The following is a 64,484-nucleotide window of genomic DNA, read 5'->3' as shown; positions in this document are numbered from 1 at the left end:
TGGGTGTTGACCTGGTCCTACAATGTGTGTTGACCTGATCCTACGGTGGGTGTTGACCTGATCCTACAATGCGTGTTGACCTGATCCTACAGTGGGTGTTGACCTGATCCTACAGTGCGTGTTGACCTGATCCTACAGCGGGTGTTGCTGGTAACGACGAAGTGCCTCCTCCAGGAAAGCAGCTTGTACTGCCTTTGATTTGCTTCACTGTTGGAACAGTGGGTATTTGTCACCTTTGTTTTTCTGTCTCTAGCTCATTTGCTTACTTTTGGAAACCTATTTACCCTGCGACCATTGTGCCACATAGTCTCACTTGAAGCGCTTCTTCATCTATGTAACCTAGCCCTGTTTTCCTGTGAGAAACTGTTCAATGCTTCCTATACAGAAAGATTCACTTCTTGATTGTCTGGCAATAAAGCCCCTCCCCAGTGTGACCTAACGGGCTTTATCCTGTGTCCCGTGGCCCTCATATCCACCACACACATTCCAGCCAAACTGCCCCCTTTGCTACTCTGGGAGCTCTGCATACCTGGTCCCTCCACTCTGTTTATCGCTGGGGTCCCTCTATGTGGCGGAGACTCTAGGGCTCACACCTGTCCAGCTCTTCTCCTTTTGGGCACATGGGAATGTACACTCCCTGGTCCCTTTGCAGTTAGGCAGGGTGTTAACCAGCCTTTAATTTCGGGTTCAAGACCCTCAGTCTGTCTCTTTTCTTGCCCTAGAGACCAGGGAGGCAGCATGTTCCAGATACTGTGTTATACTAGCTTTTCTGTTTTTGTTGGTGTGTCATTTTGGGCATCTTAGCTGGACAAACTTAAATTCACACTCTCTCCCAGAAGGACAAGTCTGGAGGTAATAGATGGGAGTTCTCTTTACAAATTTTCTTGGACAACAGAAGCTTCTGGGAAGGGACCGTGCAGGACAAAGGAAGGCTTTGGAGACAGCTTGAGACCAATAGCTGAGGGACAGGAGGGAACACTTGCCAATACAGAGCCAAGAATACATGAATTGCAAATACAGTCATACACAGAATGGTGATGTTTTGGCCAACAGTGGACTGCGAGCATGATGATGATCCATAAAATTATATTGGAGCTGAGATTCCCATGGCTGAGTGAAGCCAGAGCCATCGTAATGTTGTTTTACAGCACATTACTCATGTGCTGTAGTGATGCTGGTGTAAACAGACCTGCTGTGCTGCCAGCGACATACGAGGTTAGCACATACAATTATGTACCGTGCATAATCCTTGATCATGATCCTCAACAGCTGTTACTATTTCACCTAGTATACTGTTTATCGTTAATTTAGTTTTCTCCCATATACGTAAGTATACATTTCCATATACATATATGTATATATCAACAGTGTATTGTATTCAGCATGCCATATTATACTAGAAGAGCCTTGTACATCTTGTTGCACCATGTCCCTTGACTACGTTGAAAGGCTACTTCAGGTGACTGGTCAGTACCCTCTAGGTTTGTATAAATATGCACTCAGGTGTTCACACCAGGACCAACTTGCCTTATCATGCATTTTCAGCACACGATTCTGTTGTCAAACGACACGTGACTGTACTAAAAGTACACTGTGAGGGGCTTGAGTCCCCAAGTCACGAATGCTTGCAGGTGAGCCTTGAGGCCAGTTTTCATGAAGTCCCTCATGGTGGGTTGTATAAAAAAAATCTAGAATGCAAGAATTTTTTTTGTTGTTAGTTCTTACAGATGAATCATGGTTTTAACTTTTTGTAATACTATATGCTGAAGTTATTGGCATCTTGTCAAGTGAACTATTAAACGCACTCAAATATTAGATTCTTAGCCAAAAGTTAGGATTTTCCAAGATTTTACTGAGGAAGTTCTTATAATAAGGAGTTTAAAAAGTTCTGCTTTTTATTTATTTACTGATCTCATTGAGGTAGAGAACAGAATAGTGATCACCAGAGGCTAGGAAGAGTAGGGAGAGGGGGTTAAAGAGAGGTTGGGTAACAGGTACCAAAATGCTTGTGGTTAGATAGGAAGGTTCAGTTCTTGTGGTCTGCAGTGTGGTAGTTAACTACAGTCTACACAATTTGTTACGTATTTCCAAATATCTAGAAGAGTTCAGAGACTCCCAACACATTTAGATAATAAATATTTGAGGGGATGGAAATGCTAATTACCATGATCTGATCACTACACATTACATACATGTGTTGGTTCACCCCCCAAATGGCCGCTATGGCTGGCACCTACGCCAATCCAAAGCCAGGAGCCAGGTACTTCCTCCTGGTCTCCCATGTGGGTGCAGGGCCCAAGGACTTGGGCCATCCTCCACTGCCTTCCCTGGCCACAGCAGAGAGCTGGACTAGAAGAGGAGCAACTGGGACAGGATCCGGCGCCCCAACTGGGACTAGAACCCGGGATGCCAGCACCATAGGTGGAGGATTAGCCAAGTGAGCCGTGGCGCCGGCCCCTCTCTGACTTTCAAAATAAATAAATAAATAAATAAATCTCTTTTTTTAAAATTAAAGTGCAATTGCCATTTCAGTGCTCGACAACTCAGGGAAATGCCTACTGCATGTATTCATGTGGAAAGGGCTAGAATTCCTCTCATGACATCAGGTAACGTTGGGTAAGATTTGTGCTTCCGAATCACTTGGCTTTGGGAGAAGTTCCTGACACTCTCATAGCCTGCCTGTGATTTTGATCCCTTATTCTTTCTTAAGCACATGGTTACCTCTTTTATGTAACCTTCTGTCTTGCTGTCGGCCATTCCTACTGGTTGGCTGTGCACTTGGAGAAAGACCACGTGGTCTTTCTGAGCGCACTCCATGTCCCAGGTACCCTGCACCCTTTGCTCACGCCACCCATACTGTTTCCCTCATCCTATTGCCTGCAGCAGATCTCTCTTTAGTGGATGAGATTGTGTTTATCTCTGCTTGTCCTGAGTGCTGTGCCATTGTGTGCCTTTGAAGTCCTTCCTTCTCCTTGTCCTGTGCTCTCTAAGTAGTGATGGCGCCAAGCTGTGCTCAATGCTCACCCTACAGAATGTTTCCTTAGGACTTTGCAGGAAACACCAAATCAAGATGCCAGTTGCATCTTTTATTTTAAGATATACACTCCACAGGAGAGGGGACAGTGTTTTCTGCATGTCTTATGGTGCACTCTACTCTGAAAATGCTCAGAGATATTGATGATTCCCTTCCCTTCCCTCCTTGTGGTAACTCAGATTAAATTGAGAAATACTGACTTTTTTTTTCACAATTGTCCCAAATATTGCCTTCACATAAAAGAGAGAGGGAGAGAAAAACAAGTTGGAATATCTGCAGTTTGGAGGAGGGCTTCTCAGAACTGCTCTGCGATCTCTGACCTATAATGGTGAAATTCTTGTTCTTTGTGTCTATTGTACTCCTGCCTACCAGGGTAAATTACTCTGGTGCAGGATGCCTGACTAACTGGAGAATACACAGTGATTCAGAATCATAGGAATAATTTTGGCCTACAGTTTTCTAAAAGCCAGACTTATAAATACCCATGAATTAGTATTCAAATATAAATATATGGCATCACTGCTGAAGTAGCTGTGTATCTGATGCCCCTAGAATTTTAGAAACTTTTCATCTATGTTGGGTGGTAGAAAGGAAAGGTCGTTTGGGCTGCACAAACGAATTATGGTCAAAAAAGCTTGAGCCGCCTGTCCCCCTTACCCCAGCCATTTGTAGAGAGGTGGGTCATCCAAGAAAAGCTCAGAGCCAGGACTAACCTTTATCTGTGATGCATGTTGAGTAAAATACCGCACAAAAGCAGATGTGGAGTGCCAAGAGCAAACGAGGGCCCCCAAATGGTCATCTTTTTATTATAAGTGTTTTTTTTTTAAACTTGGGTTTCATTTTGACTTTACATAAGGCTGAGAATATTCATAACTCCTCAAATACCAGTAGGTTAATTGACTCATGAAAAAATGTCATATCTAAGAGGAGGTAGTCATGTGTATCTTTCTGATGGGAAACTCAGATATAGTGCATTGGGAATTATTACAGATGCTGAGAAAATGATTAAACCAAGGCATATTTTGCCACAATCTTAATCAAGGTAGAAAAGAAGACGTGGCAAAGGTTGAGGACAGGTGGGTGACAGGCAGACAGTTAATGAGATGTGCGCAATGGAACCTTCCAGATGGCTGGGATTTGTGGTGCTGTAGAACTACACCGTTACATTTATTCCCAATTCATTGTCAGAGGGGTAAATGGCATTTGAACAATATTTCATGGATCTGTTTATCTGGGAACAGTTTCACTCTTTCTAAATATTAAATAAAAAATGTGCTATATAAAAATACCAAGTATAACATTTAATATCTGATATTTGAGTTTTCATTAACTATTATTATTATGTGCTTTGTTTCTGAGTTTGCAAAAGAAAAAAATAGGGATGTGAAGAGAGAACTTTTCTATAGCTTTGTATTTTTCTAAACTTAAATTTTTGAATAATTATAGATCCACAGGAATTTTTTTTTTTTTTTGACAGGCAGAGTGGACAGTGAGAGAGAGAGATAGAGAGAAAGGTCTTCCTTTTGCCATTGGTTCACCCTCCAATGGCCGCCGCGGTAGGCGCGCTGCGGCCAGCGCACCGCGCTGATCCGATGGCAGGAGCCAGGTGCTTCTCCTGGTCTCCCATGGGGTGCAGGGCCCAAGCACTTGGGCCATCCTCCACTGCACTCCCTGGCCACAGCAGAGAGCTGGCCTGGAAGAGGGGTAACCGGGACAGGATCGGTGCCCCGACCAGGACTAGAACCCGGTATGCCGGCGCTGCAAGGCGGAGGATTAGCCTATTGAGCCGCGGCGCCGGCCGATCCACAGGAATTTTGCTAAGAAGGAATGGTGAGGTCCTTTGTACCCTAGTTTCTTCTAATAGTTGCATCTTACTCAATGATGAGACTTTTGTCAAATCAGGAAGTTGACGCTGGAACACTGTAGGTTTAGTTGTCTATAAATTTGTTTTGTGCATATAGATTCATGTAGCCACACCTGCAATAAAGATGCAGGACTGTTGTCATCACAGAGGTCTCTCACACTACACCTAATTTGTCCTCCATCTCTGTAATCTTGGCATTTTAGGAGTGCCGTACAAGTAGTATATGACCCTTTGAGTTGGCCGTTTTTCACTTAGCAAACTGACCCTTTAGATCTCGAGGACATTTTGGTTGTTTCTGGCTATTGATTCTTATTTATGGTGACAAATCTGCCATCTTTCAAATTGTTTTTCTCTTATTAGTGAAGTGTCATTTCTTCTCACTGGTTTCATGGTTTTTCTTCCTTTTTCTTTTTTGTCTTAAGTTTTCAAAAGTTTTAACTTTGAGGTGACTTCATGTAGATGTCTATGCATTTATCATTTTTAGGGTTTGCTGCTTCCTGTACTTATAGTTTTTTTTTTTTTTTTTGACAGGTAGAGTTAGACAGTGAGAGAGAGACAGAGAGAAAGGTCTTCCTTTTCGTTGGGTCACCCACTAAATGGTCACTACAGCCGGTGCGCTGCACCGATCCGAAGCCAGGAGCCAGGTGCATCTTCCTGGTCTCCCATGCGGGTGCAGGGCCCAAGCACTTGGGCCATCCTCCACTGCCTTCCTGGGCCACAGCAGAGAGCTGGACTGAAAGAAGAGCAACCGGGACAGAATCCGGTGCCCCGACCGGGACTAGAACCCGGGGTGCTGGCGCCGCAGGTGGAGGATTAGCCAAGTGAGCCGCGGCGCCGACCTACTTATAAGTTTTTGTCTTTTGTAAAATTTGGAAAAAAATTTTCAGCCTTTATTTTTCAAATACATTTTGGGTTCCACTCTCTCTCTCTTCCTGTTATAGGACTACGATGACATGACTGTTGGCTATTTTGACATAGTTCCAGAGCTCCCTGAGGCTCTGTTGACGGTTTTTTGTCAGATTTTATTCCCTCTGGCTCTCTGATTAGGGGATAGCTTTTGTCTCATTACTAAGTCACTGGTCTCCCCCCCTTCTGGTCTGTCTGTTCTTCTGCTTAGCCCATCCATTCACATTTGTGTTGGGTTTTCTTTTTTCAATTCTGAAATTCCCATTTGATTATTCTTTGCTGAGATTTTTCCCTATAATTTCATTTGTTAGAATGGTTCATTGAAGCTTTGCATTTTGGAGCATTTTTGAACATTTTTAAGAAGGCTGTTTCAAAATCCTTGTCAGATAATTCTAACGTCTTTGTCATCATTGTGTTGGAATCTGTTGGTTTTCTTGTTTAAGATAAGGTTTCTTTGGGCCGGTGCTGTGGTGTAGTGGGCGAGGCCAACTCCTGCAGCGCTGGCATCCCATGTGGGCACCAGTTTGTTGGCTGCTCCTCTTCTGACCCAGCTCTCTGCTATGGCCTGGGAAAGCAGTAGAAGATGACCCAAGTCCTTGGGCCCCTGCATCTGTGTAGGAAAACCAGAGGAAGCTCCTGGCTCCTGGCTTCAGATTGGCCCAACTCTGGCCATTGTGTCCATTTGGGGGGAATGAACCAGGGGGTGGAAGACATTTCTCTCTGTCCCTGCCTCTCTATACTTGTAAGTTTACCTCTTAAATAAATAAATGAAATCTTTTTTAAAAAATGAGGTTTCTTGATTCTCGGTATGGAGAGTGATTTTTGTGGAAACTTGGACATTGGGGGATTCTGAGATTCTGGATATTATATTCCTTCTGTCTGTGCAGGTCTCCCCTGAGACTGCGTGGTAGGGGCAGGGATTGCTGCCGGGTTACTGCCAGGTAGGAGTGGAAGTCCAGGTTCTCCACTTCCCCTCCATTGCCATCCGAGGGGAGTCCTCCCCCATCACGGCCAGAGGGGCGGGCTTCCAGGCTTCTCACTTGGCCTCCACCAGCACCACTGTGACTGGGAGGGCCAGGAGCGCCTCATTACTGCCTCCCATGAGGCTTCCGCTGGCCCTGCGTGGCGTGGCCTTGCTGACTCTCCAGTAGTCCCCCTTAGACACCACCGGAGAGGAGAGAGAAGTGCCTCCATTGCGGCCAGGTGCAGTTAACCCCCGGTTCCCTGAGTGGTCTCCACTGAGTCTGTGCTGATGGCAGCAGGGCCTCCATGTCTCACCGTGGGAATGGAGGCGCTGGGTTCCTGCTCCATCTCTCAGCCTCTCGTGGGGGCGTTTGGCAGCCTTGCTGCAGCTTTGGGAGGATAGAAGTCTCCGAGACTTCGCACTTGGCCTTTTCTGCTGGGGATGGGTGGGCAAAACCATTATTTTTTTCCTATGGTGTTTGGTTAAGTGGTTATTGTCTGAGGGTTTTCTGTCTTTCTAGGCTGTGCCTCCTCTGGTTCTTTGGCTAGAGAGAGCAAGCTCTTGGGCTTGCTCTTGTGTCTGCCTCTCTGCTGGTGTTTCTGGGTTGTCAGTCTTTGCAGCTTCTACTCTGGGACAAATGAGGTGAAAAGAAAACCTAGGGAGCCCACCACAGCATCGTTCCTCAGGCCCCAAATCTCTACTTAGCCTGTTTTATTCTTTTACTTTTCAGAGTCTTCTTATATTTGTTTTATATGTAACTTCCAGGATTTTTAGCTATACAGAGGAGGAAGAATAAGGAACTCTACACCCAGTTAATATTTTTTTGGAAGATGAAATTCTTTACTTTGCTTTTTAAATGTGAGACTAATTATTCTTATTACCTAAATGTCCAGTGACAGCTCCATGTTGCTGTGGTATATTATGCAACCACTAAAATGATGGTCATGAGATAATCTTATGTTATTTATTAGGACTGAAAATGCTTAGATGACATAGTGAAAAAGGGAAAGATTACACAACTGTTTATCTCTGCAAATGTGATTGCATCTAGGTGGAAAAACCTGTTCTAAAAAGGCTAACAATGGTTGCTGGGTGGGGGATGGGAGGAAATTATGCAAGAATTTTCTCCCTTTAGTGTGTTAATGTTTTAAAAAGCCAACTTAGTACTTTCCTAATAAAAATAAAACATGTTGTATTATGTTTTTTAATGTTTAAAATATTTGAGAAAAAGAGGGCGGGGAGCAGTGCTGTGGTGCACTAGGTTGAAAGCCCTGGCCTGTAGTGCCAGCGTCCCATATGGATACTGGTTCAAGTCCTGGCTGCTCTACTTCCAATCCAATTCCCTGCTGATGTGCCTGGGAAAACAGAGGAGAATGGCCCAAGTCCCTGGGCCCCTGCACCCACAAGAGAGACCTGCTAGAAGCTCCTGGCTCCTGGCTTCCGATCAGCCCAGCTTTGGCCATTGCAGCCATTGGGGAGTGAACTAGTGGAGGGAAGATCTCTCTTTCACTCTTTGTCTCTACCTCTCTCTGCAATTCTGTCTTTCAAATAAATAAAATAAATATTTAGGAGAGAGAGACAGAGGCAGTGGATGAGTAGGTATGTCATTTGTTGGCTCGTTCCCCAAGGACTGGGAGCTGGGAACTCAATCCAGTTTCCCATAGCGACAATAGAGACCAGACTACTTGAATCCCCACTGCTGCCTCCCAGTGTGCACTTTAGTAGGAAACTGGAATTCGTATCAGACCTGGAACTTGAACCTAGACACTTGGATATGTGATGTGGGTGTCACAAGTAGAGCTGTAACAATTGCACCAAATACCCGCCCCAATTTGTTATATTTTATTTATAAGTTTTCTCTCAAAAAGATGCATACAAGTATCTTCCATGGTAGGTGACATTTTGCATGGATTTAATGTATTTGTATTTGAGGAGTTAGAGAATATTTGCAAATTCAAACTATGGTCATGGATTTAAACAACTGCTTTGCCATCAGGTGGCTTTTATATTAAGAACAAGAAGTCACAGAGCTGTATTTACCATGCTAAAGCAATGAAACACATTTTATCTGGAGATTTTCAAGAAAGCTCTACTGGCTCCTAGAATACCAAAATGAGCTGAAAGGAGAGAAAATGATAAAGCAGAACTATCTAAGGATACTTGGAGGACAACTGAGGCTCTATAAGCCCTCCAGAGTTGCGTTTCTGGTTTTGACGTCCATCACTGAAGCCCCGTCTCCTGGCCTCGTTTCTCCCCCTGCCATGCTGAGTGTTGAAGGGTCACAAGTGGCAGTTTTCAATTGTGCAGAGAACGTAGGCTGAGCATGGCTCACAAGTGCTGTTTGATGTGCACGCTGTCGAACAGGGATTACAGGAAAGCCTGGGGAAAGTTAACATGGATCCAAGCTGAACCAGGGAATCTTGATAACATGTCCAAGTTCACCCTACATGTTGCGTTCTGGAGAAAACTGCTTGTCAAACAGCCTTGCAGGGAAGCCTGTTTCAGCTCTGGACCCCGAGTGTTACGTAGCGTTCCCTGTAGCAGCAGCTGCTGAATAATATGTTGGGAGTGTTTTCTTCATGTTGTATTACACTATCTTAGGCCTGTTCCTGATTAGTGGAAAAGAGGTGCGTGAGGAAGCCCCCAGCTTGGTCCTTGTTCTGCTCTGGGGCTTCAGAACATGCTAGGACTTTTCTATTGGTGTGTGCTTAGCCTCAGCTACGTTTTCATCAGCCACTTTGACTCTGGGGGAGTCCACGAGTCACTGGGGAACTCACCTGCAGTCCTCGCTCTCCAGCAGGCCCCGGTACGTGTTGATCTCCGACTCCAGCCGGGCCTTGGTGTCCAGCAGCACCTGGTACTCCTGGTTCTGCCGCTCCAGGTCGCAGCGGATCTCAGCCAGCTGGTTCTCCACGTCATCGATCAGGCACTGCATCTGGGTCAGCTGGGTGCTGTACTGGGCCTCAGTTTCTGCCACAGTGCATTCCAGGGATTCTATCTGCAGGAGGAAGACATTGTCCAAAGACTAGCACAGTCTCTGGGGCCAGATTACTTGTGTTCAAATTCTTGCTCTACCCTTTTCCAGTTATGTGACCTTGGGAAAATTCCTCAGGTTCTCTGAACCTCAGCTTTGTTCTCTATAGAATGGAGAATGCAAAGTCCCTACCTCATGGGAAGGCTGTAAGGATCAACCAAGTTGATGTGTGCCAGTGTTCGGGGAAGAGTCTGGAAGAATTTTAAGGGCTGTGGAAACGTTAGCTATTGCGCCTGTGATTACTGCAACCGATGGGGTGTTTGTGTATCTTACGGAGTATCCATAGCATTTGAGAAGAACTCTGAATTTGGGGTCCTGGCAGGAGGAGTGGTAGAGTGTGGTTTACAGGAGGAGCTCCAGGGTTGAACCACTTGGATTCAGCTTCCACTTGTGCATGACCTTCTGCAGATTTCTTAATTTGAATATCAGTTTTCCTTGTCATTGTGATGGGGTTAATAAAGGTTTCTATCCCATAAAGTTATGGTGAGGCTTGGATTAGCATGATGCCTCTCACAAGAAGAGTGCTCAGCTATTCTTCATCTAGAAATTCTCTGCAGGACCCAGCACAGTCCTCACTGCAGTGCTTGACTGGAACTGGCTAGGGTAGTCTTGCTGCGTGGGCTGGGTGGCCTGCAGTGAAGGGTCAGAGTGAAGTGTGGATCCTGAGAAGTGTTATGATAATTGTGGGATGAAAAGTTCAAAATCCATTCCTTGTTTTAGATATAATGGTGATCTTGGCATATTGGCCTGATCAAAAGAGACTTAAAATCCTCTGGATTGCTTACATGCTATGCTGCTGTGGCCTCTCTACTCCTGCCTGTCTCTGCGGGGTGCTGCAGGGTCGCACTCAGGCCTGGGGGGAAGGTTAGAACACCCTGGTGGGCGGTGCAAGCTGTTGACCTATCCCTTCTGCCTCTAGCTGGGTAAGCATGGTGGTTGGAAAGGCAAGGAAGTGGAACCCTCACAACTTAGAAATCCAGACCTGCCACACGAACTGGGAATCTCTGCCTTGGGTTGCGGGAAAGGGTGTTCCTCAGAGCCTGATGTATCAGTGACAAGGCGGACACCGTCTTTGCCATACGCACCAGGCTTTGCTGTGCCTGAAGCTCAATTTCCAGCGCGTTGGCTGTGCGTTTCAGCTCCAGCATCTCTGTCTGGCAGCCCTGCAGCTGCTCTGCACTGGTCAGCTGCTGCTGATTCAGCTCCTCTGTCTGAAACACAGGCACGGTTAGAGAACCCAGCCGAGCACACGCGGGGAGTCCTGCTCCCATGTTGCTTCGGGGCTGACCTGAGCAGCGAACCACTCTTCCACGTCTCTGCGGTTGTTGGCGAGCAACGTCTCATACTGACAGCGCATCTCATCCAGGACCTTGTTGAGGTCGATGGTGGGGGCGGTGTCCAGCTCCACACTGAGTCGGTCACCGAGCTGGTCACGGAGCAAGTCGACCTCCTGAAAGTGGGAAGGGAGTGAAGAATGTCACAGAGCAGGAGGGCAAAATCCATCCGATACACAGTGGCATCCCATTCCTGATTTGTGAAATACTGAGTATGAAGTGTGGGATTTTAATTCTGATGCCCTGGGCTAATTCTCTTTTTTGCCCCTTACAAGTGCCCGGTTTCTTCTGCAAAATTGGCGTAGTAATTTTATTTTGTTCTGGGGGATTATTGTGAGATACAGAAGAGTCAATATGTGCATACATATAAAGGATTTAGGAAGCTTCTTCACAGAGGATGTTCTCAATAAATGTGCACTGTTGTCATCCACAAATGCCCAAAGAGAAGACACATCCATTACATCATTCTGCACTTCAGCTTCTAATTCATCCAAACGGGATCAACACTTCCATATTTTATGATTTTAAAAAGTTTATAGAAATGGGATATTTAAAACTGGTCTGGATACCAGAGGCGTCTTCATGCCCTATCTGAGGCGGACGTCACAGCGGAGTGGTCAGGCTGAGCGCAGTAGAGCCTCTAGGAGTGTTAGTTCAGCTTCAGCCGCGTTCTCCCGGGTTCAGTTTGCACACATCAACTTGAACTCTACCAGTGGAACTTTTCCACTCTTAGACTCTTTCCACTCTTGCTGCCTCTTTCTCACCTCTTTATGGCTTTTCTTAAGGCAAAGGAGATCATCCTTCAGAGACTCCACTTGGGCTTCCAGATCAGATTTGCACAGGGTCAGCTCACCCAGGATCCCACGCAGGCCACTGATGTCGTTCTCCACCAGCTGACGCAGGGACAGTTCACTGTCGTACCTTACACAGCAAGAGAGATACATGCAATGCTGCTTTCCCACACACCGTCTAAGTGCTCACTGCACTGGAGGACTGACACACAGGCTCAAGGAAGCCGCATGCTGTCATTTATTTTGTGTATGAAATAATTATAAATTTGAGCTTTCAGAATATTTTAGCTTGAAAAACATTATATAGAGAATATTCTGTGTGTGTGTCTCTGTGTGTCAGAGACACAGAAAGAAAACCACAAATTATATTCAAATTGCAGTTAAACTTACTTTGTCCTGAAGTCCTCAGCAGCCAGTTTGCAGTTGTCAAGCTGTACAGCAAGTCTAGAATTCTCTGCTTTCGTGCACAAGATCTGAGAAGCAAGTTATTAGGTAATAAATGGTTCTTGGAAAGAAACCTAAACACCTATACCCTTAAGAGCTCTGCCATTACTTGTCTGTGAGGGGTTATAAGAAAGAATCAAGTTGCTTTCAGCCTGCTTGCTTGTTAACTTTGTGACTTCCTGAAGAGAAAAGGCAGTGCCAACTTAGAATCAAAGCACAGTCATAAAAAGGGCTCAGGACATTTCCCAATGTTCCTTGGCAGTTGAATGCTGTTCAGGTCTTCTCCATCAGTAGTTTGTATTAGAACTGTATCCCTACCAACAGTAATAGAAATTCATCAGTAGGAGAAGAAAATGATTTCTAGGTGAAATTGTATGATATAACAATGGCATTTCAATTCTGGTGTAAAAATTAATATAAATGTGCAGGGATGCATACGGACGTGCCATACACACACTCTACAGATGATACAGCTGAAGACCACCACCCCTGTCCCCATCATAGCCCCTCGGTGAACAGGGGCAGCAGTGGGGCTGCTGCTAACTCCTAACTTTCAGCCCGGTGCCCTCTCTTTCATATCTCATGAACTCACAGATTTTGCCTTTCCTTTGGTTTCTTTGCACAAGAATGCCTCTTCTAAGATAAAGGTAAAGCCAATCGTAGATTGGGGAGGTGGAACATTAAGGTGATGAGACACGGAACCTTTTGCTGGAGATCTTCAATGATGTTGAAGTAGCACTGACAGTCAGGGCACGGCAGTGGGATACTCTCTTGACACTGTTCTCGGATCTTGCACTCCAGCTCGGCGTTGGTCTCCTCCAGGCTGCGCACCTGCTCCAGATAGCTGGCGAGTCTGTCATTCAGGAGCTGCATGGTCTCTTTCTCGTTGCTGTTGAACATCCCATCCTCACACCACGCGCAGCTCCCCGCCAAGCATGGATTGTCACAACTCCCAACCAAGTAGCACGGCGTGAGGCAACTGGTGGACAAGCAAGATCTGGAGAGGACGCGGGGGCTCTGACATCTGCCTGCAGAGCAGTCACTGGGGAGACAAGTCCTTTCCAGGGAGCGGGCGGAAGCAGGTGCACAGCCAGAGGCGTTGGCACAGGGCTCAGAAGAGCAGTGTGTGGGGGAACCTTCGGAAGTCATTCTTGAAGTGGCGAGCAGAGAGTGCCTGCAAAACTCCTTTGCTTTGACTCCAAAAGTCTCCTTCCTTCGGGAGACTTTTATATAGCACCTCCCTGCCCTGGGTATTTACAGGGGCACCAGATGTTTTCTGTGTCCCTGTCGGTACCAGTTTCCATACAAACATTTCATTAGTGCTGTTTATTTACGCAGGAAGACTTCTATGCCTCATAAAAGAGGGCTAACTTCAGGTTGCTAAATCAGGCCCTGCACGATTTCCACGGGTCAGTGGGACAAAATTCTTATTTCAAAAAATCATCATAGAAAGTATTGTCCTTTTGACAGAAAGAAAAAATTCAGCCAAGCAATAATGACAGGTACAACCCATCACCAGGAGGAAAACTACATGACCCCAGAGTTTGATTCTGTGCACTGATCCTTGTGTCTACTTTCGAAAGCTAACCTGTAAGACCTGTGCCTGTTTATGGGGCCCGGCACAATGTAAACAGCTCCCTTCAGCATTTCCACTTCCTTATCTTTGCTTTAAGTTTAGAGCCTATGGACTCCCCTCTTCTACTTTTAAAATGAGCACTACAACTCAGTAACGTTTATTTGTTTGCGTCACCCCCATAAAAATGGTGAGTGTGATGGGTAATATTGCCCTGCTTTTTGTGAACAGTGACATGTGTATGTCTTTTAGTGTGTGTGCTGTGCACATGTGTGTCATCTCCCTGTATAGCAATAGAAGAATATTGTGTGCTGCTGATGGGAGCAAGTTGTTCCTGGCAGAAAAAAACATAAATTGGTCATCAAGACCTGGAATTGGATCTTTGATTTTCTGAAACTTACCTCCTCTGCGTTTCCTGCACATCCTTTTTGATCAGTTATGCTATTTTTTAAACTTGTATTTCTAATAAGACTGAAATGGAAGTTCTGAGTTACAGTCTTTCTTTCTTGGGAAACCCTCATTGATTACAACCTCAGGGTAGGGGAAAAGAAATCACGGAAGTCTTTTTTTCTATATATTGAATCTATTTTTAAAATTTAATCAAGTCCTAAATTCTGTGAAAATTAAAACTCCTGGAATTTGAAGAATAAAATTCTATCATATTGGTCCCAAACCAGCAGTTTCATTGGGAGAAGTCTCTGCTGCAAGAGTGGATGGACGGGGACTTGAGATGTAACTTTGTTCATTGTCTCTTGGATTCAACTTCTATTATGAAGCATAATCTAGTTCTTGGCTTTAATTGCATGTATGTCATTTTCAAAGATGCATAGAAAAGATTGACTTTAGAAACTTTAACATCCTTATAGAACAAAACCCTAAGAACCATACAAAGTTAAAAACTTTATGATCCAGAATAATCTGAATTTGTTTCCCTAACTGTGAGCTCTGCTTCCTAGGTAGCTGCAAAGGAGGTAAAACTGGAAGAAATATCTATAAATGGATTATTCACTTGGAAAATTTGAAGTTGAATTTAATGATTCCCTTTACATTTCAACACCTACGTTAAAGTTCCTAGAGTGTGTCTTGGTGTATGGATGCTGTTTTGCAAAGGGCATCAGTTCAAGTATTCAGAAATACATTTGAGAGTCAAAAATCTCTGAAAGAAAATTATAGCCCACAGTAACCTAGTGAGTCAAAAGAAGAAATATCTTGGGAGAGAACCCATGTCTTGGTTGTCCATCACAGGTTCCAGTTAATTAAGATATAGCACGTAATAGATCATTATTTTAAAATCACTGTAGGTAAAATGAATACTTCCTTCTGTCTGGAGCTAGTTGTAAAATGTTGCTTCCTTGTCATTGATGTTTATACAGGGTAGGACTACATACTTTGGTTCGATTAGTTGGGTAAGGTTGTATAACAACCTATAGCCATAGTTCTCATCTTGGAACACGGAAATTGCCCAGAATTCATTTATATTGTATCATTCTGATAAGAAGGGAACATTGGGAACAGAGGGAAATGAATAGAGGCCATAGAAAAGTCACGATAGAAGCCATCATTATATACAAATATATATATGTAAATATGCTCCTATCAATACCAGTTTTTGTATAATTCAAGTCTTTTTTTTTGTCGTGGTCTACTTTAGAAGTTCACACTTTCTGCCTTGGAAAACACAACTTAATCTCTTGGCCCGTCTCCTGTTAGTCCTGTGTGTCTACTCAACATTATGGTTCTTACTCTCTTGATGTGTCCTTTCTAGAACATCAGCTGAATACCAAGGTACCCAGAGAGCTTTCTCCACTCTCATTGGGCTGCAGCTTCCATGTATATTAGTGGCAAAGCGCCTCTGATATCTCCATTCAGCTTCTAGTCCCCTGGCAGCCACTCCCTGTTAGGCCTCAGGGAATTCCATCCTGCCTACATGCAACCCAGCCCCATGCAAGGACTTGAGAGGAACTTTCTTACAGACTTCTGCACCTGCCCACCTGCATCTTCTTCCTCTCCAGGACAGCTGTCCAAACTCCACATAGAAAGCCATTTGTGGGCGCGGCGCGGCGCGGCGGGGGCGGTGGGGGCGCCGGGGGCGGCGGGGAGCGCGCCGAGCCGCGGCCGGACTGGCCGGCCGGCCCGCCGCACATGTCCGAGGGCGGCGCGGGGCTGTAGCCACCTGCGGCGCCTCCTGTTGGCCGGGGAAGGCGGAGTGGAGAGGCCCCGGTGGCCACCCGCGGTGCCCATGGAGCGGGTGCGGATGATCAACGTGCAGCGCTTGCTGGAGGCGGCCGAGTTTTTGGAGCGCCGGGAGCGAGAGTGTGAACATGGCTACGCCTCGTCGTTCCCCTCCATGCCGAGCCCCCGGCTGCAGCACTCCAAGCCCCCACGGAGGTTGAGCCGGGCACAGAAACACAGCAGTGGGAGCAGCAACACCAGCACTGCCAACAGATCTACACACAATGAGCTGGAAAAGAATCGACGAGCTCATCTGCGCCTATGTTTAGAACGCTTAAAAGTTCTGATTCCTCTAGGACCAGACTGCACCAGGCATACAACACTTGGTTTGCTCAACAAAGCCAAAGCACACATCAAGAAACTTGAAGAAGCTGAAAGGAAGAGCCAGCACCAGCTCGAGAACTTGGAGTGAGAACAGAGATTTCTGAAGCGGAGACTGGAACAGCTGCAGGGCCCTCAGGAGACGGAACGGATACGAATGGACAGCATTGGGTCAACTATTTCTTCAGATCGTTCTGACTCAGAGCGAGAGGAGATTGAAGTGGATGTTGAAAGCACAGAGTTCTCCCATGGAGAAGTGGACAATATAAGCACCACCAGCATCAGTGACATTGACGACCACAGCAGCCTGCAGAGTATTGGGAGCGACGAGGGTTACTCCAGTGCCAGTGTCAAACTTTCGTTCACTTCCTAGAACCCAGCATGAAAAACAAGTGCAGGGCAAAATAATCACTGGGCCAACTCCGTACAATCTCTTTAAATTGGGTTCATGATGCAGTCTCCTCTTTAAAACTAAATGAAAGAATACTATACTTGAACAAAGGGTCAGAAGACCTGTATTTAAGCAAATACTCAGCAAAAAGTGGGGCACGGCCTCTCCAGCAGAACAAATATTCCTAATATGCATATTGGAAAAATCACAATTTCTAACAGCAGCAGAAAAACCTGTCTGATATTTTCTTGATTTAGTGTTAAGACAAAGAGGACATTAGAGATTCTGTCCTCTTTTTCTGAGTTTGCTCATACCATGTTGAGTAAACACACTGAAGAATGGGATTATGTTCCCATCCTGAGCTTTATGGCCCTAAAAACAAAATCAAACCTACAGTAATGAAAAGACAAGATAATCAGGCATTATTCTTGGATAGCTAGAGCTATGACAACTTAGCCTGGGACAATTTATCATGAAGCCTGTGGATGATGAGTTCTTTAAAAAAAATTAAAAAGCTCATTTCATGCTCTACAAAAGGAGAGACTCCCATGAAGCCTTTTGAAAGGGATCATCATGCAGCTCAGCTTTCTGTTGGATTCCATGCTAAGCAAGCTAACCTTTTCCCGCATCGTTAGCACTAGGGCACCCAAATGCCCGCTAGCCAGCCCACCGCCCCTAGGCCGCATGGGGGGCAGTCCATGCATGACAGCCTCTGTCACACAGGCCTATGAGTGTGGACTGGGGAGCCAGAAGGGAAAATCGTTCCACGTGCTTCTGTGTCCACATGGGTCAGAAGAGTTGTGCACACAGGTTAGCAGGCCAAGGTCTGAGCCACGGCAGCATTTTTATTTCAGATTTTGATAACTGTTTATATGTGTTGAAAACCAAAATGACATCTTTTTAAAGCTTGTCCATAAAAAAAAAAAAAAAAAAAGATGTCTTTTATAGTGGAAAAACACATGGGAAAAGAAATCATCTATTTTGATGCAGCATTTGATAACTAAAACACCTCACACCTCACTCTTTATAGTGCACAAAATGAATGAGGTCTGGGTTAGGTTAAAAAAAAAAAAAGTCAATGCTGTTTTTGTTTTCTTTCGAATCATTACCTTTTACCAGCTTTTAACCATCTGGTATCTACAGTAGACACACTATCATAGTTAACATAGTTAAGTTCAGCACTTGTCTCATTTTCATGTTAAAATCTGCTTCCATTTCCCTACAGGCAGTCTCTCTCCTTCCTCACAATCCTATTGTGCAGGTGCTATTGTTGCTCTTATGAATATTTTCAGAAATGTTATTTTCTTCTAAGTGAAATTTCTAGCCTGCACTTTGATGTCATGTGTTCCCCTTGTCTTTCAAACTCCAAGGTTCGCTTCTGGCCCTTTCCCTTACCCTGGGAAGCCTTCTTGGAGACTTTACCCCTGGCTGTTTGGACTTTGTATACTTTAAATAATTTAACTGCCCTTAATACTTAAAAAAAAAAAAAGCTTTATGATTTTCATAACTTATTGCTGATTTTAATGGGTTGTTAATTTCAGTCCTATAGTTTTATTTTATGTTTAGATAGGGCTGGGCCAGGAAAAACAAAATAAAGACAACCATATTTAGCAGCGCAAAAAAAAAAAAAAAAAAAGAAAGCCATTTGTGTCTAGAGCAGAATGGAGTTTTTTTTTTCCTCTTGAATTTTCTCCTCCTCACTTCCTTGCTCAGGAGGTGACATACTCCCACTATCTACTCCATCTCTAATACCACCTTCTCCCCCAGCTCCTTTTTACCACAAGCTGCAGCCAATTGTCTTTGTGTCTTCTGTTTATCCTCATGCAACCATATTAATTGTTCTCAATGTTATGGTCCCTAATGCATCAGGACCAGTAAAACGCAGGACACATAATAGATATTTGCTAAATGTTTGTTGAGTGAATAATGACATTCTTATATAATGAGATGTTTTTCTTATCCGGATCAGGTCACTTGGACTAGATGATATTATTCGTTGTATTTGGTCTTTGGGTCATGTTCAGTATGGCCCAGCCTATATTAAACGCTTTTTTGGGGGTAGGACAATTCAAAGAAAGTCTACTTTCAATTATGCCAATATACTGGACCATCTCATGAGCAAGGCCACCTAGTTTTCTAAGAACAGCCAAAGCAACAAATATTTCTATACTGCCACTATTTTCAGTTTTACTGGTAGCCCAAGTTTTTCTTAAGATGCAGTCATTAGAAATTAAGAAACACAGCTAATGAATTAACAGAAATAAGCAAAAGTAGTCATAGACATTTGTGCTATGCCAGAGACACAAAATTTATTAGGATGATGATGAAGAAGTTCTTCAGTTTCCAGAAATATACCACCTAGGGCTGGAAACAGAATTCCCAAAGCACCCAAAGAATGATGCCCTTTAATATGAAGGAATCCAACAAGTTTGGGAAGTCCATGGCCGTCGGCTACTTAAACTATGCTTGGTTACATGGTTACAGAGAACAGCTACATGGGCATTGAAAGTCTCTTGGTATCTCTATTTTTTAGGGAGTGGGGTGGGGAGGTTATCATTGATCCAGCATTTCTGTTCCATCTTCTAAGACAGAGTAAATTAGTTACAGGTGCTGAGACAGGTGACCACTAAGACTTCTTCTGGGTTGACGTCTTCAGTATCAGGCGCTGAGCAGAGCCCCCGCCCATCAGCAGTTTCTTGGGATGCAGGGATCACAGGAGTTGCTCTGGACATAGGTTGTGAGGTTGAGGGTCTCCAGGCTTGGGGTTGGCTGGGGGGAGTTGAGCAGGAAGCAGGAGGGCACACAGGGCTGAGGGATGTGGCAGGGTGGGGGGCAGTTGTCACAGCAGGTTGGCTCCAGCTGCCAAACCGTGTGGGGGCAGGTGCTGGGCAGGCAGACTCCGCAGCGGCAGCATTTGTCAGAGGAGCAGATGGTGGTGGCGGGGCCGGTGGGGACGCTGCAGCAGCGGGCAACACAGCAAGCCATGGCGTGGGAGTCGGGTTTGCCTTTGGTTCCTAAGGACGGTGAGGTTTCTGAGGTGCACATGTCTCCTGCAGCCTTGGGCTTTATATACCCTTCCCAGTGGGCGTGGGTCCAACCAGAAGGCTTCTTTCCCTGTTCTTGTTCATGTTAGTGCGCCCATTATCCTGTAATTGTTTTAACATTTAGATGTCTGCCAAGAGTCTCTATTCTCCTAATTAACTTTTATTTGAGTTCTTTGCTAAATGGGAACTGCTTGCTCTTGCTGTTGGTCACCGGAGCAGAGCACAAGCTTTGTGTTGAGTCACCAAAGGCTCCTGCCGGGAGAACTCCAGCACCAGCCCTGCTGAGGAGCTGTGCCCGGCAGCCTCATCCGGGCCACTCAGCGCCCACTCACTTTGCCTCCTCTGTGTCAGTTGGTCTGGTGAAGTATTTGTGTTTTGATGCATTTGATTTTGGTTACCTTCTTTTAGATTTGAGGCTTTTGGAAAAAAATTACACTAATGTGGAAAAACATGCTACTGAGAAAACTGGGATGTTAAAAATATCGTTTCTAGCTTTTTACTATAAAATATATTTATTTTAAAAAATAGGGAATTGTAGAAAAGTATAAAGGGAGCAACTCATCCATAACCCTGTCACCAGGAGAAATTCTTGGGGAGGGTGATATTTGGTGCAGCAGTTAAGATGTCACTTGGAACGCCAGCATCCCATATTGGAGTGGCTCTGTTCACATCCCACTCTGCTTCCAATACAGCTTCCTGCTAATGTGCACCAGGGGAGACAGCAGGTGAGGTCTCAAGTAGTTGCAACTCTGCCACCTGTATGGGACACCCAGATGGAGATCAGGCTCGTACTTTCCACCTGACCCAGCCCAGGCTGTTGTGGGCATTTGAGGAATGAACATGCAAATGGAACATATGTCTCTCATTCTCACTCTGCCTTTCCAATAACTGTTTGTAAAACACAGGCAGGCATTGTGGTACAGTGAATTAAGTTGCTGCTTGGACCCCCCCCTACATTCCATATTGGAGTTCTGGTTCAACTCCTGGTTATTCCTCTTCTGATCAGCTTCCTGCTTGTGCACTTGGGAAGCAGTGGATGATGACCCAAGTACAAGTACAGGCAATGAAAGCAAAATTAGACAGCTGAGATTATATCCAACTCAGAAGCTTCTGCACAGCAAAGGAAGCTATTAACAGAGTGAAGAGACAACCTACAGAGTGGGAGAAACATTAGCAAACTATGCATCTGATAAAGTTAATATTCAGAATATACAAGGAGCTCAAGAATCTCAACTATAGCAGAACAAACAATTTAGTTAAGAAATGGGCAAAAGATCTGAGTAGACTTCCTTCCTTCCTTCCTTCCTTCCTTCCTTCCTTCCTTCCTTCCTTCCTTCCTTCCTTCCACCCTGTCTCTTTTTCTCCCTCCCTCCCCCCTATTTCTTTTGTAGAGTTAGAGAGAGAGAGAGAGAGAGAGAGAGAGAGAGAGAGAGGTCTTCCGTCCGCTGGTTCACTCTCCAAATGGTTGGATCGGCTGGAACCAGGTCGATCCAGAGCCAGGAGCTTCTTTTGGTCTCGCAAGCGGGTGCAGGGGCCAAAGCACTTGGGCCATCTTCCACTGCTTTCCCAGGCCATAGCACAGAGCTGGATCAGAAAAGGAGCAGCCTAGTAACAAACTGGTGCCTATATAGGAAGCTGGTACCACAGGCAGAGACTTAGCCCATCATGTCATAGCACTGGCCCCCTGAGTAGACATTTTTGAAATACAGATGGCCAACAAACACATGAAAGAAGTAAAAAAAAAATGCTGGGAAGAATGTGGAGAAATGAGAACCCTAATACACTGTTGCTGGGAATGCAAGTTAGTACAGCCATTATGGAAAACAGTATGCAGATTTATCAGGACAGAAGTAGATTTACCATGTGACCCAGCTATGCCACTTCCAGGGATATATCCAAAGGAAACGAAGTCAGTGTTTAAAAGAGATACCTGTTTATTGCAGCCCAATTCACAATAACAAAGATACAGAACCAACCTAGACACCCATTAACTGATGACTAGATAAAGAAAAGACATATATATACCTACATACATACATATGTACACACACATACATACACACATATAAAATATATACATACACATACACACACGATGGACTCTTAGTCAACCATAACAAAGAATGAAATCCTGACATTTGCAACACAATGGATGAAACTGGAGATGATTAGGCTAAGTAAAATAAGCTGCAGGGGCCGGCCCCATGGCGCAGTAGGTTAATCCTCTGCCTGCAGCACCAGCATCCCATATGTGCGCTGGTTCTAGTTCCTGTTGCTCCTCTTCCAGTCCAGCTCTCTGCTGTGGCCTGGGATAGCAGTAGAAGATGGCCCAAGTGCTTGGGCCCCTGCACCCGCATGGGAGACCAGTAGAAGCACCTGGCTCCTGGCTTTGGATTGGCGCAGCTCCGGCTGTTGCGGCCATTTGGGGAGTGAACCAATGGGTGGAGGACCTTTCTCTCTGTCTCTCTCTCTCACTTTCTGTGATAGTGAAAATAATCCAGACACAGAAAGACAAGTTTCACAAGTTTTCTCTCATAAGTGGACGTTCCTATATGTATACTGAGAAACATGGGATATGAATGTTTGTAAATGCTATCTTCACTGAGTTCACTGCTTATATCATACGTACCCTTCTTCTTCTCACTTTACTATCCTTTTCAAGAATCCATGCTATATATTAATGTGCCTGTTTCAAGAAAAACAGAATATATGTGTGTATACAATTTACATGAAGTAAATATGGCAAAATGTTAAAATAAACTGGAAGAATTCTTGGATTACAATACAATCAAGTGAGGGTGTTTTTATCCAGCTATGAAGCTGTGGCCCCTGTTTCCGTGGAGAGGCACTTTGGCCTGGGTTGCACAGTGCAGTGGTTAAGAAGGGGCAGGCTGTGACGTCAGAGAGCGTGTGTGCAAGCTACAGTCCTCCACTTACTTCCTGTGTGAACACGGCTGCTACTGATTCTGAGCCTGGAGAATGTAAAGGCTGAGTGAGACAAATGGGTAAGGCATTTAACAACGAGAACTGCATTTCTCGCCTCCTGGAGGCTGGGAAGTCTCAGGCTGCAGCAGATTTGGGGTCTTCTGAGGGCCTGCTTAGTCCTCACGCAGTGGGAGGGGCCAGGCTGCTCTTAGGGGCCTCTCCATAAGGGCACCAATCCCACGTAGGAGGGCATCTGCCCAAAGACCTCACCTCCTAACACCACGGCCCTGGGGGCGAGGCCTACAGTGCATACGCCCTGGCGGGACACAAGCATCAGGCTCCACTAGGTGGACAGCATACAGTTGCAAACAATAATAAAATATACACTATTCTTTAATTTTTAATCCCTTGTAGCTAGTTGATTCTCACAGAATGGTTTTATTGCAAAACTTTTGTATCCATTACCTACCTATTGTTGGAGTTTTACCATGACCTAACAAATGGAATAGCACTACAATCTGCTACCACTTTACAGTAAATGTATTGGGAAATTAAGTTTGATATATATTTTGCTGTTAAACTGTATCTTGGATGCAAAAAGTACCTACTTAATTAAAGTAGAACTTATTTCAGCTCAGGAGAAAATAAAACTAAAATAAAGAAATTCACCATTAATATTATTTCCATATCTACTAATTTTTGTAAAGATTCACTTATTTTATCACATTATTGGAATCATATACATATATAACTTTTCATTTAAACATATAAAGGAATATTTTTATTATCTTATATTCTTGGTATACGGGGCAATTTTCCTTAAAATATTTTGTAAAAATTTATTTGAGAGGCAGAGAGAGAGAGAGAGAGAAAGAGAGAGAGAACGAGAATGCTCTTATCTGTTGGTTTATTCACCAAATAACCACAATGGTCATAGCTGGCCAGGTCACAGCTGGGAGCTGGGAGCTGGGAGCTCAATTCAAATCTCCCATGTGAGTGGCAAGGCTCCAACTACTTGAGCCATCACCTGCCATCTTCCAGTATCTGCGTTGGCAAGGGAGGGAGACTCGGAGCCGGAGCTTGGGTTGGACCCAGGCACTCTGATAAGGGACGTGGACGTCCTGACCTCTTAAACTGGGCCAAATCCCTCTCCTCATAATCGTATTTTTAATGTCTCCTAGTGTTCATCATATAGTGTACTCCTCAGTTACTTAAAAATTCCATATTAAGCATTGGATTCTTTTCAGCTTCTCCTTATGATAATTGTGGCAAAAGAAAGCAACTATATATACATTGTGTACATTTCCAATTATTTCAGAAGCAGAAATATTTATTGGATATTATAAACAATTATTAATTGCCAATATTTTAAGGCTTTTGATATTGTCTGCTGTACAGAATCATTGAACTATATTTTTCTATTTATCTATTTCCATCAGCTGTGTTTGAAAATTCCAGTTTCCCTTATTTGAAGATTTATTTATTTATTTGAAATGCAGAGTTAGAGAGAGAGAGAGAGAGAGAAAGATCTTCCATCCACTGGTTCACCTCCCAAATGGCCACAACAGCAAGAGCTGGGTCAGGCCAAAGCCAAGGACCAGGAGCTTCCTCCAGGTCTCCCATATGAATTCAGGGGCCCATGTACTCGGGCCGCCTTCTTCTGCTTTTTCCAGGCCATTGGCGGGGAGCTGGACTGGAAGTGGAACAGTCAGGACACAAACTGGCGTCCATATGGGATGGATATTTTATTTTAAAGGTATTTGCCAACTTGAAGGGAGAAAAATGAAATTTCATGGTATTTCTTTTATAATTAGTTTAAAACACTCCTCCATGTGTATATTGGCCATTTGTCATTCTATTAAGAATGGGCTTGCTTGGTCTCCTTCCCTGCCATTTGTGTGCAAGTTGAATGGTTAGCTTATGTCTTCATAGTTGAAGTAAAAGAAAAATGTAAGATCACAATGCTTAATTTCAAGTAAAATTTCTACCACCTGACAGTTACAGGCCTGAGCTAGAAGAATCTGTTGCCTTCTGATTTTATTTTGTTTTTGTCCCCTTATTGTAATGTGTTTTCTCCTCAAATCAGCTGTGGCTGTGGTGGGAAAGACTTGGATTCTGTTCCATTTCAGCTGTTAGCCTTCAGCCACAGATCAGGGTTTAAGAGGGAGCACCAGGTGGGCTGCTAGCCAGTGCCACCCTTGTGCCTCAAGCCGTCTCCACTCAGCCTGCACCCACTCATCCTTCAAGCCCACGATCCTGTCACATTCTTCCCACCTCCCCTGTGAAGTGTCTCTGTGTCTCAGTGATCCAGCTTCGCTAATGCATCCTGGGAGGTAGCAGATGATGGCTCAAGTTCTTGGGTCTCCACCACCCAGGTGGGAGATCTGGATGGAGTTCCTGGCTCTTGGCTCTGGCTTGGCTTAATCCTGGCTGTTGCTAGCATTTGGAGAGTGAACCAGCAGGTGGAAGATCTCTCTCTCTTTCTCTGTCTCTCTTTCACATGAAAATGACAAAAAGGAACAAGAAGGAAATTCTTCTGACACTTTGAAGAAAAGAAAAATGACTTGCAGACCTTCTGAATTAGAATTTCATGGCAGTCTTTTACCTGAAATGCTACTTTCAACCTGAAAGGTTCAGGAACTTGTTGCTGTTCCTTTAACTGTTCTGTTGTGTAGAACACTGTGCCTTCTACTTATCAGTAAGACTTCAAGTTACAGATGAAAAGTAATTATAAGTAACAAGTTTAGGGGCCAGTGCCATGGCGTAGCAGGTAAAGCTGCTGCCCGCAGTGCTGGCATCCCACATGGATGCCGGTTTGAGTCCTGGCTGCTCCACTTCCAACCCAGCTCTCTGCTATGGCCTGGGAAGCAGTAGAAGATGGTCCAAGTCCTTGGGCCCCTGCAACCTGTGTGGGAGACCTGGAAGAAGCACCAGGCTCATGGCCTCAGATGGCGCAGCTCTGGCTGTTGCAGCCATCTGGGGAGTGAACCAACCAATGAAAACCTCTCTCTCTCTCTCTCTCTGCCTCTCTGTAACTCTGCCTTTCAAATAAATAAATAAATCTTTACCAAAAGAAAGTAACAAGTTTATGGTAGTGAACTCATCACTTTTATTGCCAATACTTACAATACTTTATTAAAATGTATTTTCTCTGCCTTGGTCTAAGCGACCTGGGAATTACTCAGCTTTGGTTATAAACTAAGACAGTGCATCTAGAGCGGTGAGACAAGGTACCTTAGACGGCCTGGTGACTCACTGGTTAAAAACTAAAAACAGCACCCCATGGAGTTGAGCTAGCTTTGGTGTGGTGTCAGAGATAATAAACATGCTTTGTTTTCGGAAGCAAAGGGTCGCTTTGTCCTCCTGTAAGCTGTTGCAGGAAAAACAAATGATTCATTATTAGATGGGAGATTTTTCAAAGGGCTGAAAATCATACATGCATCCAAGGACTTGTCCAGTTTAATTACACCTTTCCATAGTCAGCGAGGACAGCTGCGATGGTGAAGATGCAAATAAAGGTTGATAATGAAAAGAAACAGAAGTGCAGGAGTGCGATTGTTAGTCTCTCACTTCCAGGTGGCAGCCCCAAGCTCTTTGCTCACGGCCTTTGTCTCTCTCCCCTGGGCTTCCACGGGCACCCACCCCTGTCACTCGCGGCTACCCCAGAGCTCCCAAGGCCTGCGTGATTTACTGAGGCCTTGTTCTGGTGTGAGCAATCGCTCCCCTCTCCTACAGCCGTCCCGTGCTGTAAGGCTTAGCCTGGACAGCTCCAGGGCTTTCCCTAACCCTGACAACCACTCACTGAAGGGGCATTTAGAGGCTCTCCTCCCCATCACAGCAGGCTCCCACAGCCTGGGCATTGCACTTGTATGACACACATGCTACACACGTGTTGTGAGTACAGCCACTAGTCTGTCCCCGTCGGAGGGCCCTTTAGTAATGATGTTTCTTTTTGCTCTTTCTACTTGCTGCGCAGGGGTGCCTGGCACTGAAAACATCCTAGCCAGGGGCAGCAGTGACCTGACCAGTCTCTCCTTGAGAGTCTGCTGGGTTCCGTCTCTTCCACCGCCTGGCTTCTGAGTTCTGTTCATTACAGTGCAGCTGACAGTCCCTGGTGCCTCAGAGGAGCCCTCCCTGGGTGCTTTGAGAGCATTGAACCATGTTTGTTTAAACGCAATTGCTTCTCCCCTTCTTTGTTCTACCCTGCCCCCCCATACATTCTTTCCATTTTATTTTAATGTTTTTGACTCGTGTCTTTATGTGTTGTACATGTATATATATTCTATATTATATATATGTTTTGCTTATTCAACATAACTTTATTTATATGACACACGTCCTTAATCTCACTAGACTCAGAAAAATGGTAATCTGCGTGAGATCAAATTAGTAGGCTATTAAAATTAAGTAGGTTAAACCATGTTCGGTCAGTTTTAGGTCTGGCTCTCAACATAGCCCATGAAAAGTATAGGCGTTCTGCTGATTGCTGGAGTACAACTTTCGAGTGTGGTGACAAACAGAAACAGGCTTCTGTGCCCTGCGGCTGGAGCTGGGCTCCTTATGTTCTCTCACAAAGGAAGTGAAGCCAAAGCAGGCTCAGTAAATGACACAGATCTTAAGTTTCAGTCCATGCTCATTGTGATCCATGAGCCAACATGTGCTTTTTCTGTTATAATTGAATGTGATGATTTTGTTAAATAATCTCACCTTTATTTCTGCTGCATATGTTAAGTTAACGTCGTAGCCTTGTTCATTATGTCTCTGGCTCGGTGAGTTTGGGGAGCTTTACCGTGGGGCGGTAGCACAGGGCTTCAGAATCAGACATGCCGGGGGCTGCGCTCCGGCTTTATGAGTAACTAACCTTGTGATGTTGACAACGTTGAATACCTCGTACACCTGCCTCTTTCTCATCTATTAGGGCTGTTTTAAGAATTAAATAAATTAGTGCATGTGAGTCACCTGGCAAAAGAAGGTCAATAAATGAAGCCTGGTCCCCAAATTATGTTTGTGGAAAAGGGAGGAAGCAAAGGTGAACAGAAAAGATGTCTAGTTACGAGTTAGCAAAAAAGTGGCGTTAGCTCGCTAGTTCCTGGCATTTGTTTAATCGTTTATTTCCTTAAAGGTTAAAATGATATTTTTAAAAGGGAAGAAATATACCACAAACTCTAACATAAACGAAGAACACATCTTGCCAGGGAATTAAAGTTTATTGGAAAAACTCATTGGGAAATTTCTTTAACCTCTATGAAAATACTCAATGCAAGAAATAAGACCCAGGAAGCATATTAAGCATATTGACTGAGAAAATAAAGTCTGAAATATTAAAGAATTCAATAGTATTTTGATATTAGAAGACATTTCATTTGTCCAAATTAACCAAATAGTTAAGAGCCGAATAATCATAGAAAAAGTCTTGGTTTTCTTTCCATTAAAATCAAAGGTGGGGTTTCCATATCTTGAGCTGCTGGTCTACCTGCACATCTGCTAGACTGCTGAGGCAAGTGGATCCTGGACAGACAGCTCTGGGCTCTTCAAGGCAGGCGCTGAGCAGAGCCCCCGCCCATCAGCAGTTTCTTGGGATGCAGGGATCACAGGAGTTGCTCTGGACGTAGGTTGTGAGGTTGAGGGTCTCCAGGCTTGGGGTTGGCTGGGGGGAGTTGAGCAGGAAGCAGGAGGGCACACAGGGCTGAGGGATGTGGCAGGGTGGGGGGCAGTTGTCACAGCAGGTTGGCTCCAGCTGCCAAACCGTGTGGGGGCAGGTGCTGGGCAGGCAGACTCCGCAGCGGCAGCATTTGTCAGAGGAGCAGATGGTGGTGGCGGGGCCGGTGGGGACGCTGCAGCAGCGGGCAACACAGCAAGCCATGGCGTGGGAGTCGGGTTTGCCTTTGGTTCCTAAGGACGGTGAGGTTTCTGAGGTGCACATGTCTCCTGCAGCCTTGGGCTTTATATACCCTTCCCAGTGGGCGTGGGTCCAACCAGAAGGCTTCTTTCCCTACTGTTGTTTATGACACCATTTTCCCCTAAGATTCTCTAATAAGTTTGGTATTTTCTTGTCTCCTAAGAGTTTCTGCCCTTATTAAATTCATCATATGTGTGACTCATTGACTTGTTATTTTTTTTCATAAGATCATCACATTTTATCTTTACAGAGTCTGGCATGCCAAACATTGAGTGAATTATGGGTAATCAGTCCAAATGACAGTTCCGCTGTAATTTTGAAGGCTAAAGTGTTTTTTTTTCCTGTTAATTTTAAATTATATGCATAACATGATATGATCTCTAATGACTAATTTTAGAACAAGCAACTAAAATGGTTAATTGGCCCATTTTCAACTCAATAAAGTCAATAAGAATTTTGGCTACTTATAGATGAATGTTTTGCCTATCTTCATTTCACATATATTTGCTTTACTTATCGATGATATAATTCAGTTCTACTGAGCAAACAAGGTGACAGAATGGATAGGATGAATTCCCTTTTCACCACTTTTAATGAATCTATAATAAGTTTCCAAAGAATAACTTTCCTGTGAGTTGTTCCCTTTAAGAGTCTCTATTCTCAGAGTTCTACCAATCTTACAGTGAGTCAGAGTGTAAACTGACTGGAAGGAAAGACCCACTCGCTTGCTGTCCTCTGCTAAGTGTCCCTTTAAAGAAACCCAGGGGCAGACCTAGTGGTTAGGTTGCCAATTACACTGCCTGTGTCCCCTGTCAGAGTACCTAGGGTTGATGTCTGACTCCAGCTCTTGATTTCCTGCTAATGCAGACAGAGGGATGCAGTGGTGATGACTCAAGTAGTTGAGTACCTGCCACCCACATGGGGACTTGGACTCAATTCTGGCTGCCATCAGCCTGGCCCAGTCTTACCTACTGTGGACATTTGGAGAGTGAACCACTGGATGGAATGTTCTCTGTCTGTCTGTCTGTCCTCTCTCTCTGCCTTTCAAAGAAAAAAAATAAAATAATCTATCTCAGTCTTCATTTTCATATGACTGATATGATATTGGTACTTTAAAAACAAGATGAAGAGGGATGTGTGTGTGTGTCGGGGGGTGTTTGGCCTCGTGGATATGATGCAGTGCCTGCGATCCATACCCTAGTCTAGTCTTGATTCCAGCTTCTGCTAATGTAGACCTGGAAGGCAGCCATGATGGCTCAGGTAGTTGGGTCCTGTTACCCACTTGGGAGACCTGGGTTGAGTTTTAGGTTCCCATCTTCAGCCTCAGTCCTGCCCTGGCCATTGTAGGCTTTTGGGGAGTGAACTAGTAGGTGGGAGCTCTCTGTCTCTGCCTCCGTCTGTCTCTCTCTCTCTGTGTGTGTATGTGTGTGTGTGTGTGTCTTTATATCTTGCTATCTTTAAAATAAGTAAATATAAAAATTTTTAAAAATAAGATGAAACTGGTGCTTACAAGAAAAATCACAATTCACAGAATGATAGTGGGTTATGGAAGGGATCGGATCCAGTGTAATTTAGAAACTGTCACTGAGGGAGCGGCAAGATGGTGGAATAGGAAGGGAGCACATTGATAGTTCAGCAAGACACACAGGTTAATAAAAGTGGAGATACTGCAGGGTCAAGGAAGAGTAGGGGAAGAAACAGCAGCGGAAACTCTTCCGGAACTAGTGATTCACAGTGGACCTGCGTGGAGAGCGTGGGAGCCCAAGTTCAGGACACCAGCGGCAGACTCAACGCACCAGCGCTGGAACGCGAGGTGAGCCGAACCTCCATAGCCCGAGACACCAGCGGGCAAGCAGAAAGAGGAGGCTAGAGGGAACGAGGCTTGAAACTCCGTGGGGAAAAGTTCACCAGGCTAACTAGAAGAGAGAGAGGAAAAAAAAAAGAAAAAAAGTGACCAATACGGACACGAGTTTCTCTCCCTACACTCACCCCTCAAAGGCGAGCAAGACAAAGAGCAGGCGCCATTTTGGACATACGTCATAAGCAGGGCGACCTCAGGTCTGCACCGGCCCTGAGCCTAGCAGAAAAACCTGACTCTGGGGGGAGGGGTGAAATAACAGGAGATTAGCATCTAACTTGGCAATCCAGTGGGAGACTGAAGGAGAATTGGAGCCCACACTGAGGGCAGCACAGATTCCCTGTGTGGTCCTTGGGAAAGAGCTTCCGATCTCTGGCTCCTGTGGGTATATCATTTGCCTGCTAACTACCTCCAATTAAGTTCAGCTGTGCGGAATTACTTCCCTTTTGAATCAAAAAAAGAGAGAGAGATTTACCACACCTAACCTGGGAGTGTCATCTTTGACACACCCTCAACCCTGAGGAACCAAACCCAGCTCTCAGTCCACACTTATCTCAAGCCTCTAAGGCTCCACCGAAAGCAGACAGTCCACTTAATATAGAGCCATAGCGTAACAAGAAAAAACACCACAGTGAAGAAACCAAATATCTCCAACATGCCATACAACAAACGCAAAAACCGAGGTAACAAGAACAAGGAAGACACTATGACGCCCCCAAATGAAAAAGACACCCCAATTCAAGATTATGAAGATGATGAGATAGAAGAAATGCAAGAAGCGGATCTCAAAAAATTGATAAGAACATTAAGAAGTTCTCAAAAACAAATTCTTGAACTACAGAAATCCTTAGTGGACAAGATAGAAAATCTCTCTCGTGAAAATGAAATATTAAGGAGGAATCAAAATGAAATGAAACAACTAGTGGAACAAGAAACTCTGATAGTGACTAGAAATCATAATGAAATGAAGAGTTCAATAGATCAAATGACAAACACATTAGAGAGCCTTAAAAACAGAATGGGCAAAGCAGAAGAGAGAATATCAGACTTAGAAGACAGAGAACAGGAAAGGAAACGGGCAAACCAAAGAAAAGAAGAAGAAATTAGAAATCTAAAAAATATTGTCGGGAATCTACAGGATACTATTAAAAAACCTAATATTCGGGTTCTAGGAGTTCCTGAAGGCATGGAGAGGAAGAAAGGATTAGAAGGCATTTTCAGTGAGATACTAGCAGAAAATTTCCTAGGTTTGGAGAAGGACAGAGGCATCTTAGTACAGGAAGCTTATAGAACCCCTAATAAACATGACCAAAAGAGATCCTCACCACGACATGTTGTAATCAAACTCACCACAGTGAAACACAAAGAAAAGATCCTAAAATGTGCAAGAGAGAAATGTCAGATTACTCTTAGAGGATCTCCAATTAGACTCACAGCAGACTTCTCATCAGAAACCCTACAAGCTAGAAGGGAATGGCGAGATATAGCCCAGGTACTAAGAGAGAAAAACTGCCAGCCCAGAATATTATATCCTGCAAAGCTCTCATTTGTGAATGAAGGTGAAATTAAGACTTTTCATAGCAAACAGAAACTGAAAGAATTTGTTGCCACTCGTCCAGCCCTGTAAAAGATGCTTAAAGATGTGTTACACACAGAAACACAGAAACATGGTCACCAATATGAAAGAAGGTAAAGGAAGGAAACCTCACCGCAAAAGATCACAGGAAGCTCAATTTCTCTTTGACATAGAATTAAACTCTGATGCTCTGTTAAAGCAATGTGTTAAAGTAAACTAAAAACAAAAAGCAATTCAAATCAATTGGCAATCTACAAAAAGAGTTAAAGATTTTAAAAGCTATTATTAAAATTGCTATATTGGTCTATTATGCTATGTTATATGTGTGTACATATTGTATGTCCACATAGGAAATTTTATTAAGAGTTTTATTTTAAATGGCTTATAGATAAGATTGCCCATAAATTTAAGCTGCTAAAATCAATCAAAGATACATTTTAATTTGTGTGACCTGAATCTGTGTATCATATGTTTTAAACTTGTTGGTAGAAAGAAACTAAAAACATTTTATATGGTTGTGCTTAAGTTTACTGGTTAAACAAACTACACCATGTTAGATATTTAAGAGGTGTGTTCAAATACATGATTCTTAAAATTTATAGAAGGCATTGGACCTTCTGGTAAATGTTTTCTTAAATTGTTATCTAATGGTTGAAACGGTTTGCTAAGTATTCATGTGATATTGCTATTGTCAGCAAGCGATCTAGGACTTGCTCCCTCATTTCTCTATTCTAAGCCCAACTTATTCTTTCATTTCTCTATTCTCTTCAAGGTAGGAAACTAATTCTATTATGAAGGAATCTGTAGGATGCACAATTTAATCTTTAGACCTTATAAAAGAGATGGCTAACATTTTTCTGTAATAGCATAGCCAAAATAAGAACTTAAATAATAATCTCATAGCTTGATTCACTTCGCCATCAGCGAAGTATACAGTAAGTAGAAAAAACCTCCCTTTCAGACCAAAGGGAAAGAAAGTTTTAAAGTGAGAATATAATTTTCCTCATGGGCATTGTCTACCTTAGAAAAACTACTACAGAACATGCCTGTGACTATAGACTTGTAGTTCAGGCCACCGAAGATTAGAGATGGGACATGGGCACTCCCTTGACTTGCATCCTCTGGTCTGCTTTAACACAAACCAGGAGGAAAAGAAAGCTAGGCATCAGAAGCAATGGGTGGCAGGCCTATTAATGGCTGATCTGTACAGTGATCTGCCCTCAAGGAGACCCAACAGGCCAGTCCACTGCAGTGGCTTTCAATGTGGTAAGCCTGGGCTTCAGCAGAAGTCAGCTTGTGAAGAGCCCTGGCAGCTCTGCCAAGAGTTGGATCACTGGAAATGGACCTGCCCTGGAGTCGAAGGATGCCCAGGTCAGAGCCACAGATCTTATTGGCTCTAAGCTGAAAAGCCCTTCACTCAGCCCAACTTCCAAAGTGACCACTGCAGCTGAGGGTATGGTCAAGTAGGGTCAGCAACATTGCAGGCAGAACTGTAAATTTCTTGTTAGAGATGCCCCCTGCCTTTACCTGGCCAGCTCTCCTCCCAGCCCAGCCAAGTAATGAAAGTCAACAGAGTGCCTTCCCCTAGGAGGTTCACACCTCCCTTAGGATGTACCCCATGTGAAGAGATAGATAGGTCTGGGCCTCTTAACTTACAAGGCCTAAAGCCCACCAGATTATTATCAAGCCCCTTCTATCAGGTTCTATTTGCCTCTCAATCAGAAAACTTAATTGTAGCTTAGACAGCACCTTTCTTAGCACATCTAATAATGACTCTGTCCTTTGTTCTAGACCCTGTCTAGCACACTTGGGCCTCATTCCTTTGTAATCATAACCTCTACTCTACCACCAATGGCTCTACTCCCAACCTGTGTGTACTGATGGTCCTCTTCCCCACTTAATGCTGTATAATTGTTTAAACCTGGTTAATGCCACTCTTAGGATCATTGGTTACTATCCTCACTCTGTCTTTTATGACCTTGTCTAAATATGATCAGAGTCGGCAAACTTGGAAGGCTTCCATAGCCTTGGCAACTCATGACGAGAGCCTAGGGTGGTTACTGGCACCATAAACTAGAATGTCAATTTATTGGGTCAACAACAAGAGCCACTGTGCACTTGCTCCTCATGTGGGATCTCTGTCCTTAATGTACTGTACATTTTGATTTAATGCTATAACTAGTACTCAAACAGTATGTTTCACTTTGTGTTTCTATGTGGGTGCAAACTGTTGAAATCTTTATACTAAATTGATCTTCTGTATATAAAGAGAATTGAAAATGAATCTTGATGTGAATGGAAGGGGAGAGGGAGTGGGAGAGGGGAGGGTTGTGGGTGGGAGGGAAGTTATGGGAGGGGGAAGCCATTGTAATCCATAAGCTGTACACTGGAAATTTATATTCATTAAATAAAAGTTAAAAAAAAAAAGAAACTGTCACTGACTCCCTGCTTTGCTTATTTGTTTTTGTATTTTAGATCATCTATTAGATTGTAAGTTTATTTGAGGAATGCCTTATATAATATTTGTCCCCTCAATTGGCCATGGTTTGCCCTAGGTTGGTAGATGGGGTAATTGGACAGGATAGTCTCCAACGTGTAGCATTCTATAATTCCTGCATCTTCACACACCTCCCATGATTTGCACAAAATGATTCATGTAGTAGAATCTAAATTATACAATTTGTTGGATGGCAAATGATTATTGAAGAAATACAAGGTACAGGTTCCTCAGTGAGTTACTGCCGAGAGGACATTATCCAAAACCAATATGCTCTGTTTAAAAGAGAAAAAAAAGCTAATGTAGAAAAAAAGTGGAGAATACTAAAAATAAGTTTCAAAAAGCAGTAAAAACAGTACGAAGAGCTTGTGAGTGCAGTTGGTTTAATTTTGGGTTGAATATTGATATTTGTCATATAGTACATCAAGTAAATAAAACTGAAGGTTAGCATTTCCTAGACATGACACATGACACATGTGACCTTGCTCATCATGTTTTGTTGGCTTAAAACTTCCTCCCCACTCATCCCTGAAGCTTCAGCTCAAATATTGCCTTCACGAACAGACATTAGACAATTATTCCAGATGTTTTGATTCTTGGCTCACATAAAATGTGAGACCTGCCCTTTCATCCATTCTGCTGTGTGGGTGTGGGTGTGGGGTCTTCAAAAACTCCATGGAAAATGCATATTATGAAAAAAAAAAAAACCTATGTATGGTTTCTAAATTTTTTTGCTCCCAAATGTGTCTTGTATTTTTTATTTTTTTGACAGATAGAGATAGACAGAGAGAGAGAGAGAGAGAGACAGAGAGAAAGGTCTTCCTCCCGTTGGTTCACCTCCCAAATGGCCGCCATGGCCGAAGCTGCACTGATCCGAAGCCAGGAACCAGGTGCTTCTTCCTGGTCTCCCACGCTGGTGCAGGCATCCAAGCGCTTGGGCCATCCTCCACTGCCTTCCCGGGCCACAGCAGAGAGCTTGGACTGGAAGAGGAGCAACCGGGACTAGAACTCGGCGCCCATATGGGATGCCGGCGCTGCAGGCGGAGGATTAGCCAAGTGAGCCATGGCGCCGGCCCCATAAATGTGCCTTTTAATTCAATTTTCCAAAAATATTTGGAAGTCCCCTCATATTATACTTTGGCTATTAACATGCTTGTCTTTCTCACTCTAATGGAATAAATTCTCAGAAGTGGGACTGTCTCTTTATCTTGGTTTTCTCTTTCAAGCTCAGGCATCTGCCTGGACTATATAGGCATTTGATAAATGTTTATTGAATTGGGTTAAATTATAGATGAGAATTTTAAAAGGTATTTGCTTATTTTTATAATAATGCTTATAATAGTCATACTTCACTTAAGCAGAGTGACTCATTTAATTCATAAGGTGCTTTAAAGTTGTCAAAAACACTTTTATATTTTGTATTCAAAACTTCACCAGAATGAGGTGAACTATCAGCTCAGGATTTTGGATCCCTTCTGTGAATATTTCGATTTCTAATTGCCAGGTTCTCAGACCTTTTAGGGCCGTATTGAGTTTGTTAGTAAACAAACTAAAATAAGTAGTAAACAAACTAAAATTAGTTTCTGACCTGGGAATTTAAACAATGCTAAGCTTGGAGCCTGTGTATTTTATTATCTGTGCCGTTTTCTGCATATCCCGGGGAGGCCTGTCATTGGAAAGTGTAATTCTGTGGCTATGTTTATGGGTTCATGCTGCATGTGTTAGCAGTAAACACTGCAACAGTATGGGGGTTGGAGGAGTGGTAGAGTTTATTTTAGATTTTCAAAAAGTGTTTATTTATTTTGGGGTCAGCGCTGTGGCATAGTGAGTAAAGCCGCCAACTGCAGTGTCGCATCCCATATGGGTGCCAGTTCAAGTCCCAGCTGCTCCACTTCTGATCCAGCTCTCTGCTATGGCCTGGGAAAGCAGTAGAAGATGGCCCAAGTTCTTGGGCCCCTGCACCCCCGTGGGAGACCTGGAGGAAGCTCCTGGCTCCTGGCTTCTGATCAGCATAGCTCCGGCTATTGCGGCCAATTGGGGAATGAACCAACAGATGGAAGACCTCTCTCTCTCTCTCTGCCTCCCCTCTCCCTGTGTAACTCTGACTTTCAAATAAATAAATAAATCTATCTTTTAAAGAAAGGTGTTTATTTAATTTTTATTTATTTGAAATGCAGGGAAGGGGAAAGAGAGAGAGAGAGAAGAGAGAACAAACTTCCATCTGCTGGTTTACTTCCCATGTGCCTTCAATAACCAGGGCCGGGCCAGACTGAAACCAGGAACCCACATACTTGGGCCATCATCCCCTGTCTTCCCAAGCATCTTATCTGGAACCTGGGTTGGAAGCAGAGTAGCCAGGACTTGAACCAGACAATCCTATGTGGGATGCAGGCAACCCAAACTGCATCTTCACCACACCCACCCTCCTTAATTAGTTTCAAAATACAAAGGACCATGATAGCAATTCTTCCACTTTTCCTTTAAAAAAGTCCTTATTCTTTTTTTTTAATATAAATATTTTATTTGTTTATTTGAGAGAGAAGAGTTACAGACTGAGAGAGGGAGGGAGAGGCAGAGAGAAAGATCTTCATTCTGCTGGTTCACTCTCCAAATGGCTGGAACGGTTGGAGCTGGGCCCATCCAAAGCCAGGAGTTTCTTCCAGGCCTCCCACGCAGGTGCAGGGGCCCAAGGACTTGGGCCATCTTCTACTGCTTTCCCAGGCCATAGCAGAGAGCTGGGTTGGAATAAGAGCAGCCGGGACACAAACCGGTGCCCATATGGGATGCTGGCAGCTCAGGCGGAGGCTTAGCCTACTACACCACAGCGCCAACCCCCAAATCCTTGTTCTACACAGGGACAAGAGCATTTCTGAAAAACTGAAGGCACAGGATCAAAACATTTTCTTCCAGCGCATCCGATTGAAGGCCATTGGCTAAGTAATTTCACTGGCCACTGAAGGCCCTTCGGGCTACTGGGCAAGCTCTTTGAGACGTCGTCAGCTAGCAGCGAGGTGTTTCACACGCACACGGCTGGACGCAGGTGGTGACAGAGATGCTGCTCAGATTGGGAGCAGGGTGGTGGTTGCTGAGCAGCCAAGAGGATGGCACATAGGTGTCGGGAACATAGCATGGTGGAGGGCAGACATCGCAGCAGGTGGGCTGAAGCAGGTGGATCTCATGCGGACAGGTGCTGGGCAGGCAGACTGCACATTGAGTGCGGACATCAGAGGAGCAAATGGTGGTAGCTGGGCCAGTGGGGATGCTGCAGCCTCTTTGGAGACAGGAATCACAGCAAGACATGGTGACAGTGGACTAGGTGGACGTTTTGTTGCAAAGGAAGGTTTTCTTCTACCAAGTTGACGAAGCTGTGCTCCGTGGGTCTTTTATACCCACCTATCTCAGGGAGCAAGGCTTCCCTCCATCAGAGTTTTCCTTGTTGTTGTTTGCATAATCCCACACAAATAACCCGCTGTTTATGTGCCGGCTATGGGATGAGCTCCCTCTCAGGTTTATTTGGTCGTGTTGCTATGTTCGAACGCGCTTCCTGTTGCAGTTTCAAAATGGTCTAAGTGTGGTTCTCCACCTGCTCCATCATGTGTGCACACATCCATGGCTTTCCTGTTTTCTGCCACCTGACTTTCTTCTTACAGGTGAACGCTGCTGAGTGTGAAGACTCAAGAGTGATTTCCCTGAAAGCTAAGAAATGATTCTTCTCAAATATGTACCCAGGGTAGACCTGAGCAGTCAAAACTTGTGGGACTGTGTTGTCTACCAGATTCCCCCTGGTAGGTTTTCACGTAGAGGCATACATGGGGATGGAAGATGTGCCACACGATCTTGCTTGGGTGGGGCAGAGCCTGCTAGATGATTTTCTGTACTGATCTGCTAAGTTCTCCAGGTATAAACATGAATGAGTTGTCCATCTTACAGAAGACTGGTTGTTTTCTTTTTAAAGATTTATTTATTTAGAAGGCAGGGTGATAGAGGGAGAGACGCACAGATCGATCTTCCATTCCCTGATTCGCTTTCCCAATGCCACAACAGCTGGTGCTGGGCCAAGCCAAAGCCAGGAGCCAGGGTCTCTCACGTGGTGCCGTGGGCCCAGCACTTCAGCCATTGTCTGCTGCCCACCAGGAAGCACTAGCGGGAAGGTGGTTCAGAAGCAGAAGAGCAGCAACTGCAGCTGGCGCTCCAGTGTGGGATGCAGGTGCTGTAAAATTCGGCTCAACCTGCTGGGCCACAAGGCCACACTCAACTGTTTCTCTTGCCTGCAAGCACTTAACTCTTTTCTAAGCACTTCTGAGAAAGCAAAAACCAAACCAAACAAACACTAACTCAAATATTCCCTGAAGATGCCTTGGATCACTTCAACTCTGTCTCCTAGTATTTTCTCTTATGGGAATTTTCATAGTACCCACAGGAGAACCTGTCATTTATTGAGTAACTCTGTTATGCCACACACTATGCTGAGTGACTTATAGAAGTTGTTCTCATTTAATGCTTATACAACTCTTGTCATAAGACTGTCATATGAGGAGATATCAAAAAGTTTGGGAAAAAATGGAATTAAAAGAAACATTTTGGTGCAAATTTTTTTTTTGACAGGCAGAGTGGACAATGAGAGAGAGAGAGACAGAGAGAAAGGTCTTCCGTTTTCCGTTGGTTCACCCTCCAATGGCCGCTGCAGCTGGCGCACTGCGCTGATCCGAAGCCAGGAGCCAGGTGCTTCTCCTGGTCTCCCATGCGGGTGCAGGGCCCAAGCACCTTGGCCATCCTCCACTGCACTCCTGGGCTACAGCAGAGAGTTGGCCTGGAAGAGGGGCAACCGGGACAGAATCCGGCACCCTGACCAGGACTAGAACCCGGTGTGCCAGCGCCGCAGGCAGAGGATTAGCCTATTGAGCTGTGGCGCTGGCCACTGCAAAATTTTTGATATCCCTACATGGCTTCTTCGTAATATGCATTGTCCACAAACCATCTGAAGACACCCTCATATGCAAATAGTTGCCTGGCCTCTTCTATCAGACCATGAACTCCCAGAGGACAGGGTCAATGTGCCTTATTTCTTCGTCTCCACTACACCCTTCAGAATATTTTCAAGATTCAATAAGTGCTTGATTTATAGTGAATGGATCTGCTGGCCAGTCTCCTTCATTATCCTCACATCTTAGCTATAGCCACAACATGGTAGCACAGTAGCTCAATTCAAGTGGAAGGAATTGTGAAAAGGTGTCAGGTGCTTAACAGGAAGTGATTATCAGCTTTGGTGGTGGTTTTCAAAAAAAATGGAACAGCAGATCAGGAGTTTGCTTTTCTTAAAAGAAAAAGTTTCCCATGATGTCTGTTGCAGGCGTTTGGGGAGTGAACCAGAGGATGGAAGATCTTTCTCTTTCTGTCTCTGTCTCCCTCTTTATGCCATTCTGCCTTTCAAATAGATGAAAATAAATAAACACTGGGGAAAAAAGAATAAAAGAAGAATGACTTCCTCTGTGATGTTGTACTGCCTAGCTCTCAGCCCTGCCCTGGTATTGGCCACTCCCACCTTTGTGCCTCCGTTGAGCTCCATGTCCAGCGATAACACTGAGCTGCATTTTGTTGTTGTTGTTGTTGTTACGCATGTTGGTTCTTCACACTGGAATGCAGTCACCTTCGAGTCAGGGACACTGTTTTACCCGTCTTGGTTTTCAGTACCTATCTTAGGCACTAGAGGACTGAAACAGCAGGAAAAGGCAAACTGAGGTCATAACAGAAGAGGCAGCTGCCAGCCCCAGAGCTGGAGAATGAAGGAAGAGGTCGGGGCTACTTGAATCTAGAAACTTCGAAGAGTGGGCTTGCAGGGCGAGGCTCTGACTTCTGTGGACTGCCCACTGGAGCTCTTATCGCAGAGGCTCAGTGGAGAGTCCCGCTGGGGGCAAGGGTTGGGCCCCTGCAGGGAGGCATCACCACTCTGTGTTTGCAGGAGGGGGAAAGACACTGGAGACTAGAACCTACCAGATAAAAGACTGTTGCCAAGACAGCAAGACCCCCCCTTCCTTCCCGAGAACTGGCGGTCTCCTCGTGGTGCCCTCTGTGAGTGGAAAATCAGTCATTCCCCATCACCGGGAAGCAGAGCATGAAGCGGTGAGCTCAGAGGTTGAGAATCAGCACACGCTGCTCTAAGTGCTGTACAGGTTTTAATTAATTGAATTGCCACTGAATTTTTATGAGATGTGTACTGTTTATAATCTTATTTAACAGCTAGTCACATAAAAAAGCCAGAGAGTCTTTCAGAGTCCAATCTCTAGACCACCTTGTAGGAGGCATTGTTAGGACTGTGTGCCAACCACACATTGTCGCAAGATTAGTAGCAGGTAAGGTTTGGTGAGAACCACTCTGCCCGATTTTTGAGGGTCCTGAGAGCCACAGTGAAGGGTTTAGCTTTGATTCAGCCTAGTGTTTTTGAACGTTCAATGTAAACAATACTCATACAAGGTCAGGGTCATGGTCTGACGGGGGTGTCCTTCAGGTAGATGGAAGGAAGCAGATGAATTTGACTCAGAGTCAACCAGGAGGCCATGGCTGTGATGGAGATCTGGCTTAGCCAAGATCGATGAAAATAAGTCTGGATACTAGGAACAATTTGAATGGAAAATGAAATACAAGCCTTGGTTTTTTAAATCCTATTATCAGTGATTCACTTCAAGGGCAGTTTGTTTTACCTCGGTCTGGTTTACTGAAGCTCATCAGAAAATTGAAAATGTGTTTGAGTCGTCAAACGCTCCACCTTTCAATTCAAGGTTAATGACCCAGCCAGTAATCTTCCTGTGCTGGCATTGCTGGTCAGGATTTAAAGTCTGCCTTTCAAATAGATGGTATGTTCTCACCTTAGAAACAGAAATAGTTTTTCCTGTAATCATTGTAAATACTCATTTTGTCTTACACTATAATCTCCCTCAGGGAAGGCTGAGTTACTGTGTACAATTCAATATGCAGCTTGCCGGAACGTCGTGTGGCCTGGCCTTGCCAAGGCTACTGCAGGCAGGACTGGAAATTCAGTGGCTCTATAGCAGGCTCATTTTTCGGTTGATAATCTCCTATGGCCAGTAGATGATGTTATAAATATCCAAATGGCCCTTGGCAGAATAGAGATAGAGTGATCACACTTCCTTCATGTGCGCCTTGCCGCACGGGAGGTAAAAGCTTTAGTGTAGTGGAGAGAGAAAGGACTTTGGGTTCAGGAAGTTTTAGGTTTAAGTTCTCTGTCACTTATGACTTATGTAACTTTTGCAGTAACTTACTCTTTCAGCCTCAGCAGCCTACAAAATGGGAAGAATCAAGGTCGCCATCTGTTAGCTATCTCTGTCCATAAAACACCTGCGACAGTCAACCCATGTTTGCTGTTATTCATGAAACCAGTAAAAATAGCAACGTGGAATGGAGTAGGTTGATGCCATGGAGCGCTTGTTAGAATGCTGCTGGATGATTTAGAACCGAAGAATGTTTTTTTATTTAGATTCATTTTTTTTGACAGGCAGAGTGGACAGTGAGAGAGAGAGAGAGAAAGGTCTTCCTTTGCCGTTGGTCCACCCCTCAATGGCCATTGTGGCCGGCGCACCGCGCTGATCCGAAGCCAGGAGTCAGGAGCTTCTCCTGGTCTCCCATGCGGGTGCAGGGCCCAAGCACCTGGGCCATCCTCCACTGCACTCCTGAGCTACAGCAGAGAGCTGGCCTGGAAGAGGGGCAACTGGGACAGAATCCAGTGCCCCGACTGGGACTAGAACCCGGGGTGCCAGCGCCGCAGGCGGAGGATTAGGTTATTGAGCCACGGCACCGGCCTCAGATTTGTTTTATTTATTAGAAGGGCATAGTTACAGAGAGAGAGGGAGGAAGGGAAGGGGAGAGAGAGAGACAGATTTTCCTTCGGCTGGTTCACTCCCTAAATGGCTGCAATTGCCAGGGCTGGGCCAGGCCAAAGCCCATAGCCTGGAACTCCATCCAGGTCTTCCACGTGGGTGGCAGGGGCCCAGGCACCTGGGCCATCTTCTGCTGCATGTCCCAGGCACATTAGCTGGCAGCTGGATTGGAAATGGAGCAGCCAAGAGTTGAACCAGCATCACAGGTGGTGGCTTAATCCACTGTGCCACAACACTGGCCCTAGAACCGTAGAATGTTGAACTGAGAGCATGTGTGGCAGTGATCTGACTGACCCACTGTACTGCTTGGGGTCACAGGGGGTAGGTAGTCTTTAACCAGCTAAGGGCCCGTGAATACCAAAGGCCCACAGTGCTAATAATAGGATGCTTACAGTCATTTTCTGTATTAACAAGAGAGGCTGAGCATTTACCCATCATACGGAAACTCCTCTGCTTTTGACTAGAAAATGGGTGACTTGAAATGCTAACAATGTTTCTCCTACCTTAATCCTGAATTCTCTTGAGTGCCTATGAAAGTATTGATGAAGAAAATGAATGCATTCATAAATCTTTATTCAAGGAAGTCAATTGGGAAAGAGACATCTTTCAAGAACTGGAATGAAGCCTTTTTGTGAGCAAGTGGGCACTGCTGGGCAGCAGTGGTGAGAGGGCCTCAGGAGGCACCGGTCGGTGCGGCAGACACTGCGGGTTCTTCTTTCTGGGTCATTTGATTCTCACGGTTCTCCTGTGGCCTAAGCAGGGCCGACAGTAAGGACAAGGAAACCAAGGCTAGAGACAGGAGACTCCTGTAATGGAGAGGAACTTGAAGCCGAGAGAGAAGCAACCGATCACAAATACCAAGGCAAGTCCAAGAAAATACACGTCTAGCCTGCACTTCTGGTACTTTCTGTAGAAGCTGTATTGTTTGGATTTTCCAGGAATGACTAAGTAGTTACAATAAGAGATTTGTTCCAAGAGGAATAGTGTGTTTTTGCTCTTATATTTGTGTAACAATTTCTGGTGGGTAGAAAATACTTTACCGTGACCTACTATTTGAAGTGGAGTCCCATGACATGCCGTGTGTCACGGGGATGAGTAGACTTAGACGCATGGTGATGACTCACGGAAACCAGTGTGTGAGCTGGAAATATTTAATAAATACTAGTATTCATTCAAAGGTGATTTTTCTGAAAGGGAGCATATAAGGAAAGAATATACACCTGAATATTTGTCAAAGTTGCCTTGCGTTTCTGAGCTTGAGGTTTCATTTGGTTTTCATTTCCTAAGGGAATACAAATTATTTTTACATGGCACTAGTGATTAATTTGTTTAATAAATTAAGGAAGAAATAAAAATCAACATCAGAACCAATGGAAACTAAGTTAAAAACTTTTTAAACATTATCTTAACATGTGCTTGGCATAGTGGGTACCTTCAAAAATCATTGTATAAAAATTTCACAAAGCCCACTAAAATTTTCAGTCTTCAACTTATCGCAGAGAACTAGTGTCTCATTTTTCACTAAATTCCACCACAATAGCTCTCATTCTGCTGGGGAAAATACTGAGTAGTATGATAACCTTCTGTTGAGTTTTTGTTTGTTTGTTTGTTTTTTTACAGGCAGAGTGGATAGTGAGAGAGAGAGAGAGACAGAGAGAAAGGTCTTCCTTTTTGCCGTTGGTTCACCCCAATGGCCGCTGCGGCCGGCACATCGTGCTGATCCGAAGCCAGGAGCCAGGTGCTTCTCCTGGTCTCCCATGCGGGTGCAGGGCCCAAGGACTTGGGCCATCCTCCACTGCCATCCCGGGCCATAGCAGAGAGCTGGCCTGGAAGAGGGGCAACCGGGATAGAATCCGGCGCCCCTACTGGGACTAGAACCCGGTGTGCCGGCGCCGCAAGGCGGAGGATTAGCCTGTTAAGCCACAGCGCCGGCCCGAGTTTTAAGTAGGCATTCTGTTTTCCCTATGAAGGGACATGGAGGGAAATAACCACAAGACAATGCTTTGTATCTGCTAAACAAGAATGAAGTTTATTAACGAATGCCCAAAAGGGCTATTTCTCAAAAAGCAGTGAAATAGCCTAACGGATAGAAATGAGGTCTTCAGCTGTACCCAGAGGAGCAAAGAATTAAGAAGTTGAGCAATTTTGTTGCAAGCATGGCCCCAGGAATTGGAACTGATTTATCCATGGTGAAGGCAGAAGCGGGCGCTGAAGCCCCGACAGCGCGGAGCACATTTGGGCATTCATTTCCCTGTGCGGAGACCTGGCTGGTTAACAGCGGGGCTCACAGGGGTTCTCACAGCCGGGCTGGACGTAGGTGGTCAGGTTGATGCCACTGAGCCCGGGAGTTGGGTGGCGAGAGTCCAGCAGCCAGCAGGATGGCACATAGATTTCAGGCTCACAGCAGGGTGGAGGGCAGGGGTCGCAGCAGGTGGGCTGAAGGAGGCTGATCTCATGGGGGCAGGTGCTGGGCAGGCAGACTCCGCAGCGGCAGCATTTGTCAGAGGAGCAGATGGTGGTGGCGGGGCCGGTGGGGACGCTGCAGCAGCGGGCAACACAGCAAGCCATGGCGTGGGGAGTCGGGTTTTTGCTGGGTTGAAAGGAGAGATGTCTTGGTGTCTCAATGCTTCTCTCTCCTGGTCTGGCTCTTATATACCCACCTCCCTGCGCGTCGGCCTATTAGCCAGATTTTTTCCCCTGATGTTTCAGTTTATAGCTATCTCCATAAAAACCATCTAATTACTTAAGTGTTTATTACCTCGGATACACTCCTTACCTCATAAAAGGGATTTAGGTTGTTTTGTTGTCGAATTAGGACTCTTCAGACTGGCCAGGTGTCATCGCACGGAGAGCTTCGTGCCAGCCTTCAAAGGCGCCACGTCACTGTCTCCTACCATTACCTGTCGGTAATGACGGCTTGGCATGTGGCTATCTGCAGATCTTCCCCATGCTTTTCTGTCTACTTTTCAGATGAAGAGTTTGCAGGCTTTGCGAATGCTGTTCCACCAGCAACCAGAGATTCAATGTGATAACGTAGGCCCTCTGGCTGAAAAAGTGATTCAGGTTTTAGATTTATTCTTTGTGGCTCCAAGAGGCTGAATGAAGACAAATGGCTGGGATCTATCGAGGATTAGATTTTGGACAATAACATGGCAGGGACACAGAGGCGGGGGTCAGCACCTGAGCGGGTGACAGTGCCTGATGCCCCTTGAATGCCCTCCAGCCGTGTTGTGAGCTAGAATGTTCTATGACCAGCAGATTGTTGTGTTAGGCTGGGGGGGTGGGCAGCACAGAATTTCCCAGGGTGAGTTCTATGAGCACCTGTTCCAAAGGACTTGAAGGACTTCCCTGATAACTAAGTTTGGAAACTATCTCATTCTTCATTGGTGGGCCTCTTCAAGCCCTTAATGTGCTAAGATACTCTGTGACTTTTTTTTAAAGATTTATTTATTTATTTATTTATTTACTTGAAAGGCAGAGTTACAGAGAGGCAGAGAGAGAGAGAAAGAGAGTGTCTTTCATTCATTGGTTCACTCCCCAAATGGCCTCAACTGCTAGAGCTGGCCCAATCAGCAGCCAGGAGCCTGGAGCTTCTTCTGGGTCTCCCATGTGGGTGCAGGGGCCCGAGGACTTGGGCCATCTTCCACTGCTTTCCCAGGCCATAGCAGAGAGCTGGATCAGAAGTGGAGCAGCTGGGACTCAAACCAGTGCCCATATGGGATGCCAGCAAGGTGGCGACTTCACCCGCTGCACCACAGTGCCAGCCCCTGCTCTGTGACTTTTTACTGAAGGTATGCAGCGAGTGTTTTTCTCCAAATTTACTTGACCAGGGACTCTGGTCAGTTTCACAGATGAGCTTCATAGTTTAGTGTTGTCTGGAGCACACATGGGGAGATTTAGCAAAACCTTACAGGTTCTGTTGTCTGGGAGAAAAAGAGACACTTTCAAGTTATAGTGAAACAACTAAAACCTTAATCATATGTTGAAACAGAGAAAGTTGTAAAACCTAGTATGAGGTTTTAGAATTGCTTTAGAGCAGGATAAATACTACACTGATAAAAAAAAAAAAAAACAAAACCCTAGAAACCCCTTACTTTGAAAGGCTTAAAAGCATGTACGTATTTTCTTTACTCATCTTTAGATAAAGTGGCACAAGTTCTAAAGTAAAAAAGTTGTGCAATGTGGGAGTCAGAGAGGAAAGAGATGCAAATCAACAAGATAGTGGATCAAATGAAGTGCTCTCAGGACTCTGCTTTCATTTTAGCGTCCTCTTACGGGGCTCATCTTGTGGGTTTGGATCAGGGTGCTGGAATTCCCTTATCTCTTAGACAAACACTCATTGACTGGACACCTGTTGCAGGTCAGACATGCACAAAGAGGCAGCTAGGTTTCTGCCCTGGTGGAGGTCATGGGCAAGAAGGGGTGCAGAGTAGCAAAGTGGCCAAGGATGCTTGGGGGATGCATATTCAGATCTGACAGGTGCGGTGTGGGCGCGTAGAGGGGCAGCCCCCAGCTTTACCTGGAAGGTGTAGGGAGAACTTCACAAGAAGGGAACATTTTGGGGGGTCTGGATTGGTGAACAGGGGCTTAGCAAGTAGAAAGGGAATCTTTGCAAGTGAAATAGAAAAAGAAAATGCCTGATGTGTTCACGGTATGATAAAAAGTGCTGATGGGTTTAGGCCAGATCTGGGTCTCCTAGGACAGAGGGTTTGGAGGGGAAGGATGAGAAGTGAAGGTGCCAAGGTGGCTTCATGCCACAGTAGAAGAATTCGTACCTTGCCTGGTATCCTAAATTCAGGAGTTTGAACTTTACGGGCAGTGGGCATCAGTGGAAGGTTTTTGAACAGATGTGTCATGACTGGATTTATATTTGGGACAGATACTATAGTCTCTGCTTTTTATTTTTTGTATTAAATCTTTATTGTACCTAATCAATTTATAGTATTGCCTGTTTTTTGAGATTTATTTATTTATTTGAAAGACAGAGCCACCAAAAGAGAAGAAGAGAGGGAGAGATATCATCCATCTGCTGGTTCACTTCCCAAATGTCTGCAGCAGCCAGGGCTGGGCCAGGCCGAAGCCAAGAGGCAAGGAGTCCATCGTGGTCTCCCACATGGGTGGCTGGGACCCAACACTTAGACCATCCTCTGCTGCCTTCCCAGGTGCATTAGCAGGGAGCTGGATTGGAAGCAGAGCAGCCAGGACTCGAATGAGCACTCTGATGTGGGATGGGGCATTGTAAGCAGTCCACAGCTCCGGCCCCAGGTACTATACTGTGGTCTTTGAGTGGAGGCTCATCATCACCACCATCATCACTGGACCTTAGATACTGTGCTGAGTGCTTTCTATGTGGTATCATGCGATTCTTACAGCAAGCCTATGACGTGTGCAACGTCATTGTCCTCACCATTTGGACAGGTGAGGAACCTGTGGCGTAGTGAGATGAAGTAACTCATTAGTGAGTGTCTGGCACTTTGAAGCCAAGCAGTGTGACAGCATTCCGTGCTCTTAACGACTGTACCTTATCCCTTATTGGTGGTGGTGGTGTTCTGACGAGGGTGAGGGAGACCCTGAGGATGAGCTGAGCCTAGGGTTGGTAGGAAAGGCCTTGGATCATAGGGGTATGGATTTCAGAGGGAAAACACTGACCTGAGTGTGGGGCTGCAGACACAGGCCAGGAGGCTGGGCACGGTGGCTGGGAGCTGCTCGGGGGCTGTGTCCAAATGGTGATATTTTTGTGGGCATAGAAAAGAGGGACATGTGGAGAATTTCCCACTGTAGCATCACTGTTTGGGGCCTGCCCTCTGGATATATGTCAATTTCTGTAACTAAACTAGTGTTCTTGTCCTGAACATAAGACGGACACTAATCCCCCACTAGGACTTAGCATCTGTTGAAGGTATTCCATGTGCCAGGCAGAGTGCTACAACTTGGTGCGCATCTTCTTCTCCGTGTCTTACCACTCCATAAGCTCAGGACTGTTGATCAGCCCGTTTCCCAGATGATAAAACTGAGAGGGATACTAAGTAAAGAGTCTGAAGTCACATAGCTGGGGAGACGGCTCATCCAACAGCACTAGCTCACGCTTGCAAATGAAACCCGTGTTTCTGTGGCATGAAGTTTTATCTCTGTTTATTTTTTTCATTAATAATGAAATTCAGCAAGATGCTCAGCACTGTGACAGGTGCTAGGCATACAGCAGTAAACATCTGATAAGATCCTTGTTGTTAAAGTGTCTGTGGCAGTGGGGAAAACAGACAATAAAACCCAAACAAACAGGTACACGAGAACTTTGAGCAGCAGCAAGTGCCGAAGGGGACGAAGCAGGGGACTGTGTCAGAAAGACAGAGTGCTGGTCGTGTGGGCAGAGCTCTGCTCTGGGGTGGTCAGTGTGGGCTTCGCCCAATACTGGCAGGCGCCAGGCCATGGAGAGTCTCCTAGTTGTTCTACAGAGTTTGGGTTTCATTCCAAGGGCACTGAGAATCCACCGGCTTATTGAAAGCAGGGAGCGACAGGATATGATTTGTATCCTAAGGAAAATGAATCGTGGCGACACGCAGAACTAGAAGGTGGTCCAGGGAGAGGGTGAACAGTGACATCAGTGGGTGCTTGACTGGTAATAGGTAGTAGGGCTGGCAGATGTTTTTGGAAGGGGAGATGGGAGGGCCAGGACCAGGTGTAGGTCTCAGATTGGCTCACAGGTGAGAGAGACTGAGGGAGGGTAGGGGCTGTCATTGAGTTCACTTTGAACCCACAGAGAGTGAGTGAGCGAGTGAGCAGCCTGTATCCCACGCCAGGGGTCAGGGCTAGAAATGAAGATCCTGGAGGTGCCAGCATGAAGTAGCACCTTGACAGTAGGGACTCTATTTTGGAGAACCTGAGACTCCATTCTGGGAAGGTGCCCCCCCAACACCATGAGACTCTGGTCTGAAACTATGATCTAAAACAGTTGAACAATAACAGTCCACTACATCACACTTGGCAGAGCACAGAAACCCCCAGCATGATCGCTCAAGCTTGGAAGTGGGTAGGCTACACCTGGGTTAATGATAAAAATGTAATTTGTCTATGTCCTACATATGATTAAAACCAATACCTGGATTAATGTCAAGATTATAATTGGAATTGTAACTGGTATTGTCAAGATTATAATTGATACTAGTTTCGCATAGGTTTTAGGTCAGCTTGACCCTGGTAACCATGTATTCCCCTTGATCCTAGCAACCATGAATTCCCCTCCCGATTTTGTGGTTTTTGCCTTTATAAACCCTGTTGCTTTGGGCTTCAGGGTCGAGAGTTCTTTAGGGCATGAGCCCACTCTTCACCGCCGGCAATAAAGGACCATCAACTTTTATCAATGTGTGGAGCTCCTTTGTTTGCACTCGCTCAGGTACAACAAGCACACAGGTGAACATTCTACGTAGCGGGGCGCTCCTGGATTGACGGTCACTTTTGTGTGTGTGAGGCACACTTTGCCATGAGCCTCTTTGTGCCTGACGAGCCTCCATCTCCCATCCACACGGTGGATCTGGGGGTCGCCATTGGGAAAGCCCTCCCTCAGGGACGCCTCCCCGGTCAGCAGCAGCCTTAGGAGGCGGCACCCTCGGGAGTCGCTCGGCTTTCTCCAAGCCTTGGAGGGCTTCACCCCTTCACCAAAGCAGGAAATAGAAACCTTTTAGTTGTGTCGTCCTGGTAAGAATGCTGGTAAGTGCAAGACATGTGGTCTGCAATGCTTCCTAGTGGTGGACTTGAGAGGGAGGGAGGGAGGAAGGGAGGGAGGAAGAGACAGACAGACAGACAGACATGCTGCTCTTGGAGCTGCCCTTGATGCTCACGTGTGGTGCAGAATCCGCTCTGCCCTTTGTCAGGCTTCCGTGCTGGGGATTCTGGGCTTGGCTTGAATGTGGGCCTTGGGGGTCTTTCACAGTGGCCTCAGAAGGTATTTCCCCAGTCTGTGGTTGTGACAGTCAAGTCTCATACAACTCTTACCACCTTGGTAGCCGGCACTGAACAAGGCCCTCAGGTTGGTTCCCGTTTGAGAAGAGGTCATGGGGTTTTCCGCTGGAGGACAGCGTGTATTCGCAGTGGTTTTGTAGGTGTGCAGGACCTGAGCAGGTGGCTCCTCCCCTGCATCACCTGCACATTGCTGACAGTAGCAGCGCAGCACAGCCGGTCTCCCTGCATAGACAGGTGGCACCTATTTCGTAGCCATGTTCTGCTGTCTGGAAGTGTGGCCTATATTCCTTGTGAACCAGGGGCTTCCAGCTTAATTTTTTTGTATGATTATAGATTGTAGACTATACAGATAGTAACAGAATTATATAGTGCAGCAATGCATAAATGTATGTGTTAACTAAAATTGGCCTGGCTGTGAAGGTAGACAAGTCAATAAAAATTGAATGCCTGATAAATGTTAGGCATTGGGAAAATAAAATCTGCTATTTACTATGTGCAATCTAATATTGAGATAGTTACATTTATTACTGTTCCATGGTAAACTTGAAGTTGTTCATCCTTAGAATTATTTGCTAACAGGCACTGCATCTTACAATTTTGCTTTGAATCAGAGATGTTTTTCTCCATTGTTTAGTCAAATCTGACTGTTGGATTTAATTAAAACCACTGATTTTTCCAAAGATTTCCTTGAAATTTTTTGAAACAGAGACTTAAATACAATGTATTAACTAATATTGTGACTTTAGAAATATATGTTCTGTTGTTAGTTTACTATAGCTATATAACATAAAAATATAGGGGCTGGCACTGTGGCATAGGTTAAGCCTCCACCTGCAGTGCTAGCATCCCATATGGGTGCCAGTTCAAGTCCTGGTTGCTCTGCTTCCAGTCCAGCTCCTTGCTAATGTGCCTGGTAAAGCAGTGGAAGATGGCCCAAGTCCTTGACCCCTGCTACCCATGTGGGAGACCCTGATGAAGCTCCTGGCTCCTGACTTTGGCCTGGCCCAGCCCCAGCTGTTGCAGCCATTTGAGGAGTAAACCAGTGGATGGAAGGTCTATTAAAAATACATATATATATATATATATATATACATATAAAACATAAAAATATAGCTATGTAGCATAAAAATAAAAATATAGCATACAAAAAAATCACTGTGTAATAGAAAAGTAAAAATATAACAAAACATAGCTATATAATAACAAAATAAAAATATAACTATGTAATAATAACAAATGCATTCAGAATTTTCCATGTAATATATAAGGTCCTGAGTACTTTACATGTGTTTTGTCATTAATTCTTGTTTTTTTCTTTTTAGATTTATTTTTGTTTATTTGAAAGGCACAGTTAGAGAGAGAGAGATCTTCCATCTGTTGATTCACTCCTCAAATGGCCACAATGGCCAGAGCAGGGCCAATCTGAAGCCAGGAGCCAGGAGCTTCTTCCAGGTCTCTCATGTGGGTGCAGGGGCCCAAGCATTTGGGCCATCTTCTACTGCTTCCCCACATTAGCAGGGGGCTGGATCAGAAGCAAAAAGGCCAGGACACAAGCTGGCACCCATATGGGATGCCAGCACTGCAGGCCGTGGCTTTACCCACTATGCCACAGTACTGGCCCCATGTCATTTAATTCTTACAACAATTCTATGAGGTTGGAATGAAAGTTATCTTCTATTTTGTAGATAAAGGAAATTGAGACATACAGTAGTTAAATCAGTCGCCAATTCCAAAGACTAGTAAATGGTAGAACTGGGATCTAAGCCAAGGCCAGCTGGCTTCAGAGTCTGTGTTCTTAATCACTATACATTAACTATTTATCTCAACATTTTTATTACATTTTTAATGAGAAAATATATCATTTGACTTATTCCAACAAATCTTTGTAGAGCACTGGATAGCTTCATCGCACTGTGCTAGGAGGGTTAGGGCGATCAAGGTCAGGCAGGACACAGGTGTACTCTGAGGTGTCTTAGAATTGACTGGGGTTCACAGGGTATCCAGGACTTGAACGCGAGCCAGAGAAGTAGGAAAGGCATTCTAGCTGTGGGGAGGAGCGCAGCAAGTGCACAGAAGTGGCAGTGAGCACACTGCTGTCAGGGAGCTGCAATTAGTGCACTGTATCTAGAAAACAGTCAGTCACGTGCGATTAAAGCTAGAGGGAGGGTCTCAAGTGCCAGGATGAGGAATGTGTCACCTCCATTCTTCTCAGTCTTCCTCACACTTCCTGACTTCAGTTACTCGAACATTCTAAGTTCCTTCACTTTATCATGGCACAATTATTATAAACCCACTATACTATCTTATACCGAGTGCACACATCTTGTGTTTTGAGCAAATGAATGCTATCTTATAGATGAGATAGTTCTAACTCTTTACTCCAGCTCCATTCAGACCAAGATTCTTCTGATTTGGGAAAAGATTTGGTTTATTGTATCCGACTAAAATACTCTATTTAAAATTTAAGAAAGCGAAAGTCTTGAAATGTTGTCATTTACATAGTAGCCCATTGAAAACTGAATTTGTATTTTAGGATCAGGTAGCATATCCACCCTGAACAAAGAAGAAAAGAGAATGTGCCTAGTAGTGAATAGGCCCAACAGGGACTCATACTGGCTGTTCTGGACTAGTCTCTCAGCCTCACAGGAACAATTTTATTTGACTCGTAAATCACCAGACTTATCCAGACCTTTTGTTGTTTAGTTCATGTGATGATGCAACATTTTCCCCTTCAAGTTTCTCAAAATCACTTTGTGGGCTCAAATAGAGGCTCTTAAAAGCTACTTTTACCTATGGATATGTAATAGATGGATCAAAATGGAAAATACACAGTCTCTTAAGTAAAATTATGGTTTTGTGGTTAGGTCAGTAATTTGCAAAGGGCTTCTCTGAAGGCTTTTGACAGAAATGCTGGAGTTTCCTTACCCACGGAGCTAAATGTTGAGAAATCTTCCTGTTTTCTCAATCAAGTGTTATCAGGTCTAAACTTTCATTGTCTTGCAACCTCTTTAAAGCTCAAAGATGAATATTGTCCCCTGTAATCAGCTATGGTGATTAATCAAAGAGAGCATGAACAAGTGGTTTACTGGATTTTTTTAAAGGCAATGAGACTATGGCAGATAGGATCAGCAAAGAACTGCACCCATGGTTACATGAAGAAAGTTTAACCAGGTTGCTAGCCAGGTAACTAACTGACAGATGGCCCAAAGATAACGCTGATATAGAAATTGCAGAAAGCCCTAGTTTTAAAGGGAAGCTCTAAAGCCCTGAATTTGAAGGGAAGGGGGAAGGAATTAAAAGTTGGAAACCGTAGAGGGTTGCCCTGGCACATCAGGAGAGGACGGACTGGCTGGCGCTGGTGACTGGGGTGGGCACAATGAAGCTGCTTCTCTAAGTGCTGAGATAGCCGCAGACTGCATTCAGGAGTCGCCGTGGTAAGGACCTGCACCTGCTGGAGGGAACCAGTTCCTGGGGTGGAAATCTTGAGATCCACTAGCATGCAGGAAGTCCCAGTAAGTGGGAAGAAGCAAGGAAGGCCCTTGCTCTTCTTCCAGCCTTCCTCTCTCACCCCCTAGTGGCAAAGTTGAACCCAGCTGCTGGCAACAAAGCAAAGTGGTTTCCTGGGCACCATCGCCACTGCCATCCAAAGCTGAGTACCCAAGAGAGGGCATGAAGCTGAGAAACAATCACTTAGCACCTGATGCAAAGAATAACAATCTGAAGCCCATAGCTTCCCAAATAGCCATCTTCAGATCTGCTGAGCCTTTCCACACCATTCTTCTAGTTCCATAAATCCATCTCTTCATGAGTTTGGGGATCAGGGATGAATTCCTGTGGTTTTTTTTTTTTTTCCATCCATGAGCTATGCGGCGATAGACAAACTAAGCGCTTTTAGGTTGGACTTTCTCATCTATAAAATCAAGATCAAATCTATTTCATAGTATTGATGTATTAAGTAGAATTAGGTTTCTATGAAGTTTGCTCAGCCTGTGCACAGCATGTGAAGGAAGGAGAAAAACAAGGAAGAAAATATGCATAGTTTCTGTAATTTTTGTCCCTGGAATTGGTCATGAGGCTTTGGCTTGTTTCATTCTCCTCTGCTAATACCCATTTCGTGGTTCCTTTGCCCTCAGCCAGTATTTCAGCTAGTTGGGGTTCTTTCCCTTGTGCAGTGATTTGAATGTTTATTTTGAACCCACACTGGTGCTATAACTTATACCAAGTATAAAGACAATATCCTGATTATGGGTTTAGTCCTTTGTCCCTCTGTTGTATCAAGTTACACTCAACAAACCAAGGAATTCTTTGTACAAAGATTCTACATCCAGAATCTGTTAAGTGTGACCATTTCAGTAAATTATGACAGTGTTATATTCTATCTTCCTTTGTTCAATACCATAAAAATGTACTCTTACACCTATATTCCCCAGGTTTTTGTTAATGTATAATAATACAATATTTCATGTTTTAAAAGGAGACTTTACTTTTTAAGAGCAGTTTTAAATTCACGGCTGTCATGTGTCCCTCGAAGTTCATGTGTTGAAAACGTCCCTGCAATGCACCTGCACTGGGGACGAGGCCCAGCAGCAGGTTTCAGGTCAGATACGTACAGATGTGTATCTACCATGAGAGTGTCATACAGAGAAGTTTCTCTGCCCTAGAAATACTCTTCCCTCTGCTTATTCCTCTCTTCTTTCTCCCAACCCATGGGACAGTTTTGTTTATTCCAGAACATCATACAGTGTTGCCGTTGATTTCTCAACAATGTTGCAGTGGATTCATTTCTGAGAGGAGCAGCGTGGTGGGGGCAAGAGGCACGGAGTCACCACACAGACCCGGGAGTCGGGTGAAAGCAGGCTTGAGGCAAGCAGCCTGCAGACTCGTTTATTTGAGTTAGTACAACAGATTATATAGCCAAGACCAGCCAATCCGATCAAGGGGCTGTCTATGCCCCAACCAATAACAGCCTGTTGCCAGTCAGGCTCTTGTTGCCAGGCAGTTTCTGAAACCATCCAATCATGGCCTGCCGTCAGTCAGGCTCTGTTGTCATGTGGTTTCCTCTGTTGTCATGTGGTTTCCGAAGCCATCCAATCACGGCCTGTTGCTAGGCAGTTTCTATTGTCAGCGGCCATCTTAGCATGACCTTTTCACCTCAGTGGCCATCTTGGCATGAACTTTTCACCTCAGCAGCCATCTTGATATGACCTTTTCACCTCATTCCACCACATTTCCCCCTTTTCGTTTATTTTTGAGCAACGGGAGGCATGATTCTTGGCCATACCATTGTTGACCCCGTTTCCATGTGGTCTCCGTACGCAGCTGTGCCTGTCTTAGGTTGTCCCCCAGGGGATCTTACCCGTCATTGACTAACCAGCACTCAAATCGAGGGACCACAGGATTTCTTGCTCAGATAGGGGTAGGAATGAGGAATAATGGTTATCAGGAATGGCATGACCGCACACAGGCTATGGGCTGTTTGAGTGGCTGACCAGAGCTAGTGGGGTACAAAACTGTAACAGGTATGGCTATGGGCAGTTTCTCAGGGTAGGATAATAGGGCAGGTGCATCTGTTAACAAGGCGGATTCTCAGTCTTGTTCAGCTGGTTCTGGTTGGCTATCAGTTGCAGGCTTGATGTTTCTGGCTGGTACCCAAATGGGCTGTTCTGCATCTCTGGAAAGACAGAAGCATATCCTCGACCTTTGGTTAGCAGAGGGTGTGGTCCTTTCCATTCTCCTGTCAGGGGGTCTTTCCACCTAACCATAGGGGATGGGGTCTGGGATGGAAAGGACCCCCAGTGTTTATAAGCTGGGCTGATCCCTTGGGAATCAAAAGTAAGAAAATTGATAGTGAAAAGGACCTCAGTCAAAGCAAGCTGTGGGTCTGAGGGCATATGATTGTTTTTTTGTCTTTGTAAGAGATCTTTAATCGTCCTATGAGTTCTTTCAATGATTGCCTGTCCCTGTGGGTTGTATGGGATACCTGTGGCAGACTGTATGTTCCAAGATTTCAGGAAGGAATTAAATTCCTGTGATGTATATGCTGGCCCGTTATCAGTCTTTATGGTCCAGGGGACACCAAGAACCAGCATGGCTGATTTAACTGCCTTTATCACATTACTAGCCTTTTCTCCAGATTGGGCTGTTGCAAATACAGCCTTTGAATAAGTATCTACCACCACATGGACAAACTTAAGTTTACCAAAGGAGTTAATGTGGGTGACATCCACTTGCCATAGCTTATTAGGAGCAAGGCCTCGTGGGTTCACTCCTGCTTGTTGCAGTGGGCCTAATGGGGCGAGGGGTGCAAAATTCTTGCAAGAGTGCACTAGGTGTTTGCATTGGCTCATTGTTAGCTCTGGGAAAAGCAATTTTATGTTGCTTGCTGACATATGAAATTTTTGGTGTAAAATACAGGCTTGTTCTAAGTGTCCAATGGAAGCCGTGTTGCAGGAGATAAGACGATCAACCTTTCTGTTGCCTTGGAAAATAAAGCCAGGTAACCCAGTATGTGATCTTACGTGTGAGATATACCATGGGTATTTTCTGTTCTCAGTTAGCTCTTTAAGTGCTATGAACATCTGGTCAATTGGCTTACTGGTCGGGTTAAAGATTGCAAAAGGGATCGTCTTTGCTACCTGTACTGAGTGTTTGCTGTCCGAAAATATATTTACTGGTCCATCTTGGCTAAGGAGTAGAACCTTGACTATTGCTTTTATTTCTCCCAACTGTACTGATCCCCCAGGGGGTTCTACATGGATCTTATCTTTTTCTGTTAAAGATTTGATCACTATTCCAAAGAGTGACTTGTTGGCATCCGTAAATGCACATGGTGCCATGGGTATAGGTTGATTAGCAGGGAAAGCATGTTTTGGATAGTCTATTTCTAAGGTTTTTAGTGTCTGGAGTAGCCTGTCTGCTGGCAGGTGATTGTCAATCTGTCCTGGAAAATTTATCATTAAAGTTTGAAAGAGCGTGCTATTCTGCATCAATGTCGACAGTTCCAATTGTGATAGTGGTAGGACCACTATGTCTGGCTCTGTGTTAAATATCTTATTGGTATAATATCTTAATTTAAGTCCCATCATAAGGATGGCATCTACTTTGTTTACTATTTTACGACAATCACTCCAGGCTATGTGCACCCAAAAAAGTGGTCCGTGTTGTTGCCAAATAACTCCTAAGGGGGCCTTGAGGGTAGATATGGTTATGGCAAATAGAGGCACCTGAGGGTCATATCTAAAGGTTTTTAAATTTGACAACTGGGTGTTAATCTTTTCTATAGTGGATTTGTCTGCTGGTGTCAATGTGAATTTTGAAGAAGGGCTGTTTCCCTTAGTCAGTAAATCGTATAGTGGTCTAAGTTCTGCAGGTGTTAGGGGAAGGAAGGGCTTTAGCCAATTGATTTGGCCACATCGTTTTTGAAGTTCATTAAGTGAGTATTTATGCTTAACTTTTAGGTTTGGGCCCATTGGAGATATATGGGAGGAGATTTGATAACCCAAGAATTGAAAGGGAAGAAAATGTTGTACCTTTTGTGTGGCAATAGACAAACCCAGGAATTGTAAATTTCTTACTGTCTCACTTAGGCCTTCAGAGTTGCTGCATTCTTGTGAGCAAGTAGGATATCATCCACATAATGTATGACCAAGCACTGATCTTTAAGTGTGCTGGTCGCATGGGAAATGTATCTTTGGCAAATGGCAGGGCTATTTTTCATGCCTTGTGGGAGTACTGTCCACTGGAATCTTTTTGTGGGGAGCTGGAAATTGGGCTCCCATACTGTAAAGGCAAAGTAAGCCTTATCCTGCTCCGCAATGGGAATTGAAAAGAAGCAATCTTTGATATCAATGGTAACTATGTGGTATCTGTTAGGAATGGCCCCAGATGGGGAATGCCAGCCTGGAATGTTCCCATCTTTTTTATATTTTTGTTAATAGCTCTCAAATCCTGTAGAAACCTATATTTTCCCTGTTTCTTTGGTATCACAAAAATGGGCGTGTTATGAGGGCTAGTGGAGGGTTCTATGTGTCCCTTTTCCAATTGTTCCTGCACCAATTCTTTAAGGATGCTAAGTTTGGGTTGTATTATTGGCCACTGCTCTACCCAGATGTTTCCTGTTTTTTTCCCATTCAATGGGGATTGGGCTTGGCTTTTGTATGAGGTGAGCAGTGGCCCCTAGAATTGGGGGTGAATCTTACTTGTAGGTTTTCCATTAAAGCTGTTGGCTTGTAGAGATTTGTGATCCATAGTAAGGACCGCTTGCATTTGTGAGAGCACATCTCTCCCCTATAAGGTCATGGAAACCTCAGCAGTTCGTGGAAATATGGTTTCTGTATCTCCATTGTCATCTCGACAAGTTACAGGCGTGATGACCTCATCAGCCAATTTTAATCCTCCAACACCTTGGAGGTCAGGTCTGGGTGCTGTCTTCCAATGTTGCATTTTTCTTGCATCCCTAGCTCTTAAGACAGTAGCATCTGCTCCCATATCATTTAAACCCACAAAGGCAATGTCATCTAAATATAGGGTCAATTTTGGCCTCAGATTGAAGATGGGCATCGACCAGTTAATAGTAGTGGGACTTCCTCTTACTTGCTGGGCTGAGGGCCGCCCCACTGGGAGTTTAAAGGTTTGGTCTTGCAATCTTTTGCCCAATGAAAGCCTTTTTTACATCTGGGACACAGCGTTTTGGGCTTGCCCCATCTTTTAGTGTTTGGGCAGTTTCGCCGTAGGTGTCCTATTTCCTGGCATCCCCAACAAACTGGAGGGTCATTAGACTTCTTTGTGCTCAATTTGTTAATGGCTGCAGTCAGGGCCTGTATGGGAGTATCAGCAGGGTTTACCTCTTTTGTGGCTACTATCCATTTAGAAATGTCCTCATTACGGACTGGGGCGATTGCTGCTTTTGCCTCTTTGGTAGCACCTTCCCAAGCTAATTGTTTGACCAAATTCTCTTGATCAGGGCCAGGCAGTAATCTTTTCTCTACTGCCTCCAAGACTCTGGCAAGGAAATCGGGGAACCATTCACTTGGGCCTTGAACTAGATTTCTAAAGAGCTGACTATAATCAGGAGGATTTATATTTTTTAAGGCTTTAAGTGCCAAATCTCTGACCTGATCAAAATAGGCAACTACTCCAATGCGGGCCTGTTCTTGAGGATCTATGTAGGTGCCACGGCTTGTAAGCATATCAAAGGTTACTGCTATTCCATAGGCAGCATTATTCCTTGCCACAGTTTCAGCCTCTTCCTGATAGGAGGCTTTCCACTGTAAAAACTGTGGTCTTGACAAACATGCCTTGAGCAGTGCAACCCAGTCAAAATGAGTTTGAAGGTTTGCTGCCCATTGTTTGAGCACTTGTTCAAAGTAGGGAGAGTCGGGGCCTGACTCTTGAGAAGCCTTTTTTAGCATGCATGAGTTATTGTCTAGAGGTCCTCTAAGTTCATCCCACGGGTATGTGGGGGGTGGCTGACTAGGCATTGCTGCCTTGTTTGCTACCTTGTATGCTACATTGTCATTTTCACTGTCCGAGCTCTCTCTCCCTAAGTCATCAACTGTTGTCTGTGAGACAGGAACCTGGAGTGTCAGGCTCTTATCACTCACAGATTCACTATGTTTGGTAATCTGTATGCGATTCTGAGAGGGGGGTATCTTTCCCATGTCTGAGCGCTTAAGAGCGGCGCGGCACGCCAACTCTAGCCAAAGGAAAGACACGCACAGCACTGCTGCCATAACAAAGCAAATTCCTAACACCTCAGCTGTTGATGGCATTTTGCAGGAGGTTTCCCTACTTTAGACAAACAGATAGTGGTGTATCAGAGCGTACGTATGTCCTGTGCTTAGTGGGGAACTTCCTTGATTCGTTAGGTCAAGGCCGTATGCCCACACAGTGTCTCCGGAGCGTCACCTCTCTCAGTGAGGGAAGATGACTTGGTTCTGAATTCTGGGATGATCAGTCCCTTATGTGAATTCGCCGGGCGAACTGAAAGTAAAAGGAGGAGCCGAGAAGCGACGTACGCTTCTGGGCAGTGTGTGCTAACCTGGGGTCACTTAGACCGAGGACAAGGACAAGGAAAGGGGCGTAGGAGGGGGTTCTGTGCTCACCCTCACAGAACCGAACAGCACACCAAACACTGAGGGGCCTACTTGCCGAAATCCAGGGGGGACCTCGCGGAGTCCTACACACTGTCTCTTTCTCAGTCAGGTTGGCAAGCCAGATGTATCAGTTGATTTCTTTCCTGGCCCCACCTTGGGCGCCAGATGTTGCCGTTGATTTCTCCACAATGTTGCAGTGGATTCGTTTCTGAGAGGAGCAGCGTGGTGGGGGCAAGAGGCGCGGAGTCACCACACAGACCCCGGGAGTCGGGTGAAAGCAGGCTTGAGGCGAGCAGCCGGCAGACTTGTTTATTACAGTTGGTACAACAGCTTATATAGCCAAGACCAGCCAATCTGATCAAGGGGCTGTCTATGCCCCAACCAATCACAGCCTGTTGCCAGGCAGTTTCCAAAGCCATCCAATCACAGCCTGTTGCCAGTCAGGCTCTTGTTGCCAGGCAGTTTCTGAAACCATCCAATCACGGCCTGCCATCAGTCAGGCTCTGTTGTCATGTGGTTTCCTCTGTTGTCATGTGGTTTCCGAAGCCATCCAATCATGGCCTGTTGCCAGGCAGTTTCTGTTGTAAGCAGCCATCTTAGCATGACCTTTTCACCTCAGTGGCCATCTTGGCATGAACTTTTCACCTCAGCAGCCATCTTGATATGACCTTTTCACCTCATTCCACCACAATACAGCATTGGTTAATATTTATTTATCAGGATGCATTATAGTTTGCTTACCCATTCACCTTCTGAAGGATGTTTTTGTTTCCTCCAAGTTTTGGCAATTATGAATAGAACTGCTATAAACATCTACACACAGGTTTTTATGTGAAGATAAGTTTTTAACTCCTTGAGGTAAAGACCAAGGAGCATGCTTGCTGGATCATACAATAAAAGTATGTTTGGCTTTGAAAGAAACCACAAAATTGTGTTCCAAAGTGGATGATAGTTTCTGATCTTATTCTTGCTAGCATTTGATGTTGACAGTGTTCTAGATTTTGGCCTATCACATGGCTTTTTGATGTAAGAACTATTTCCTCGTGGGTCATCTGAAATTCAGTCCTAGATATGGAACTAGTAGTACATAGGGTAGTGTGATGGCTCTTGAAGACAATGGGTAGTCTTTACAAGCAAGTGAAGTTATTAGAGAATTTTTTCCATGAGTGGTCAACTATTCTCATTAAACACAGAAGGGAAATGTATTTCTATGGGAAAGGGAACTCAGAGTGTATCTGAGAGAGCTGGGATTCTCAGTGTACTTTGAATCCAACCACATATTCCTGTTCTAAGTCTCAGTACCCCACTTCTTTCTTATCAACCCCAACCAAACTTTTACCTTAGAGATTTGTGGAAGCTGTGAATCCAACTGGCTTTTCAATTATGCAACCCAAACACTTACATTTAGTCTTTAAGTTGAGGCAATATCAGTTTGGTGGCCAAACAAATGCTCATGTGCAGGTTTTGTGTGAATTTAATTTTTTAACTCACTTAGGTAGATACTCAGGAGCACAATTTCTGGATTGCATAATAAGCCTATGTTTATCTTTGTAAGAAAGTGCCAGAGTGTCTAAGTGGCTGTATGATTTTATATTCCCACCAGCCAGGGATGGGAATAACTGTTTCTCTATATCTTAACTAGCATTGGATGTTGGATGTTACCATTGCTTTGAATTCAGCCACCCTAATAGATGTAAGTTGGATTCTTTCTGTTCTTTCTCTTTGTAGTGACCCGTCAAGGCCTGCATCCCTTGTGAAGCTTTGTGCTGGTCCTGAGGTGAAATGGTCTTATCCATTTAAAATTCTGCTTCTGGCTATTTTGTCTTCTTCTTGTCCATATAACCCTGATGTCAGTTTCCACAGCACTGACAATATAAAACCACTCCACAATTTCTTCAAGTTCTGGATATATTACTTTTTTTGTTCTCCTTCTCTGTCAGGCTCCTGGGTTGCCTTCTTTTGTTTTCCTGTGAAGAAACCTAGACATCAAATTCAGTTTCTTTACCGGTTTTCTCAGGAAAGTTACCCCAAGGATTGTGTGAGTTTGTTAAAATAGTGGGAAGGAATATTCATGACCTATATGAGTCCCCAAAAGTTCACAGAAAACACATATTTTTTCTTTTCAACTTTTATTTAATAAATATAAATTTCCAAAGTACAACTTTTGAAGTATAGCAGCTTTTCCCCTCATTACCTTCCTCCCACCTGCAACCATCCCATCTCCTACTCCCTCTCCTATCCCATTCTTCATCATGATTCATTTTCAATTATCTTTATATACAGAAGATCAACTTGGTATATACTAAGTAAAGATTTCAACAGACTGCACCCACAAAGACACACAAAGTATAGAGCACTGTTTGAGTACTAGTTTCATCATTAATTCTCATAGGGCAGAGATCCTACATGGAGGGCAGGCTCACAGTGACTCCTGTTGTTGAATTAACAATTGACACTTTTATTTATGATGTCAGTAGTCACCCAAGGCTCTTGTCATGAGCTGCCAAGGCCATAGAAGCCTCTTGAGTTTACCAACTCTGATCTTATTTAGACAAGGTCATAATCAAAGTGGAAGTTCTCTCCTCCCTTCAGAGAAAGGTACCTCCTTCTTTGATGGCCCGTTCTTTCCACTGGGATCTCACTCATAGAGATCTTTCATTTAGGACATTTTTTTTTTGCCACAATGTCTTGGGTTTTCATGCCTGAGGAACTCTCATGGGCTCTTCAGCCAGATCTGAATGCATTAAGGGCTGATTCTGAGGCCAGAGTGCTATTAAGGGCTTTTGCCATTCTATGAGTCTGCTGTGTATCCCGTATCCCACTTCCCATATAGCATCATTCTCTTTTTTAATTCAATCAATTATTTGCAGAAACTGGTCTTATTTATGTAATCCCTTTGACACTTAATCCATCTTTTTGATCAATTATGACCTTAAACTGATCACTTTAACAAGTAAGATGGCATTGGTACATGCCACCTTGATTGGATTGAATTGGAATCCCCTGGCATGTTTCTAGCTCTACCATTAGGGGTAAGTCTGAGTGAGCATGAAAACACATATTTTGAAGAACTGTGCATGAATTTCAGAGTCCAGAGTGCTCACCCTTACACCATGGAGCCCATTTTTATGCGTAAATTTCAATTTTTTTGCATCCAGTTGCTTATTTGTGACATATCTAAACAGGATCTCGGTGGAGGCACAAAGAAGAGTCAGAAGTCAGTTTGAAAGGAGTTCCTGTCAGAGGAACATGAATTCTGTAAACTTGGAGCAAGAACAAACATCAAACTTATGGTGAAGCTTGAGTGGAAGGATGGTAAAATCATGGATGCTTTATGAAAAGTCATTGAGCCAATGCTCCAAAGAACTTGGCAGCTTACAAATGGATGACTCATTTTAAGGAGGGAGCAGGTAATGTTGAAGGTGAAGCCCACAGCAGCAGACCAGCCACACCATTTGGAGGGGAAATGTCAATCTCGTTTGTGCCCTCATTGCAGAGGACCAATGGTTCACAGCGGAAACAAGAGCTTTCCCAGATGGTTCAACTTTCACAATTCTGACCAAAGAAGTGCAGCAAACTTTCTGCTCCACAAGTGCCAAAACGGTTGTACCCAGATCAGCCAGACAAGAGCAGAGCTTTCAATGGGAATTTTCAACAAGTGGAATCAAGGTCTGAAGAGTTTCTTTCAAGGACTGGAGCAGGAGATGAAACATGGATTTGTGATCCTGAAGACAAAGTATAATTGAAGTAGTAGCGATCAAGACATAGACGTGTCCAAAGCCAAAGTGTCCAGTCAAGAACAAAGGTCATGGCCACAGTGATTGGGGAAGCTCAACATATAGTTGACTTTCTGGA

The 64,484-nt window shown here is 44.6% G+C and overlaps 5 protein-coding genes across 5 annotated transcripts; 1 reads left to right on the top strand and 4 right to left on the bottom strand.

The window, feature by feature from the left end:
* Positions 1-9,047: 9,047 nt before the first annotated feature.
* KRT40 (keratin 40) lies at positions 9,048-13,520 on the bottom strand. The gene is made up of 7 exons (XM_062216245.1): positions 13,074-13,520; positions 12,318-12,400; positions 11,901-12,057; positions 11,091-11,252; positions 10,888-11,013; positions 9,546-9,766; positions 9,048-9,147 (listed from the first exon to the last, which is right to left on the bottom strand). The coding sequence occupies exons 1-7, from the start codon at positions 13,518-13,520 to the stop codon at positions 9,048-9,050; spliced, it is 1,296 nt and encodes a 431-aa protein (XP_062072229.1).
* A 2,572-nt stretch (positions 13,521-16,092) lies between these two features.
* LOC133746627 (max-interacting protein 1-like) lies at positions 16,093-18,499 on the top strand. Its single transcript, XM_062174806.1, is given in 1 exon segment — positions 16,093-18,499. A coding segment is annotated over 1 exon segment (687 nt). The 5' UTR covers positions 16,093-16,183; the 3' UTR covers positions 16,871-18,499.
* Positions 18,500-19,573: 1,074 nt separating this feature from the next.
* Positions 19,574-19,911, bottom strand: LOC133746767 (keratin-associated protein 3-2-like). The gene has a single exon (XM_062175019.1). It carries the CDS (start codon positions 19,871-19,873, stop codon positions 19,574-19,576), a length of 300 nt encoding a protein of 99 aa, XP_062031003.1. The 5' UTR covers positions 19,874-19,911.
* An 8,345-nt stretch (positions 19,912-28,256) lies between these two features.
* On the bottom strand, positions 28,257-28,758 carry LOC133746731 (keratin-associated protein 3-2-like). Its single transcript, XM_062174975.1, has one exon. The coding sequence runs from the start codon at positions 28,718-28,720 to the stop codon at positions 28,421-28,423; it is 300 nt and encodes a 99-aa protein (XP_062030959.1). The 5' UTR covers positions 28,721-28,758; the 3' UTR covers positions 28,257-28,420.
* A 16,092-nt stretch (positions 28,759-44,850) lies between these two features.
* On the bottom strand, positions 44,851-45,147 carry LOC133747081 (keratin-associated protein 3-1). The gene has a single exon (XM_062175228.1). It carries the CDS (start codon positions 45,145-45,147, stop codon positions 44,851-44,853), a length of 297 nt encoding a protein of 98 aa, XP_062031212.1.
* Positions 45,148-64,484: the final 19,337 nt, after the last annotated feature.

The sequence above is a fragment of the Lepus europaeus genome, chromosome 18 (genome assembly GCF_033115175.1).
Source record: "Lepus europaeus isolate LE1 chromosome 18, mLepTim1.pri, whole genome shotgun sequence".
Classification (NCBI taxonomy): domain Eukaryota; kingdom Metazoa; phylum Chordata; class Mammalia; order Lagomorpha; family Leporidae; genus Lepus; species Lepus europaeus.
This window is presented reverse-complemented; position numbering and strand designations above follow the sequence as displayed.

Coding starts and splice junctions, on each gene's coding strand:
- KRT40 (XM_062216245.1), bottom strand. CDS start 13,520: ATGACTTCCGAAGGTTCCCCCACACACTGCTCTTCTGAGCCCTGTGCC. Junction 12,058..12,317: donor GCTGAGGACTTCAGGACAAA/GTAAGTTTAACT, acceptor TTGCTGTGTAAG/GTACGACAGTGAACTGTCCC. Junction 11,014..11,090: donor AAGAGTGGTTCGCTGCTCAG/GTCAGCCCCGAA, acceptor CCTGTGTTTCAG/ACAGAGGAGCTGAATCAGCA.
- LOC133746731 (XM_062174975.1), bottom strand. CDS start 28,720: ATGGCTTGCTGTGTTGCCCGCTGCTGCAGCGTCCCCACCGGCCCCGCC.
- LOC133747081 (XM_062175228.1), bottom strand. CDS start 45,147: ATGGCTTGCTGTGTTGCCCGCTGCTGCAGCGTCCCCACCGGCCCCGCC.
- LOC133746767 (XM_062175019.1), bottom strand. CDS start 19,873: ATGGCTTGCTGTGTTGCCCGCTGCTGCAGCGTCCCCACCGGCCCCGCC.